This window comes from Amblyomma americanum, chromosome 5 (assembly GCF_052857255.1).
Source record: "Amblyomma americanum isolate KBUSLIRL-KWMA chromosome 5, ASM5285725v1, whole genome shotgun sequence".
In the NCBI taxonomy this organism is placed as follows: domain Eukaryota; kingdom Metazoa; phylum Arthropoda; class Arachnida; order Ixodida; family Ixodidae; genus Amblyomma; species Amblyomma americanum.
In genome coordinates, this window is record NC_135501.1 from 108,982,944 (window position 1) to 109,055,032 (window position 72,089).

The window sequence follows — 72,089 nt, forward strand, 5'->3', positions numbered from 1 at the left end:
TTTGCCACAACTTGGGCTATTTTCATCTTGTTCAATCATGCAAATGTTTTAGAACCTCCTGGTATTTTCTGGCTTTAAAAGCCGTGAATGGTACAGGTAAACATTCTAGGAAATGCTTGTTTTGTTAGAAATTTGCCACAACTTGGGCTATTTTCATCTTGTTCGATCATGCAAATGTTTTAGAAACTTCTGGTATTTTCTGGCTTTTTTTTATATGCCCAAAATTTGGTGCCTACGCACGCACGCAGTTTACTTGCAAAATCATCTGGTGATGACACCTGTAGTTCACCTTTTGGTGTTTTCCGTCTTATTAAAGCTCTGTTTTCGGTGACAGCAGTTCCTTTGACATTAGAATATCATACTCTGTCGAGTAGAAGGTCAACTTTAATTTATCCTCAATGTTCTTTTAAGTTTTGTTTAATTTGTGCCCAGTCATAACTGAAGCTTATATTGTGTGTAGTTATGCAGCATTCATTTGGGGGCTCAAAGTTTTCAGAGAACTTTAAAATACTCTCAAAAGTGCACTTAATCCTTAAATAATTTAGTTAACATGAGGTTCATGATTGCTATGCACTGAGAGAGCAATAAAACCTGCTCATAACTGTATGTTGTACAAAGATTGCTTTTAGATAAAGGGTCTAAAGCTGTGTAAGTGCGGTTGTGTAATGACTAATAATAAGCTGGTCCATCTAAAAACAGATCTTTCATATGCGCAATTTTCTATTTCAGACAGCTGTGGCGCACAAAGTTTCTGAACGCCAAACACTGAAATATACACCTCATTAGTGTTGCAGCCAGCTTCAGTGTATGTTGACACGAGATAGATTGCTCGAAATGTAGGTGCATGAAACTATATCTGAAGGGAATTTAGTGAGGAAATCACTTCCAGTTCTCAACATTTGAAAGGGTCATACACATAGTGTAACGCTGAACAAACTTGCAAAGGCTTAGTCCCGTTTTGAGCTGTGCTATCTTTAATTTCCCTTGCAATTCTACATATATGAAATTATATGCATTTAAAAAAAAGAGGCCAGACATGGTGTCAGTGAGGTCATAAATAGTTTCATTCTTGCTGAGATGGCCGCTTGTGCTGCTAGCAAAGCTTTCTCCAACCGTTACAAATTGCAAACATGCTCACGACAGAAGAAGAAAGTTGGCACATTTTGTAGGTGCCAGTCATAGTTATTTCATACATTGCGGAAGTATTGTACTTTATTACATAGATAAGCTTCATGCAGTTACTATAATTTGAACTGCATGAAAAGGTTGATGTATTGTGAACATGGTTAAACAAGAATAAAGGGAGACCACAGTAAATGTCATACTGTCACTCAATTTCGAAAATGACACCTAATTTTAGTTACATCTTGTCTTCTCTGTAGTGAAGCATAAGATATTAGAATGCATGGATCACCACATGGTATTTAGCTGGGCCTGCTATGTGATTTAAAATTCAATTTATTTTCTCATGCTGTTTCGGTTTAGACAGCCGGACAATGGCTATGACATCAAAGGTCAGTATAGGTCACTGCTTCTTCATTTGTAGTCATTATCACTCTTGAGACAGGCTGGTTTTAGCATTGAAGTTAATGAAAACAAAGAAGGAGCAGTTATATTGCAATTTATTTTATACCGCATGTGGCGTACACCGACCTTTGATATCACAACCATCTCCTAGCTGCTGGAATCAAAACAGCATCAAGAGGAAATGCGATTGTAAATTATTTAGCCACTGATGTGTATGGGGTGATCCATATATACTAATGTCTAACGCATCGTTTCAAACAAAAAAACACGCAAAGATTTGGTGTGGGTATAGTCCTGTAAAAAAAGTGAAAAAGCAAAAAAGGAAGGAAAAGGAATGAGGACTACACACACACACAGAATTTGAAGAGCAATGAAGAGAGGTAGCGAGTGTGTTCCTTGCCTTACCTGCATTATGTTTCTCACGTCAAGAATGCTGCAGGCAGGTAACGAGTAAGCCTATGTTTTTGGTGCCATTTATGCGAGGAGCTTCAAATTTTTGTAGACTTTGGCAATACATTTTGCTGCATGAATGTTCTGTCTTGTCAAGCTTAGAGTGGCGTTCCTATGTCGTTTTAGAGGCATAACTGCTTCATGGTGCTTTTCCGAAAACACATACTGACTATAAATATGAGAAAAATGTGGAGATGGTGCAAAGACAACGGCGACATTCTTGAAAGAACAAATATGAACAAGGATACTGCACCATTTTCACTATCAGCTCAGGCCCACCTATTGATTTGTTGAATTCCAACAGCATTTTGTGAATGAAGATTAATCTAGGGCCACTGTTTATTTCCAGAAATGAGACCACTGCCACTCAGAACAGTGAATTGCAAAAGCTACAAAGGAATAATTTCAAAGCATATTAGGAAAAATAAATCTGTCACAACAAGAAACACACTGATATCAATGGCAAATATGTTGAGAGATGTTTGAATGAATAGACTCTTTTGGTACAACCTTTGTCTTTCGTTCCATCAATTAACGGCCACACATTTTAGACCTCCTCTCGTAAGCTTGCCAAGGTGTACCCAAGGTTGAGCAAAAGATTAAGAGCTGAAAGAGTTAACAAAAAAAGACATAAGCAAACACAATGCGCCTCAAGACCACCAACACGGCCCTTTATTCCAACTTGCGGCTCATTCAAAAACATCCCATTCGGTAATACTCTCTGGGGGCTAAGTTGGTGCATGGTTTTGAAAACAGACTCGCAAAGCAGACAACGCTGGGGTAAGACAGACGAAACAAGTGCAACTGTTTATTGACCTATTGAAGCAAGTGAATATATAGACAAAAAGGCAAGAGCAGAGAGGGACCTACACATGCGCACAAGCAGAAACAATAAGGTCACAAATGGCTATAAAAAAAATGTGTCAGCACATATCTAAAAAGACACTTTCTTTTCTGTCAATTGTAAGCGAGGGTGTGCTTACATAATCTCTTCTGCCTTTGTTGATGTAGAACCCCTCTATAAGATCACAGGCTGTAGTATCTTTGCCCCTGCTTAGGATTTTTGTTTCCTTCAGCTTCGCCTGGCATTTTTTTTCTTTATTCCCTGCAGGCTTTACAGTAATGTGCTAATAAAGAACCCGTGCCGTTCTTTAATGCGTGATTATGGTCAGCAAGACTATCATTAATACATCAGCCCTTTTGGTCAATGTAAGATTTCCCAAACGTTAGTGGGATCTGATAAAACTACCACCACTGCACATTTCACAAGCGGCGTCACATGCTTTTTCTGGCATTCTGCTTTTTTCGGTTTGTTTGAATCCATTTTGCCACACAAGGAGGACAGCTTCTTGGGGGTGGAAAAACTACACGAACTTTAAACTTTGCCTCAACATGTTTCAGATTGTGTGCCATCTTATGAATATAAGGAATTATCACAGGTTTAGTTTTCCGTTTGGCAACACCGTTTTTTGCTCTGTTATTACACTTTTCTTTTTTTAACCTTTTTCAGTAACACTTTGGCAACAGAGCAGAGTAGGATAGCCGGCTTGTTGAAGCCTGGTCTTGCCGTTTTACTGATCTATTCACTCGCATTCCAAGTGAATACACAGTTGCAGAGTTGCAGTCGTTTCGTCTGTCTTTCTCCTGTGTTGTTAGTTTTACGCAGTCTTTTTTCAAAATTCCATTCGGTGACACCTGACTGCCCCAAATAGCGGAAGTAGATGCACATCTGCTTCTGGCATTTTGGCCAGTTAGGTGTCGCTGAAAGGGACGTTTTCAACAGAGACACAAATTGCAATACAGGCCGAGATTCGCCTACCGTGTGAGAGTATGTCCATTTGGCAATGCACTGTAGTAAATGCAAGAAACATATGGCTGCTGCCCTGCCCTTGAAAACACAGTGTTCTTTGCAAAGGCAAAAGGTAAAGCTGAAAGGAAGGTAACTGAGGCTTTCATATCGCTAAGAATGCCGACAAACGTATATGAGCACGCCATCTATCTTCATCATTATCATCATCAGCATGACTGCGCGCACTGCAAGGCAAAGGCCTCTCCCATGTCCCTCCCATTAACAATGTCCTTTGCCAGCTGCAGCCACCGTATCCCCGTAAACTTCCTAATCTCATCCGCCCACTTAACTTTCTGCCGTCCCCTGCTACTGTTGCCTTCTCTTGGAATCCACTCCGTTAGCCCTAAGGACCAATGGTTGTTTTGCCTTCCCATTACATGCCCTGCCCAAGCCCATTCCTTCCTCTTAATTTCGACGAGGATGCCATTAACCCGTGTTTGTTCCCTCACCCACTCTGCCCGCTTCCGGTCTCATAACGTTACACCTAACATTTTTCTTTCCATGGCTCGCTGTGTTGTCCTTAACTTAAACTGAACCCTTTTCGTTAGCCTCTACGTTTCTGCCCCATAGGCGAGTACCGTCAAGATACAGCTGTTTTACACTTTTCTGTTGAGGGATATTGGTAAACTGCTATTCATGATCTGAGAGAACCTGCCATATAGGCTCCACCCTTCTTATCCTTCTAGTTATATCCCTCTCATGATCCGGATCAGGTCTCTGCCTGCTCTAAGTAGACATATTCCTTTACCACTTCCAGCATCTCGCTTCCAATTGTGAACTGCTGTTCCCCTGCTAGGCTATTGAACATTACTTTTGCTTTCTGCATGTTAATATTTAGACCCACCGTTCTGCTCTGCCTGTCTAAATCATTGATCATGCTTTGCAATTCATCTCGTGAGTGACTCAGCAAGACAATGTCGTCAGCAAATCACAGATTATTTAGGTATTCTCTATTAACTCTTATCCCCAGCTGTTCCCAATACAGGCCACATGATGTTATAGCCCTTTTTTGCTGCAGTATGCAGTCTCCCTTCATACTTTGCGCATATACAACGTGTCCAATTTAATTCAATACAAATGGTTTATTAAACATTGCATTTGATGTGCACCACAGCTTTGAAAGTTGAATAATCGGTGAGGCGCTGATGCCTCAGTCAAGTGCAATGTAAATAATAAATGCTTATACAGCTAACACTTTCAGATTGGCTTTTTAAATCCTGCGTTTAGGTCGTATCTATAGGGAATAACATGGCACACACTGTATACCATGAGTATTCCACCCAAACACATTCTTTAAGAATAAATAAAAACACTGAAATGGCTCTGTTGCGCCATCTTCTCACAATATGTCCAATGATAATGGCAATTGCTAGAGTTTAGCAAGGCCGGAAATGAAAGCAGCGTTTTACCGGACGGACCATAACAGGTGCTGCACCACATCTCTGGAACTCCTTTATAAAAATTTACTTCTCGCCAAAAAAATATTTTTCTTGTTTTTTTTAATATGCGAAACTAAATGGGTTGACCATTTGGCAAATTTTTTTGTCTAGCATCGTTGCCCACACAGCATTTTCTGGTCCTCAATGTGGCTGTTTCCGCAGAAATCGATGTACTTTTTTTAAATTACAGAACAACGCAAGGTTCAAGTTTAATTCAAACAGTGCTAGATCAAGGTTTCAGGCAAAACTCCAAAAATGTTTGCTTAAATTTAGACTTCAAGTTTAGTTTAAAAAATGCGGAAATCTTCAAATTTTTCTCCTGTTAAGCACTTCCATTTTAAACCAAAATGGCATCATCCACAGTTTATTTTTTGAGGCATGACGGAGCACCTCGATACATGACTACATGCAGAGATCAACTTTGCTAACAAGGACCGGTTCCTGAACAATAATTCTTGCAAAATGCCCAGATGAAGGTGATGTCTTACACATTGGAGCATGATATATGGAGCAAAAAATTTTTTCTTTGAAAGAAGGTCTCTACACTTCTGTTGGGACTGGTCTTCCATGAATTTTCTCAGCAAAATCTAAAATACCAAGAATTCGGTGCATCTTTTTTCGCGTGAAATGACACTGCTGTCCCCAAATTTAATTCTTTAAATCGACTGGGAAGTACTGCAAAAAAATTGTTTCATGAACCTCGGCGGCTGTGAATAGCGACGAAACATTCAAGAAACGGGCAATTTGCTCGTAAGGTTTTCAGCCTAGATACATGCCTTATGGAGCATACTTGTCCCCAACAGTTTTGTTTTCTGGACCACTTGTTTCGTTGCACTCCTAGGACCGCAGCGCAGGTCTAGAAAACTGTTTTTTTTCAGATTTATGAATCCTAAATTCCTTGTATAAAATTGTCTTCTCACTTTAATATGTCAACGAACACTGAATCTCAAAAATTCAAAACAAAAATTCGATCTTTGCAAAACAAAAAGAATTACAAGAATAACTTCACCCTGCAAGAACAATGAATGTTGAACTAGCCTTCTGCCATATTTTCTTAGCTTTGCAGGTTTCAAGAAAAATATATATCGGAAAATAATGTTCTGCACATAAAACAGTGACATTTGATGAGAGCAGTCATAAAATTATTTTTAAATTGCTCAAAAAATGTCATGTAAATACAGCTAGAAATAAACTAAATTTTGTTGAAAGTTGCGTCCCTTCTGCTATGGAGGTGTGGGACAGACTGCCGGACATATCATGCTGACTTGGAATCCTATTGTTTACATCAAGTGCCGTATTGCTAGCTGCATTGCCTTTCTAACTGGTTCTCGAATTTACTTGTCAAGTGCGAGTGAACTTTGAAAATGGGCAAGGTGAGCGACACAGTGGCACATGGCCAGAAATGTTGTTTGAAGTAATGGCCATTGGCAATCACTAAGTGCCAGCAGAATGGTTGAAAATATGCAGAAATCACTCTTGCTTGACACTTCAGCAGCCGGCCATGATGCAGGAATACTTTACTGTGAGACTGTTTATTGCCATGGGTGCACTCCAGAAACTCCACGTTGTAGCACTCTGTATGTAGCCACTGTCTGCAAGTTACCACATCTGTTCTTCCATGGCCGAGATAAAGGTGACTCCCTGCCATCATTTGTATCCAAAGAGTCTCCCTATGCATCACTCCCACTATAGTGGCAGTGTTTATCATGCTGTTCGTCCTTTGATACAGCCACATTAGAAGATGCATGCAAAGTTAGTGGGCTTCCTCATAACAGGAACATTGAAAGGACTCTCAAAATGAACACTGAAGCTTTTTTGGCTGGCTGCTGTTTACTTCAGAAAGTTTTGCATAATACCTTTTCTGTGTGCTCAACTTACTGCCCTACCATTTCTGTATTTTTTTTGTCATAGCAAGGATGAGGGACGTTCTTTAGGAAGGCCATGCATATCATGCGAAACCAGGTGGTGTTTTTCGAATACTGCATGGTTATAGAGGCATGCCTCGTTAATATGGTACTTTCGTCTCCCGTCAAAACTGTCCATATCAAATTGGGAAGCAAAATAAAAAGAAGACATTTATTCATATATATACACTGGGATTACAGTACGCTTTTCTGCATAACAACAAGCAGTGAATAGCAAATTATAATCTTAGAAACTTGAACATTTTCCCGGTCGCAAAACTTGTACTGCGGTGCGAAGTGCCTCACAGGCCGTGAGAGACATGATGGCAAGATTCGCACTGGGTGTCCGATTCTGTGTTTGCTGTTGTATCCACAGTGGCCCTGTAGATGACTTGCTTGTTCACCAGTTGTTCATCACTTCCTGGTCTACTGCATCAGCTGCAGGCATTCTTGAAGACTCATGAGGAGGATGTCATTGATGCACACATTCATTTGCCTGTGACCTCCCTGTGAGGATTGCGGTTTCTTGGCTGCTCTGTAGCAACGATGGTAAGCCAATGTATATGTGGGCTTTGTTGGCTGTGCAGAATCCTTCCAGGTTTATGTGTGCGTTTGCACCTTTTGTACTGGAGTTATAGGTTCCCTGGTTCACCTATCTGTTTGCATATGTTTCTGTGTTCATGTTAGCACCATTTGCATGTTCCCTAACGAAATTCCAATTCTTGTGCAGGATGTCTGCACAATGGCAGACACGGCACTGCTGAGTTGAGCCGTTCGCGAATCTGGCAGTATCGATGCTAGGGTCTGTGCGTCAAAGCTGAGGTTAAGTGTTGGACCTGTCTAACTTCCAAAGTTTAATTTCGGTTTCATTCCTCACTGGTCGGACTAAATTAAACTGTTCTTGCTGCTTATACTTGTAAATTTAGAGCTTTGAACTGATGTTAAGCTCAGTTTCTCTGCGCTTAACCGCAGTTATATCTCAAGACCAAATACCGCTCAATTTTCACCGCAACTGTTTTAATTGTGTGCTTTTTTTCCCGAGTGGTCATCACAGTGCAAGTGAACAGCTTTGTTTTCATTATTTTTTTAGTGGCTTTGTTCTCTTTGCAGGCGCAGGTTGGCGCAACAAAGGTTGACGAAGCTTCCATTCTTTTCTTTACAATGTTGAAATGCTTATGGAGGTGGTCATTTGAAAGTTTATTTAAATAATTTTCACATCCTGCAGCCTCAGATGAAACTGTGGCGTGAGGAGCGGGAAACATATGTACCCTAGTGTGCCCTTCTGAACACCTGCCCGATTACAGCAGGGTCTAATACACTGAATATTGTGTAGTGGAATTTTTTCCTTACATATTTCTTTGTACACTTTTTTCCCAGAAGTGGTTGCCCTCATCCTACAAAGTAATGCAACAAGTGCTTTGCAGAAAACAAACACTGACTTTAGTTTGCTGCCTGATTTTTAAGCTATGCAACAGCTGAAATGCCCTGGAGACTATACCGTGAAGCCTTCAGCAACACCCGCCGCGGTGGCTTAGTGGTTATGGCGCTCGGCTGCTGGCCTGAAAGGCGCGGGTCCAATCCCGGCCGTGGCGGCTGAATTTCGATGGAGGCGAAATTCTAGAGGCAAGTGTACTGTGTGATGTCAGTGCACGTTAAAGAACCCTAGGTGGTCGAAATTTCCGGAGCCCTTCACTACGGTGTCCCTCATAGCCTGAGTCGCTTTTTGACGTTAAACCCCCATAACCCTTCAGCAACATTTGCCAAAACATAGTTGACATACTGTGCTTCTGCTAAGTGTGCATTCTTTGAGGACCTGATGCCAACATGGTGTGAACATGACATTGAAAAGATGTTTTCACGATAGCTTTCTTGACAAGTTTACGGTGGAATGAATTGTATGGAAGCAGTCCTTTAAAAAAGACACTGTCTCCTCATTGCTCTTCAAAACCAAACTGCCATATATATAGCCAAGAGAAAATTGGACAGCGATTCAATGATTCAATGTCAAAGTGGTTGTTTTTTGTGCCAAACGAGCTGCAATCGTTCTGCCAGATGACTAGGCCAACCATTTCTTGCACGAATAGAATGCGAAAAAAAACATAACATCAGATTTTTTCAGTGCACAGAATTTATTGTACATTGGATCCCGCTGTCTTAGGTACGGTTTCTTTAACAGCAGACTGGGGTACATTTGAATGATTGTTTTCACGAGCATTGCAAAAATGTAAGTCAGAGAATGGTGGTTTCCTCAGCTTTCATTGCAGAGTATGCAGATGCCAACATATCGTTGACATATTGTAACGGGAAGAAGCATATCTGATAACCTGAGAAATTGTCTGAACAGAAATAATTCATAGTCTGATAAGAGATAACTGCACATCTACTCCGGCTGACATTTTACTGCAGAAACCTGCCGTCATGATGGTGATTCTTACTCATTCACAGTGCCAGCACTCTTTACTGCATAAGTCTGTGCAAGAGTGCGAACAGTAAATGGCAAGCAGCAGCAGCAGTGCATCATCCTTTCCCCTGTATTCATTGTCTGTGTACTTAACCGAAAATAAAAATTACGATTACTGACGCTGCAAGACCAGGCACCTTCTCATCAAACAAGCCATTTCCTACAGTGTACTTCGCACCAAGGCACTGCGAGTTTTCTGTTCGAAACATAAGTTAAGGAGCTGCACAACAGAGTCCACACAACTTTCTGCACAGTGCGGATGTCAGACGAGTGATGTATTCCTTCCAGTCCACATAAATTGGCAGTCAAACCACACCTTCGGTCACATGCAGCGTCACACTGATGTGGATATTAGTTTTCTGTACAGTATGGTACACAGTTAAAGGGAACATGCGGTCGCGTGAAGTTGACATTCCGCGAGGCGCTGCTGAGGAAAGCCGGAAAGAATGCCGAGCTGATTATGGTCCGGAGTTTTTTCGGAATTCTGTCCCCAAGCATAGATCTCATTTTTCACACCCGCAACACATCGATTACCTCTTCTTGCTGCTGAATTGGCTTTTTCCATTCTGTGGTTGCGTTTCGTGCGAAATAAGCAACATTTTCTGCGGACTAGATTATCCATGTGTGAGTGACTTGGTTCATATGCCACTTAACGCGTACAGTACACGTTGATAAACAGTAATAAACATGCTGTTCTTATTGACAGATTCATGCACTTACACTGCGCCTTGGTTTAATCGGCACCTACATCGCTGAAACAATAACAAAAAACACCTTTACAGACAGGCTAACTGCTGGAAACGCTACAAAGCATGCGATAAGGATTATCAGTTGATGTCTAAAAAATGGTGTCATTGCATGGCATCAATGTTTTGGGAAGGAAGCATTCAAGTATTTTTTATTTATTTACACATACTGCTGTCTCTTCTGTTAGAGGCATAACAGGGGTGGGCTACACAGCATTTCATTACAACAATGTCAATAACATAGTTAGGCAGTTCTGTTTGAAATTGATTATTTAGCAATGCACGCAGATCACCGTCCAAGTTATTCAGTAATTTAACATTCTGTGGACCTTGATATGCCGGAATGTTGACATTGCAGATCTGCCAGCTTGAGCCATTTTTGCAAGCCACCCAAGACAAACATATTAGGTAAAAATTGTGAAGCGTAGCAGTGATGTGATTGTTAAAGAATGCAGGAAGACGGGACACATGAAAGGAAGACAAGCAACACAACCACTGTAGCAAATGGATCATTACAAACTCGCCCAAACAGAAGCTTTTTTTAGTGGTGATATGTTCACTTTTTCAAGAACTGGTGAGCGGTTTCGGCAGCTTTACATCGTACCAGTCTTTTTAGTTTTCATCTACTCACTGCAGTATGGTTTTTCACATTCACATTGCTCAGATATAATAACTACTAGCCCTTCTGACAAGCATGATCCTGACAAAACTCAACGAAATTTGGGTGCGCAGAAAAACCCATAAACATGCGCCATAACCCATAGCAACATTTCCAAGGCAATCATGAGAGAACATGCACGCTCCATTCACGGGCATAATGCCAGGCAACTGGTGCACAAGGCACCAGCACACCAATGAAGTTTCTCCTACACAGCCACATTCTGCTAACCTTTGAGGCTGACAAAACAGAAGATAGCAGTGCAGCACAAGGTCATGACTATGACTCAAGATTTCTGAAAGATAGGATTTAACAAAAGTGGCCATGGAAAACTGTCAAACATGCACATAGCTAACATACAACAGAAGAGAACCGTACATTGGTGAGTGGTTGGTATACCATGGCAACAGCAGCACCACAAGACAATGACACAGGATCAGCACAGCTCCCTAGTTCTTCTGTCAATATCTTTTGGGGCTTCTTCTACCACAGATTGAATATTTTATATTCAGTACTTCTCATGAAAACTTGGTATCTTGCAAATACTTTAAAAAATCTATATTTTGAATGAACTTAAACACTTCTACCGATTCTTGAATTACTTTTAACATGCTTCAAGTATTTTTTTTCTGGGAAGATGGGGGGAGGCGAGATGCTGGCAGAAAGCTTCAAACTTGTTTGCTATGTCCTTTTGCCTACATTCCTCCCAGATATTTTTGGTGACACTGTGTTATCTGTTCTTATAAGTAAACAGGTTTTTTGTAATGCTCCTTTTAATATTCTCGATTTGCTGTTAACTATTGTTACAACCCTCCTAGGGACACGTTGTTTGACCCCTCGTTGACCTTACGATAAAGAAAAAAGATGTATCGGGGAAACTACCCGTGGAATCTGCACACACGCTCCCCTTGTGTCGGACCGTGAGACGCGACCGACGATGGACAAGATGACGAAAGGAAGCGGGCAGAAGCGCATTCCCGAGGACGAAGTAGCAGCGGACCTCCGTATCCTCCTCGCCCATTCCCATAGGGTTCAGCATGCTATGTGCGGCGACTCTTCCGATCTGTGAATCGTGTGGTGAAAGCGGCGGAGCCTCAGTGTATTTAACGAGTGTCCCGAGTACGAACGATCGCTCTGGGCCCTGACGACAAGGCTCATCCAGTTGTTCGACGCTATGAACTTTTAATTCTTGACTGTTTGCTCTTTCTCTTTCCTTTTAAATTATGTAATCAAGTTTCATGAAAAGTGCCAACAAACCCATTTGTTTTTCGTTTTCCCAAGCTTGAAGTTCCATATTTCTTCAACCCAAAGGCGCGGACACGTTACCTTTACGGAGCCCGGGTTCGAGTGAACCCCTGCGCCACGACACTATGAATGATTTACTTTTCACTGTTCAGACATTTTTTACAGTTGAACATAGTCTCAGCAGATACTTCCTTGTTACACAGTACTCAGTACCATAAGTAACTGTTTTCATGAAGAGTATTTTCAACAAATCTGTTTTGTGCTCATGTGCCCAAACTTTGGCCTACAGGAGACAGATCTGAGAAAAACGAAAGACATAACGGCCACTCAATGTTATTTCACAATATCAGCATACGGTCATGCCAAGTTCAGCAATACATAGTACCACAACTTGTTTGGCAGACTTCGCTACAAATGTATTAGGCCGTCTTGCCATGCTGTTGCCAAATACAAGGCATGTTAATCAGTTGTAGCATTTGTCATTATGAGCAGGCAGTGGTAGTGAAAAACACTTACAGTAAAAAAAAAGAGAGAGAAGAGGCTTTCAAATACAGATGCTTTGATGAAGCATGTTGATGACCTCTGTTACCACTAGTTATGTCAATCTGAACTGGTAGCCACGTTCACACTCATTTGATGTGCTGAATCGAGCTGGACTGGTCAGAAACGTGCTTATGGAGTGTCTTTATACGGTTATGAAGGCATCAACTGTACAGCAATTGTAAACATTGTCACTGTCATTTTGGCTCAGGAGGGCTAATATTTTAGTGTGAACGTACTACTTCACGAGGTCTAACTGGCTCACAGAGTTAGTGTGAAGCTTGACCTTGAGGATGACTTTGGCAAACATAATAAAATAAATATTGCCGCAACTGGGATTCGAACCCGCGGCGGCGCGAGCAGATCAATTTCGCTGGCCTGTGCACGAGAGCACAATGCTGCTGCCGCAGACGACCTCGGCTCGCGTTAAACTGAAACACACGCTCGCGCTGTGCATTGCATGTCGTCGTATTCCATTAACTAAAACTACTCTAGAACTAATCACGTCGCCAGAAGTGCCGACGACCTAGCAAAGCAAAACCATGAGACAACCAGGCTAAACACGTGCTTTCACACATACACTCGGTTTACCTACGTTAAAACCCTACCATTCCCCCCCCCCCCCTTGTGCGGTACCCGTTTTACTATACAGGGTCCCAGTGGCTGAGCTCGCGCACTGCGCTCAGTATTTCTAAGAAAATTAACTGTGTGAACTCGCTTAATTGAACAAGTCAGGCCTGAAGTTATCAATTTCGAAGCACGTCACACGGAGGTACTATCGGCAGGCAACATTTACGAGGTGGGAGTGTACGGGGAAGAAGAAGATTAGTTCTTGGGGAAAAGAAATGGCGCAGTATCTGTCTCGCATCTTGGCGGACAACTGAACCGTGCCGTAACGGAAGAGGTAAAGGAGGGACTGAGAGAAGAAAGAAAGATGTGCCGTAATGTATGGCTCCGGAATAATTTCGACCACCTAGGGATGTATAACGTGCACTCACATCGCACAGCACACGGGCGTCTTTGCGTTTGGCCTCCATCGATAACGCGGCCGCCGCAGTCGGATTCAAACCCGGGACCTCAGGCACAGTAGCCAAGCGCCACCTAAGCCAATCCCCGAGGTGTCTGAACGAGGGGACTTGCATTCGCCATACGCTGGTAGCATTTTTAAAGCACTAGGTCGCGAGGAAGCACCACAATAACTTTTCTTCTCCGAGAACACGCACCCCAATAACTTTTGCTGCTGGTGGTACATACATTTACGCGGTATGAACTCGACTCTGTCCGATAGGATTACGCAGCAGTAAAAGCCTCCGAAAAGAAAAGTGACCATAAGGTACCTCAACTGCTGTTTTCCCAAAAATTAGTACAGTACTAACGAAGGCCGTGTAGGTAGCCGCGCAGCACGGAAAGCTCACCTGAACTGGCTCCAACGTGTCATACTTGATCAGTGCAGCATAACTTTTTTGCTTCCGCTTAAAGATGCACTCAGTGTTACAAAAAACGCAAGAACAGCACCAATCCAGCCACAGATACAAACGTCCCGCGGCACGCAGGATGATGCTGATGTCGATGGGCAGGTCGTCCCAGGCAGATGGCGCTACAACGCTACCTACGAAATGAAATTTTTATGCAACTGATACGAAATGCGCTGGAAACATGGCTCACAATTTTTAAGAAATGACGCCACAATAGCACCACAAAAACAATGAAAGCTTACAGCAAAAATAACAAAAGTACAGATTTTAGACAAAACTGCCAAACGTAAAATCAAAACCGAAACTCTGCAAGGAATGCACTCGGAAGGCAACTTCACCATTTTTTTTGTCATCGAAGCGCGTTGACCTACAGCTGCACCAACTACAGTCTCAATTTTGAAGCGTGAAAATGTTATTCCTAAAACCGGCAGCATTTTTTTTCCTGTCAGAGTCGCGACAGCGCCTGGCTCACGGCAGCGGCAGATCTGCCAGGCATGAGAAGTATTTCAAGCAGAAATTTACAAGCTACATATGTACACCGTAGGTCTAGATACTCTTTCGCGAATCAAATGCTCTCTCGTAACCGAAACAACATTGGTTTCGGTTCAATAGCGTGCACTGCCATCAGACAGTACACGGGCCTCTAGAATTAACGCCTCCATCGAAATGCGACCGCCGCCACGGGATCGAACCCGCGTCTTTCGGGTCAGGAGCCGAGCACAATAACCACAGCAGCGGCTGAACGGAGGTGCTGGCATTCATGGAGGTACATGGAAGATATGGCGAAACTATTATAATTATGCAGTCTCAACCCCTTTTCTCGAGGCGTCATATCTCGTTTCACAATTGAACGGGCAAAGATTGCAGGCTGAGATAAGCCGCCTTTACAAGAATACAGCAGTGCCGCACCCCATATTTCGCGGACGCGACACACCACCTTTCTCATATGTACTATCGGACACAAGAGTTTGCGGGACGAGAGTTCTTGAAAAACGTTTATTGCATCTCCACCTCGCTAGTCAGTCGCAGATAATGTATGAAGAATACTAAAGAGTGCTTGGCTAAGGTGGCCTAGCTTGGCCATTGTCTGGGGCCTTGGCAAGTTTCGACTTAATCATAATGGCCGTCCTTTTGACGTGGTCACCAACCACCGCGCCCTATGCAGGCTTTCTTCGCTAAAAGATCCCTCCGGTCGCCTGCCATGGCTCGATGGACTCTCCATCTACAAGAATATAACATACGTGTCGTATATCGGTCGGGCCGCAAGCACCATGATGCTGATGCTTTGTCCCGCTCGCCGCTACTGGCCGAGCTTGCCAGCCTCTCTGCCCTCGAATCCGCTGCGCCTTTGTTCAACACCTGCGACATGACTTCTGAGCAGCGCAAAGATCACTGGATTGCGTCTCTTCTTGACTTTCTCTCTGCCCCATGTACGGCACCAGCGTACCGCACGTGAAAAATTTGTAAATTATAGGGTTTAACATCCAAAAACAACCAGCCGGCTACAAGGATCGCCTTAGTGGAGGTCTCCGGATTAATTTCAAGCATGAAAAGAAGACTGAAGAGACATAAACTTAATGCAATGTGACCATGCTGCCTCGAGAACGTTTGCATAGGCTGTGAGAAGCAAAAGGCCAAGGGCTATCCCGAACTATTTCCTGCGTAGTGTCTCATGGTGTCAGAAGCTTCAAACCATTTAGGTAAAGAGAGCTAATTGATCAACGGCTCAGAGCGAGACTAACACCGTTCTTGCTTCAGGTTGTTGATCAATTTTACCTCACCATGAATGACTTCTGCTAGGCATCCTGGTTAGCTTAAATGTAGAGTGACTGCCCAGGCAAGCAGTGGTCTCTGGTTTTATCCCCAGACTAAGACGAATTTTCCTTCAGCTGCAAAGCTTCTGAGAAAGCTGTCTAGCTTTGCTCTGCAACCGTATAACTGCGATCAAGTAGAAACGCATGAGTAATTACAGCCTAATTGAAATGCATTTCACCTCTAGTGTTTCTCTTAAACACTTTGGACTACATTCTGAATGTGCATTCCAAGAGCATCTTCCATTCCCCAATATTATCCTTGCCCTAAAACAGTTAGCAATCTGAAACTCAAAACAAAACAAGAGGCTCCATGCTGACACTGTCAACAGGAATTTTCTATTCAGTATTTAAGAATATATGCATCCTATTGTAACGATATTTTTGATACAGCATTGTGTACACATACTTGGGACAAAAATCAATCGCACTCTCACTTTACAGTTCCATTCAGTGCCTCTCACGATGAACCTTCATGTCTACTCTTTGATTATAAGAGGGTTTTTGCTGCAGTGCTGCCTGCATTACCTACCCCTTTCCAATTTCCTATTCTTCTTTTGCCAAGGCTGTGGAGTCTGACTGCACCTGTTTCAGTTAATAGGTATATTTAGCAGGCTAGTAACTGCAGTCCACAGAGTGTTTTATGTTACTTTCCTTCCAATGGAATAAAATGTAGCAGGAAGCATTTAGACAACTAGATTCTTATGCTGCAAACCTGTTGGACCTAACATGTGCTTTGTGGCAATTTCTCAGGGTCATCGTTCTGCATTTTTGGAGTACACTGAAACTTAGGATTAGAGACAATGTCAGATAATGCTTTGTGCGACATGCATGGAAGCCACTTCACATTTTTTTGCCGTGGCTGCAATCCTAGCAGGACGACCTAGATCATGAACTAACACATGCTGACGTTTGAGTTTAGGTTCCCTGTTGGGCTTTCTAGAAACTATATGCTTGCTGCATGAAGTCGAGGGTTGGACGGAAACCTGTCTGGTCGGGGCTGTACGTGGAAAAGGCAGAACACCGAGCAAAATAAAATGAACTCCTAAATGATGTTTCAGCTCCCACACGGGAGCCTTGTTCACAAACAGGTGCAGACGTGTAAGGCTGGCTATTTAAGCTTGAAAATGTGCCCTAGGCAGCGGGCATATGCACTAGGAAGTGCCCCGTCAGTGCGATTAAGAGTGTGTTTGGTTGTCTGAATCATTAAGGATTCTAGATATAGAAAGCTCTGGAGATTTTCTGTTTTCAAAATGCACGCGTTGCTCAATCTATATGATGCTGCTTGCTTTCAGAATTTTCTACGAGTGCATTTGACGAAGCTTTCTTGTTTGCAACATCATACTGGTGTTGTTTCAACCTTTCAACGAAGTTTCCACTTTCACCCACATGCACTTGGTTTTAGTCTCTGCACGGTATACTGTACACTACGCCCGGAAATTTTTTTTTGGTGCGTACAACAGCTCTATACCTGGCTTGAAACGTGATGATATTCTAGAGTTTCGTTTTTATTCATTGTTCTCAGCAATCACTGTCTGCAACTCTCTACTAACAATCATCACATCATCTAGTACAGAAGCATCATTCTATAAAAGGTTGAAAAAGTGTATACTTTTTAATTACCTTCATTTGCCATGCCAATGAACCCTGTATTTATTGTGTATGGCTTTTGATCGCTTGAGTGCTTTTGTATAGTATTGTGTTCTCTTTTTGCCATGTTCCTTAATGAGTTTGTAAAATTGAGCATGCTTAATCTAATTTTTTGTTGTGATTGTTAATTCCTGCTGCACCTGTTTTCCGATATGTAGTTGCTATCTGCCATATGTTTATTATGTGTCATATATACAATTAATAACAGGAGGTCCACCTGACAGTTTCTACTCAGGGCCTCCTCCTCTACTAATTTATTTACCTCATGTCTGCACTAGTTTTTGAATAAACAATAATGTATGTCAAACAAAACCTTGCAGTGGTTATTCGTCATCTGCATGCTGCCTTGCTCACATACTGCTAGATTCACACCGCCTGCTAAGCTAGATCGCATGCTGAAGGTCAGATTTTGAGTTAACGGGATTGGTATATTATTCCAAGATGTTAATTAGGCCAAGGTATTTGGTCCTGATGACATTCTTCCAGTGTAATTCACAAATTCTGTATAATTCAACTACTTTGCTAAAAGCTTTGCAAACTGTTCCCATCACCTTTACAAGAAAGTGTTGTAGCCACTTCGATAAGTACAGAGTTAATCTTATTACTTTAAGAACAAGCAAAAAATTTATGTTTAGGAGTGCTTTTTATCTCAGGCCTTCGGTTAAGCATGTGAATTACATTTGGAACGAGGCAGCCATCACCTCCGGGTTTATTACAGAGGAGATTCGGTTATTTGCAAAGTGATTTCAGAATACAGCTGATAGTCAAGTCTGACCTGTACTTGAGTATGGATGTGTTTGTTGGGACTTGCATACATGGCCATTTATAAGTAAATTGAAAAAAATCACAACAGTGCTGCTTGATTTCCACCGGGAAATTAAAGACAGCAACTCAGAATGACAGAGCAAATGCAAACTGAAATAGAAACAGCAGCACAACGACCACGGGAAAAATCTTTGATTAAAATCTTTCTACCATATTTACTTGCTAAAACTGCTGTAAACTGTGAGAAATATACTCATCCAACAACTTAATTACATATTCAAGAATTTCAAGGTAAAAGAGCTTTCCTTAAAGAGTGATGTTTTCCATTCTTCTGTTTTTTACCTATCCTAGAGTAGAACAGCTTAGTGTCAAGTACTGTTCATATATTATCTAATGGTACTTCCATGATTTCAATGAGTAGACTGTTTTCTTTTTCAACATTTTTAACTCCTTGGATGTTATGGGGTGGTGCAAGTAACTATTAAAAAGATATATTTATGTTCAGAGAAGTAGCCACCTTTTTTTTATTCTGAGGACACTAGATAAGCTCCAAGCCATCAAAGGGGGCTCACTACACAACATCAAAAGATGTTGGTTTTTGAGGAAAGTAAATCGCGCAGTAACCGTCTCACATCATCGTGGGCACACGAACAAGCATACCCTACTTCCTTTCGTCGTTCACGCTCACCTCCGTCTCTTCCCTTATTATTAATATTAAGGCAAGAGAGCAGTGAGTGAAAGATCACAGGAAAAAACAGAGTTTGCAGCGAATGGCTCCGGAGAGAGAGACGGAAATAACTAATTTGCAACCATCAAAAATGACGTGGGGGGAGGGATGGCTATAGCCTAAAGCCTCATTCATTCCCCTAACCGTCGACTCGCCGCGGTGGCTCATTGGTTAGGGCGCTCGGCTACTCATCCGTAATTCCCTGGTTCGACCACAGCGCCTGCGTTTTTATGGAGGTAAGGCGCCCGTATGCTGTGCGATGTCAGTGCACGTTAAAGATCCCCAGGTGGTCGAAATTATTCCGGAGTCCACCACTACGGCACCTCTTTCTTGCTCTCTTCTTTCACTGCCACCTTTAGGTGGTGGTAGTGGCTGTTTATTAAAATAATAGTAAAAAGAAAGGAAAAGATTTTTGCTAGCCCCGGCATCTGCCATCAATACTGAAGCACCTGAGCTGGGGCAGTGGAAATAAAAGATAGCAGGCAGAATGGAAAATTGAAATGAAAGGTGAGGGGACAGGAAGACAGTATAGCGGGAGAAGTAATATGTACAAACTATTTACACAATAAGAAATGTGCCCATGTTGTGCGCGTGTTTAGTTCATTTTAGAGGAATTAAATCAGACGCGCACAGAACTCTGTTGGCTACGACAGGAGTGGGGCGTCCAGGAATTAATCATTCAAGGTAGAACTCGCGCCGCGTTTGGTCGTTGAGTGTAACTACCTGACGGAGAACAGACGGGACGTCAAGGCCGTTTGTTCGAGGAATGCACAGAAGCTCACCAATGTTCGCTCACGAGTGCGCGCACTGCCCTGCGGCCACAATAGCGTCTTGATGGAGTCTGGTAGTATGCCCTGCCCCCTCTAAACCGCGACTATATCGCGACGAGCATCGGCGAGCGCGGCACAGTGAAGGAGCAGGTGTTCTAGTGTTTCCACTGCACCGCATCCATCACACACTTAACCCGTAGCGATTCCGTGGCGCACCCATCGATCCCCGGGCCACACGCAGCCAGTGCACGCACGCAGGATCACTGCACGTTGTGACCGTGTAAGTCCACGACAGCCGCTGATACTGTCGATGCGCTCGCCACCTGCGATGCGTGGGTCGGGGTGCTGCTTTCGGAGATGGTCGTGGATGGCCGCACGCACGTCCTCCAGCGCAAAGGGCAGATCGCTGGGAGGTAATTGGTGTGCACCGGTCGCGAGGTCGTCAGCTTCTTCGTTGCCGGCGATGCCGCAGTGACCGGGCACCCACTGTGCACGCACGGCACATCCTCTGCGCGAGGCGCTCGATACGCGAGCGAATTTCCCGCACTAGTGGAGTACCGCGGCCGTTAGATTCCAGGCGGCTGAGGGTGGCGCTGGAGTCGCACAGCAGAGTACTCCTGGGCGGCGGAGGGCCGAGGGTGAGCAGCAGGTCCAGTCTGAGCCGGATCCCCATCAACTCCGCCTTGGTGGAGGAGCTCAGGAAGGTTGCGTGTTGCTGGCTGTGCAGTCGCAGGGAGGAGATGGTAGCCGGCGCAGCAAGGAAGCTGCTGTCGCGGGCCACTGAGCCGTCGGTATACACGAAGAGATGGTCCTGCAGCTCCTCGTGTATGACGGCTCTGGCCAGCTGCTGCACAGCACAGAGTGGTGTTCTCCGCTTTCCTGCAATGCCGAAGATCTCTCGCTGTACCTCCGATACAGCAGGCCAGGGCGCGCAGGACCTGTATGGGGGTGGGCCTTGTGTCAATTGCTCATACTCGAGCAGCACCGCGCCCATTCGTGAGCGCAGGTGCGAGCGTATACACTGCAGCAGCGAGCCGCCGTCTGGTGCCCGGTGAAGCCGGTCGATGTGATTCAGTTCCCAGTGCGCTGCTTGGAGCTCAAGTGGCCCCTCTCCTGCCTCGGCCAACGTTGCGGCGCACTGCGAGTTTTTGGGCAGGCCTAGGCACACGCGCAGGGACTTGCGGTGCTTGAGCCCGAGTTTCTTCCAACACGGCTTGCGCACCGTGACGAGCGGTAGCGCATAGAGCACCGCCCCCAAAGCTGCGGCATTGTATAGCCGCAGTGCGGCTTGCTGAGAGATGCCCTGGCCTCGAGCGGTGAGCTTGTGCACGGCGACGGTGTTCCTCTTCATCTGCAGAGAGGCCTTGATCGCCGCGGGGCGGAAGGAAAGGCGCCAGTCGATGTCTATACCAAGGTACCGCACCGATTTACGCCAAAGAATCGGAGTCCCGTCTAGTGACAGTGGCGCAAGGTGCGCACGCGAGCGCGAAACCCAGGCCATGGCCACCGATTTGCCCGCGATCAGTGACAGACCAAGGCCGCGCAAACTGGCATCTATTGCGGTCACGGCTCCCAGAAGGCACCCCCCCCCCCAAGCGGAACGTCTCGCCCGGTGGTCCCCGGCACCACAGAGCTATGTCGTCTGTATATATGGACATGTACACATGGTGTCGGCCGCTCGTGGGGAGGAAGGCCGGCACCATCGACATGGCTACATTAAGCAGAAATGGTGATAAGACAGAAAACTGCGCCGCGCCCATGTCCACCGGGCGAGGCTTGGAAAGCTTACCCCCTACTCGTACGCGCAAGGTGCGCCCGCTCAGGAAGACATGAACGTATCGCAAAAGGCGCCCGCTCACACCGGCCCCCTCAAGCACCGCGTGAATTGGTGCGCGGTGAATGTTGTCAAAAGCGCCCGAGACGTCCAGTAGTAGCAGCAGCGCAACCTGGCCTGCCGCCGTGGCATGCTTCAGCGCTGTAACAACGTCCGATATAGAATCAGCCGTGCACCGCGTCCCACGGAAACCCTTCTCCCACTCATCAAACAAATCAGCCTCCGCAACCCGGTTGTTCAGACGCTCCAACGCCAGATGCTCCATGAGCTTACCTCCCGCCGATGTTAATGCCACTGGCCGGTATCCGTCCAGCTCCGTAGGTGGGCGCCCTGCCTTTCGGATGGGACAAACGACCGCGCTTCGCCAATCTTCCGGTAGCTCCCCGCGTTCCCACACAAGTTTGATCTGCTGCAGGAGGATCTGTCGTTGCAGCGCATGCAGGTTTTGCAGCATCTGGTATGTCACCCTGTCGGGTTCGGGCGCCGGGTGGCGGCGGCAGCGCTGCAGCGCATTGTTCAGTTCCGCCGCAGTGAACGGCGCATCACATGGAGCTTCTGAGGCGACGGGGGAGGGACTGGCGTCGCTTCTGGGGCTCTCAAGAGCAGTTATGTTAGCTGCGCTTGCGGGGCTGGGCGGCGCGAATCTATCGGCATACCTCTCTGCCAACTCTCCAAAGCTGAGCCCGCTGGAAATGGCGAGGGTGGCCAGCGGTTGACGGTTTGCCTGCGGTTCGGTGATGCACCGCAGGGTATCAAACAGCCTCCGCGAGCTGACATCTTCCTCCATCCTTTGGCATAGTGAAGGCCACTGCCGGCGGTATAGCTTGTTGGCGTGGAGGAGCGCTGCCGCGTCCAAGCGGTTGTAGACAGTCCAGTCGGCGGCTTTGTCAGTCCGTCGCGCCCGTCGCTCTGCGTGATCTCTCTTCTCGCGCAGATTCAGCAGCTTCATATCAGGTGTGGGCTTCCCTGCCCTTACCTCTGCTGTTTGGGCTGCTTCGAGAGCGCTTCGGACTAGACTTGAAAAGAAATCTGTGCCAGTGGCAGCCGCCTCGTCGACCGCCCGCCTGAACGCACTCCTGTTGGTAATAGAGTAGGCACGTTTGGGGCGTGCCTCCAACGCAGTGGGTTCGATTAGAATGGAGTAATGATCCGAGTCCCGGAGAGATGGTGATCGGCGCCATGTCGCCTCGATGGATGCGAAGGCAACGCCGATGCAGGAGCCATTTGTTCCGCGTCGTCGAAAGGTGGGCTCGCCGGTGTCCAAGGGGGTGAGTCCCAGCGGCGTTGTGCCTAGAAACTACAATGTGCCTACAAACTACGACTACTACTTGAGACCCGCGCGTTTCGGCAAGGCGCCTGGCAGCGCTTCTACGTGGCTTGCCGCTTCGCCCGTCCATTTCACCGTCCGTAGCAGAGCGATTTGTACAACGGGCAAGGCGTCGCGACGAACGGGCAACGGCGTTCCGTGTACTCCCTGACAATGCTGCAATAAGCATTTGCGTTCCACTCCTAAAGCGAACCTTAAGCGTTCTCCAATTTTTTTACGTAAAGTACAAGGCGTCCTTAAAGCCTCACAAGCGGATGCGACCGAAAGGTAAGCGGTAGGTACTGATCCGGAGTACCCGAGACCAAACCCCACCGCGGCGGCCGCGTTTCGATGGACGTGAAACGCGTCCGCCGCGGTCGAGTTCAATCCCGGGTACTCAGGATCGGTAGCCGAACGCGCTAACCACTGAGCCACCGCGGCGGATCTCATAATTTTAAATCGAAAGATTTAATGGGCGCAGCATGAGCAGTTTCGCGTTATTCTTGGACAGCCGTGCTACGCATGCGTGAATAGCAGTGACGACACCCAGCGCATTTCTCTCTCTCGCTCCCTAGTAACATCTGCGCATGCGCAACTAGTACCACCGAGCCCAGGTGTTCCGCCGCTGGGCAGCGCCGCGCCTTTCCTCAAAATTCAACTTCCTTCTTTCTCTCCCTCCTTTATCCCTTCCTTTACGGCGCTGGTCGGATGTCCAACGAGATATGTAAGACACTCTGCTTTGCGCGCTCGCCGCGCCATCTGGCATGACGTCACACTGTGCGGCTCCTCGCCGCCGCGGTTTGGTATGACGTCACACCGCGTTCCTCATCGTTGCGCTCACCTCCGCTCCGTTCGCGAGCTGCGTCGCATGCCAGATAACATGTCGGAGGATTGAAAAGGTGAGCTCTCGTGCGCCGCAACCACACTTCTGTTGTCTTCAATGCGGCAACAATAATAGAGAGTTCTAGTTTCACGTACGTAGAGGGTTCACGTTCGCAAACGTGAGAAGTCTACGTAGCCTGCACGCAGGTCGTTTGAAACCCTTAGAGTTACACGTACGCGACGCACGCCGCGCGTTACGCCTAGCGTCATCTACTAAGAAACACAGACACTGGATGTAGCCTACATCATTCAAGACAAGTCTGTAAGCCAAGCCATTCATAGTGAGACCGTTGCTATGACAACGATCAACGCTACTTCGTCAGGCTTAACAGCTGAAAAATCGTCCTTCTGTCTAAAAAACAAAAGCTATTTGTCGCTTGAAACCTTATGCTAGGGTAAGAATGAGCAAATCGAAGGCGAATACAACAGTTCAGAACACGATATCGCGTCGAGGGATTAGCGACGAAGCTGTTATCGCTGTGAAGCGGCGATGGGAAGGGCTGGGACGAAACTCTCACGCAAGTGCAATGGAGAATCAGCAACACTGAAACCCCCTTACGCAGTGGTGGCCGTGTGGTTGAGCCTCCGCCTCGCATGCGAGAAGTGCTGGGTTCAATCCCCAGTGCACCCAGGGCGCCCACCGGGAACTCACCGGGTACCCACCGGTGATACAATAATTATAAGATTCCCCCTGGTCTGATGCTCGCCTTATGTAAGGGGAAATACTTTGAAAATAGGTCTTTGAACCCACCTTGAGAAGTCGGAAATTCCTTGTGCAATGCCGCTCTTTAGCCATAGGCGTGCTCTCGCCGTAAAAATTCATAATGATCAACACTTTAACCCGAGCTACGAAAGCGACTCCATTCAGTCTGCTTTTCAACTCTCGCCCGCCGAACCAGACGGGGGCACAGTTTACCACGCTAAGGCGCGGGAGCTTGACGCCGGCGTGCTTAAACTAAGTAAAAAAGCCATCGAAAACGTACGCCAGGATCAAGCAAACCAGATCAGAAACTTCATTAGGCGAACAAAACCAGTGCTGAGCTACCAACCAGGCGACATGATGTGGCTCCAGAGGTAGCCAGCTGCTGCAATGAGGTGGTTGTGCAAGATCTGCCAAAAGTACAGAGGTCCATATGTCGTCGCGGAAACGCTTCCCAACGACAGATGCAAAGTCCAATACTTCCTCGAAGTGGAGATTGGGGAAAGTGAGCATGTGCATGAGTACGAGATGGTAGGAGTCCTCCAGTGAAAGCTGCATACGTCGCGGGACGTACAGACGCCGATCTAGAAGGGTCTCTATACTGGTGCAAACATTTGTTGAGAAAGGGTAGTTGGTAGGTTCGGTGTGCACTGCTTGGTATGTATATTTTCGAGCTAGGGCATCGACCCTAGTATTGCCATCGACACCTGCATGTCCTAGCTCCAGGTGATGATGTCCCACGGGAAAGAGTCTTTCATTGGTGAAGATTTTCCACACACAAGAGCTAGCTGCAAAGTGCCACCTTCCACGCAATGTGAGAGAAATTTCTCTCCCTGCTGGTGTGGTTTGTGTGGGAGGAAGGGGTAGAAGGACTTTATTGGAACAGGGGTGGTCTGCCTGGTTGTCGGCCTGGTGGTATGCGTGGGTGTGCCTTGACAGCTCACAACGAGGTTCTTTTGGTATCGCCTTCTCCCAGCTGTTAATAATTACGTATCCTCCAAATTTTGTTCCGCTGCTTTGTTGCCACTTTGCCTTTTATTTTAACTTTCAAGAAACCAGCTGCGTAGGAAAGTTATCACAAGAGGCATGCATCCGTCATTTCGTTCTCCCGTTATTCCTTGCGAAGCTTGCGAGCAACGCGTAACACACGTCTGAGAGATTTCGAGATAGCGGTTTCTCCTTCGTGCCTGCATTGCTTTTCCCCCTATTCGCTCTGAACATTCGCATGATATTGTCAAATGATCACAAACAACTGTCCTGTTGCGCATTGCACGTGGTGCAGCAGTGATTAGCTGAAACGAATATGGAACTTTTCTTAATGAACCACAATATCACATCTTTAAAGAACCGGAGAGAACCACACAGTTTAAAGAATGCATTAGGTTTCAAAAGCAATGCTCTAAAAAATTCACAATTACGCGTTGGTAGGCTGCTGAAATCGCTGGACGGAACGTCATCCCTCTCTTTCTGCGTTGCTTCACTCTTAAGCGACCGAATAAGAGCAAGGAAACTGTACGAGACAAGAACTTAGAGCAAACAACTAACAACAAATTCTCCCAATTTGTTTTGTCTCACGAGGACAGGTGATGACAAAATACTCTTTTAAGATTTGTCTCGTTAACAATAATTTTTCATTATGCAGAACAGAATGCAAACGATTGTAAATATATGAATTTCTGACAATCTAAGAAAATCTTATAGCACACCGAACAGGTACTAGCGCAGACGTATACCAGGTTACCAGATGCCACCTGCGCACGCCACTGGCCCCTATCACTGCTCATGCGCCGCCGCCTTCCGATAAACGGTATTATTCTACGCTAGTGAGTATCCAGTACGCTGAAATCCTTTAATGTCAATGTACCTAACGCATGCTTCTACGTGCTACGTCCAAATGCCTACGCATTCAATGGTTTCGAACATTCAAAATAGAAGCGGAAATTGCATCCATCGGCATCATCAAAGAAATGTCTGGACACCCATTATTTCAGGTCTTCTTTTTTCTTTGTTCTGGTCTGAACATGGATGACTGCCTTCGTGGGTGACTTAAACCACAGCTTTATTAGGCCCTTTCAGTTTAGCGCAATTTTGAGATGAAGCATTGCAGGCACACACTGACTAAAAATATTGGGACAAAAGCTGCAGACGCAATGTACGCAACATATTCTACTATGGAGGAAAGTTTTCTTCTTCTTTCTTGTTTGGCCTCTGGATAGCACTGCCTTTGAACTTCCTCCTCGTTTCTTCGTTTTTATATCTGGTGTCGGCTTCACAGTCAGGAGGTCAGCTTTGCAACAGGAACAAAAGGCTACAGCGATGGCACTCGGAGGCTTCAGAAGAGAGACCGCGCGGGAAGAGAAATGTAAGCTAAGTTTCTGCGCGAGCCAATTCCGGGTACGTTACTCGAGGTGCCTAATGCACATCTAGTGACGTTGCATGTTCTAAGGCTTGTGATTAACCTGCGTGTACCAACATTTAGTGTTTACCAACATCCCACTTGCAACTACAGTTCAAGAAAGAGACAGCCTTGAAACTGCCCCGCATAATCCAGCTGCTTGCATGGTTTATGTATAGCAGACGAGGACCTGGGGGGATAGAGGTACGCATGGGTTCTTCCCCATGTACATGTCACGTCTGCGCTGCGCAGTCATGTTTAAAGTCTAAGTAGTTCTCAAGTTGTTTTATTCCACCTGGAAGCCACTCTTTAGCGCTTTGTCCACAAATGGCAGCAAGGGCAGTCTTCTAGCTGCAGGTCCTCAGAAGCTCTGCTACTATGTCATCCGCGCTGTAACAGTTTCGAAGCTTCGTTTGAGCTGCCAGTGAGAAAGACCCTAAACTTTAAGAAATTGTGCTGTGGTACGTTTTATGTTAACAAGCTGGCCGGAAAGAAGCCATCAGTGGCTCAGTTTGTTTTCATTTGTCTGTCTATTGAAAAGGTGAGGCAAGCGGAGAAACTGGCAGTCTTTTTGCTTCTTACGTTTTCCGCTGAAGACAAAGAAGTAGAATGTTGCCGTTTCTCTACCCTCCTGGACCAATCAGGGGCTGCGCGTTGTGCATCTGACCACCTGTTCGAGGATCTGATCCTGGCTGCTGCGATATTATTTTGGAGGAGCTGAACGTAGAGAGTGAGAAAGAAAAAAATCGTAGTCAGAGATTTACATACACGTTAAACAACTTCAGGTGGTCAAAGTGAACACGAAGCCCCCAACAATAGCATTTTCTTTTGAAGCGAAGGCTTTACTACTGCTTTCCGTAGTTGTTCGGTATATCATCACGTGACCGCCATGAAGTAACTACGCTCCAGTTTCAACGTGTTGCCGCCGTTGCCGCGCTTGTGTTGCAGCACTTGAGTCACAGTCTTGCAATCGCTAAAGACATTGCGGTCAGTACCTCATTAATTAAAGAAAATGAATTATTGCAATTGTGAAGTCGCGTGTAAATTTGCGAAAGGGGTTCAAAAAATTGGAAAAATGGTTTTTGGGGAAAGGAAATGGCGCAATATTTGTCTCGCATCTCGGCTGAGACCTGAGCAGCGTTATAATGGATGGGATAAAGGAGGGAGTGAAATAAGAAAGGAATAAGAGGTGCCGTAGTGGAGGCTCCGGAATAATTTCGACCATCTGGGGATCATTAAATAAACGATGAATTGAAATATTATTTTCCTTTAAAGAAAGAAAATAAATGATAGCAGGCAGAATGAAGAAACCTGTTTCATTTTATTTCTCCACTCTCCCTGCTATCCTTCATTTCCGCTTCCTCAGCTCAGGTGCCTCCGTATGATGGCAGATTCCAGGGCTATTAAAAATATTTTCCTTCATTTTATTGCTATTTTAATAAAAGGCACTTTCTGCTACTACTACAAGTTTAACGTCACTTACATCGCACAGCACAGGGGCGCCTTCTGCGTTTCGCCTCCATCGAAACGCTGCCGCTGCGGCCGGGTTCGAACCTGGGTACTCCGGATAAGTGGCCGCCCGAGTGCTCTAACCACTGAGCCACCGCGGCGGGTCGCCAGGGGTTCGGACCGAAGACATATGCACCTTCAGTCGTATGCTTCAAGCCGTGATTGAGGTGTCCGCCGAGATATCGAGGTCTGAGCTTTTTCTCCCCTCAAAACACGTTTTCGCATTACTTCACGTAAGCAGACATAAGTACCCCAGATTTTTATTCGCCGCTGCAATGCATTGGTGTAATTGGGACTTGTCGCTTTGTCCTTTACTTGTTTTTGGGGTAGAAAGAGTGGAGTGAAAACTGCATGACTTTTATCTCCATCTATAGATACTAACGCGCTTTTTTTAATTTCCAGCGTTCGATGATCTGTAAGTACTTACAACCAGCTTCATTATTAGCGTACACTGTTTCATTGACATCCAGGCAATCTATGCATTTGCAAGCATGGAATGATTTTGTGATAACAGTGCAAGAGCTCTGGTTCTGGAATTTTTGTCGAACATTCTTTTGGATCTAAGCCCCCATGACTCATGCACAAAGTTACATTTATTTTTCGTGGTTTTCACCAGGCATAACTTATTCGGGCTGTGCTGTCTAATTAGATAAAAAATTATCTCCTAAGTAGTCTATGGCGATCTAAAGAAACCTGTTTATCTTGTTGACTATTGGTATTTCACTGTACACATTAATCACCAGACGAATTTTTTTGCAATTCGCCGTCGTGGACGCACGCCTTTCTGCATTGGGAATAAAAAAAGAAGGTAAAGAGCGATAATGTAAACCTACCGCATCTAAACTTTTACCTGCAGCATGCATGACATCGCTGGAAAATTTCCGCGAGCGGTGACTACCTGGCCTTAATAAAAAAAATTAGCCATTCAGAGTAAATAGTGGACCGCAAGAGTTTCCTCAGCTACACGGTATGTCGCAATTTATCCTCAAGAAGGCACCTCAATACAATCTTCACTGCAGAATGCATTATAAGTGGGCGGCAGTCAAACCGGTGACGTTGTAGCTGGTAACGAAATGCGCTATGTGGAGCCATCTTTTAAGCACGAAATCACAAACGCGGACGTTTCATAGCGAACGATGCCTAGGCATCATTCACTGACGCGCGAAGGCTTAAAGTATGCCGCTGTGGATACATAGCACCCAACATCAAATCCACGGCGGAAATCCACTTGCTCTTACGGTGCATCCACATACTCTATCGAATCGCAGCGATTTTGTACTCCTCGTGGCACAGACTCAGTTCGATGTGCAGCGCAGTCTTTCACAGAAACGATTCTCACCACGGCGCAGGCCGATGATATGGGACCGCAAAAGCATTCTCACCACCATCGGCTTCTTCGGCGGTGCCATCTTCGTGGCGCTGGCTGCTTGCATGGTTTTGGACTGGTTTGGTAAGTGCCTGTACTAGCATCCCAACTATCTGTAACTAAATAATGTGGCTATATTTAGGTAGGCTCAGGGTTCTATCCAAGATTTCAGTTGAGTTGTATGCAATGGCTTGGATTACTTTCGGCTGTGTGAGGCCTTTATTTGTGATCACAAGAACCGTTGACATTTTGCCTCCATCGAACGTGAATGCGACCCGTGATCATTCAATTGTAACTTTGGAGCACCCTCCGTGGTGGCTCACCGGACCGTTACTGTCACTCTGACATTGACTCTAAACAGCAGGTAGCTCATCAAGGTACTATCGCAGATGGCCACAAAGGCTACCTTACACTGCAGTAGTAAGCAGTGGCCGTATTTTCAAGTGTTGTGTGTAGTTTGAATTAGGCTGTAGATGAGAGATGAGAACATAAATATCAATAAAGAGGCCAGGGTTCAAAGTCTAGAGGCGGTGGCGGGACTTTCAATAAGTTAATGCTAAACGAAGTTACAAATAAGCAGGTGGCAATGCGGACACGTTATTACGTCAATATGATATAGGTATTAAACATTAAAAACTTTACATACGATCCAAACAAAACAACTTGATGTACTATATGTCGGAAAAGAAAAAAGCCGAACTAAAATAACTATCGTTATACAAGATATTGCACCAAGTACAGAAGAAAAAAAGGTTCAGCACTGTGCATATCATTTAAATATTCTTTACTTAGACGCGCATAGAGAATAAGAGAATTTAAACAAGATTTTTAAGGTTCGGATCGTCAAACGATATATTTACTAACAGAAAGTTTCCTAGAAATTTAATTAAAAGTTAGGAAAAATTTGTTAAGCTTTCTTTTGTTGCAAAAGAACAATTTTCAGAGTTGACTTCAACACAGACAGGGACATGGGTGATTTTAAACTCAGGTATAGATTGTTTCATAATGAAAGGCAGGAGAAATTAAAAGTCCATTTTTGATGTTTAGAGAGAACATAGGGTAGCAAAATATTTATGGACTGCAAACCTAGTGCGGTTACTATGCTCCTAAAAACTGTCGTCGAGAAAATGAAAAGATTTGTTGTCGATTAACCTAAAAAATAAGGTAGCTAAATTGCACGGACAAATGAATAATCTATTATATTATTACGCAGCGAAGCTCTACCATTCGAAATATATCAACCGCTGGAAATTTTGCGTCTAACCTGATTCTGAATGTGTTCCAATGAGCGCAACTGACTGTGGTGTTTCCCTTTGCTACGAAAATAGTTAATATGTGAATAGATGCGACCTAAAATGAAAACCACGGACGAAGAAAAAAGGACGAGCTTTCAACAGTGGAGGGATTTGAATTGCGCTTTTTTAGGTGTTATGATGATGAAATTTCAGGTTGGCATCAAGTTGAATGCCAAGAAAAGTGACGCAGTCACTTGCGTAATTGGAACTATGACCAAGTGAGAGGCAAGCGACTTGTAAGATTATGACTTGATCAAAAATAATTATTTAATAATAATTGGCTTTTTTGGGCAAAGGAAATTGTGCAGCATCTGTCTCATATATCGTTCGACACCTGAACCGCGCCTTAAGGGGAGGAATAATGGAAGGAGTGAAAGAAGAAAAGGAGAAAGAGGTGCCGTAGTGGAGGAGTCCGGAATAGTTTCGACGACCTGGGGATCTTTAACATGCACTGACCTAGGGGTCTGGGCGTCCGCCTCGGCTGCGGGACGTGGTTGGTTCGAAACCCACCGCCGGACACCCACCGGTAAAAATGGGTACAAGCCACCCCCGGCCCGACGCCCGGCTTCTTCAGGGGTCTGTGCTTGGAGGAGGCTCCGCAAACCCCGGTGCGCCCCTTTGGGGGCAAACGCAGGTTCGAGAAACTCAGCCTGCAAAGGTGGTTCGTGTTTCACTCCCCAGTGAAGAGTTCGACTCAAGGCTCGTACGCTCTAACCAGCGTCAGGTTCAAACACTGTGGTCCTTCGTCAGAAGCGATTCAGAGTATCACTACGGTCATGGGCTAGTCCGGCTTTTCGGCTGCTCGACTTTGTGAGAAAAAAACAGAGAGCGAGTGTGCTAGCCGACAGAGACGCCGATACCATCGGTACCGTTGACTCCGCCGCCGCTAGCAGCTCCTCCGCCTTCCTGAGCCCGTTCACACCGAAGACCAGGCCGGAGCTTTGGTTCCGAGGAGGACGCTCCTTGGCGCAGACCGGGACGCCACGGATGATGGCTGTAGCTAGTAGGGCCTGGAGAGCATCGCTGCTCCCCGCGTCCACTGCCACCACATTCCGCCGCATGTTTACCCGGACGGCGAGGACGCCCGGGCGGGATGCGATCTCCTCGGCCAACTCCCAGCCGTGTTCCCTGGTGAAGGCGGTGCCCCGATTCACCGGCCGAAACAGCACCGTCCCCACCAGGCCGGACGCGATCTCCACGGCAGCCGCGGCTCGCTCCAGGGCAGCTCTCCGACGCCGCTGCGCCTTGGTAGTGATGGTGCGCGACGGGACCAGGCTGGTCCCAACATCAGCGTCGCCGCTGTCTGCGGCGCATTGCTTCGGCGTGCCGCGGAGTTGGGTGTGCTCGCTGGCAGCAGACGAAGCCCCAGCCGCAGACTGGCCTCGTGCGGCGGAATTTGGCGAGGTCGCCCCGGTTTTCTTCCGTACGGCGTCGCCCCAGCAGCAACAGCAGCAGCATCAGCAGCAGGCTGGAGGTGGGCTCCATGGGGCTCGTGCTGGGCAGGCCCTGGTCCTTCGAGTGTGGAGGAAGAGGGAACAGTGACGGTGGGGAGGCGTCGAGCTTCCCGCTTGGCCACCGCGATGTCCCTGTTGGTTTCCGCGTCCCTCTCCTCCTGGAACCCCGTTGAGCGTCGCCGTTTCCTGAGAACAGACTCGTCCATCGGAGTGCACATGCTCTCCTCGGCTGCAGGTGTTCGCGGTGAGCCCGCAGCAGCAGCATCAGATGGAGAGGGCATCACAGCCGGTTCCCCAGGAGTAGCAATGGCTGTAGAAAGCACAGGGGTGGCCACAAATGGCGGGAAGAGAGCCGCTATGGAGTCCTGCGTCTGGTGAGCGAGCGCCATGGCGTCCCTCAAGGCTAGAATGCGTGGGTCCGCCGGCGACACGTCCAAGGTCCCGATGACGGACTCGAGGTTCTCCGAGGTGGTGATGAGCGCCGCCGTCAGGCACCTCACAGTGTCGCGCAGATCAGCGATCTCGGCCAGCATTCGCCGAATGGTGCTGGACGACCTTGATCTGGATCGCATTCGTCCCCGTGATCATGAGCGTGAGCGGCCTGCACTGAGTTACTCATTGTCACCGCCGAGCACAGACCGTCGCTCGTTCACGGTGTCTGTGGCCTGCATGGGGAGACCCCGCAGCGCCGCAAAGCCTTAGGCCTAGCGTCGGAAGGAGCGGAAACCTAAAAAACACGTCCGCTAGCTTCGAGCGCCCGTCGATGAGGCCAAGATGATCGCTATGGCGCCACTTACTCGCTTTATTACGTGCTACGTCCATGATCGATTCGCGAACTCGCGCCAGGGAATGGTGGAGCACCGCGAATGGTTTGACGCACCTGGCGAGATTTTTCCGGCACTTGTTACATCTGGCTTAACAAACTGTGTGTTGGCTGTGGCACAAATCACCGAAGCATGGCCCCTGTGACTGGATGCGACGGTGCTAGGGTGCTCAGTGGCGGCATGAAAGCAGACCTGTCATGGTTGTCATTGTTTTATGGCCTTCCCTTTTAGCAAACTATGACTGACCTCATTACCAACAAAGGAAATTACGGCAGAAGACAGTCAACTGCCGTACTTCAAAAGGACCAGATGTCCACGTGAAATAAATGTGTTCTGGACGCAGGTGGTGACAAAGCGACTCTGCTGAACCGCGAGGAAGCAGCCCGCCTAGCGCGAGAGGAGGGCTGCAAGTGCCACCAAGTGCGCCCCTCCACAGTCGCCGGAGCAAAGTATCCCAAGAAAGAGGTCTACGTCTGCAACTGCCCGCCGGCTAGAAGGCAGAAAACGGGGGCGAATCTAAAGAGGCAGTCAAAAGGTGAGCGAATAGTACAGGCTGTTTCAGAGGTACCAAACAGCCAGTACATTCCTTTGTTAATTTAGATAAACGCAAGGAGTGGCAGGTGTCTCGCAGTGGTACAGCTTACTCGTTTTCACAGCTGACAAAAATTACAGTACAACTAACATCCCGTGCATAAGAAAACATATGCAACGTCTCGAAGGTTTAAGACTCAATTGGGGCATTATTTGGATGCGTTGAGAGAAGTCATGACTGCTTACTGCACACGCACCATTGCTGCCGATTCTTCCTGGCTGTCAACGGCAGCGCTTCGCGAAACACGGCGGCGTCGAGATCTCAGTTTCACTATAAGCACCAATCAGCCATTACAATCGATTGTTAATTTCGATTAATGCAAGGAGTGGCAGGTGTCTTGCAGTGGCACAGCTTACTCGTTTTCACAGCTGACAAAAATTACAGAACAACTAACATCCTGTGCATAAGAAAACATATGCAACATCTCGAAGGTTTGAGACTTTATTGGGGCATTATTTGGATGCGTTGAGAGAAGTCATGACTGCTTTCTGCAAAAGCGCCATTGCTGGCGATTCTTCCTGGCTGTAAACGGCAGCGCTTCGCGAAACAAGGCGGCGTCGAGATCTCAGTTTCACTCTGAGCACCAATCAGCCATTACATTGGATTGTAAATTTCGATTAATGCAAGGAGTGGCAGGTGTCTTGAAGTGGCACAGCTTACTCGTTTTCACAGCTGACAAAAATTACAGTACAACTCACATCCTGTGCATAAGAAAACATATGCAACGTCTCGAAGGTTTGAGACTCAATTGGAGCATTATTTGGATGCGTTGAGAGAAGTCATGACTGCTTACTGCACACGCGCCATTGCTGCCGATTCTTCCTGGCTGTCAACGGCAGCGCTTCGCGAAACCCGGCGGCGTCGAGATCTCAGTTTCACTCTAAGCACCAATCAGCCATTACATTCCATTGTTAATTTCGATTAATGCAAGGAGTGGCAGGTGTCTTGCAGTGCCACAGCTTACTCGTTTTCACAGCTGACAAAAATTACACTGCAGCTATCAGAATGCGCACAACAAACATAGCAACGTCTTGAAGGTTTAAGGCACAATAGAGCGTAAACCGTAAAATGTCAATGTCATGCAAGACAAAAAGTAAAAAAAAATACCAATCCATTTTACACAATTAGCATTTCAAACAGTACTGCGTGGTCACATAAGACTAAAACTTCAGCAAAAATGGTGCCGTAAACTTTAAGCAAAACTGCAGATTTCTTCCAATGTATTCACAGTATTAGCTCCGATCGAGTCGATAAGCTGTGCATCCACGTTTTGCCGCTGAACGGGAAATGCAGCCCTTGGTTGGCTCTTGTTTTTAAGTGGGCGTTTCTTTCAGACGTGGTAGTCACGAGTAGGAGAAGTAACTCTCATTATTATTCGGTATGCCTCCTTGTCACAGAAATGATCACACCGCCGTTGCGAATGTAGCCACTGAGCTACCGACGAAATAGAAACACAAGGAAACGAGTTTTAAAATATTATTTTTCTGGGCATAATAAAAGTTGCACACTTCATTTTACAAGAAAACACTACTTTTATGCAAGTGCTCCTAGATTTGTCGCTACCTAGTAAACGAAACTGCATATTTCTTGTATAAATTAAGCCACAAGCAGGCACCCAAAAACTACGCTCTAAAACGGCCACTCAAATGGTGCTGTAAATCAGAGCACCCTAGCCTATATTGTCGTCTCGAATACCCTGGGAGACAACATGGGCGCTGCGCTGCTGGCGGCTCTTCTTAATTAAGGACGGTGCACGTCCAGCAATTTCAGAAAAAAATTTGAGAATTGGAAACTTGTGTGATACTTTAATGGTAATATTGTATGTCTTGGCCCATTGTTCTGGTATATAGAAAAATTTTTCTTTTAAAGTATGTTTATCGGTCGCATGGAACAGTAAATGCCCCGGTATAAAACCAATGAGAACGGTTTTGGCGATAGCAAAAATGTTAATTGAATAAATAATTCAAGACTGTCGACGGGTGATCTCCAGGTAAGTTGACTGTTATAGTAAAATCCTACATCATATGAGAAAATTGCGTAAATAAACGGTTTCCCGTTAAAATATGCTTCTCTCCAGAATTTCTGTATATGAGATCTCTTTCGCATCAGTTACGTAATGCCGAATGAGGATTACGCTTTCAGACTTTGCAAGGTAAATTTTTCATCCAGTGAGCGTGACAATATAGAACAAAACTGGAAGTTTGTGATGACGCCGTGCTAGAGAAACAGATTCATGCTTCTGATTCTGAGGTAAATTTATCAAAGGTCATCTTCATCCAGCACGCTAAATTTGACGCATAGAAAAACCCGCTCCCATGAATCTCCAGCTAGCCCTGCTTAGAACCAGTAGCGGCCATGCCACCTCAGAAAATTCTCCTGAACCCTTACCCTTTCTTATGAAGTGCGTATATATTACCATAGGCCAATTCCAGATTCTTTCTAAACTTCTGTGCCAAGGCAACACTGTCGTACGATGAACATTGTATTAGAGGATGTGGGCCAAGAGTAAACCGAATGGCTTAATTGCAGGTTGAAAGTGCACAGAAATCTCCGCAGGCATATCAATAATTTTTTTTTCGGGGGAAAGGAAATGGCACAGTATCTGTCTCATATATCGGCGGACACCAGAACCGCACCATAAAGGAATGAATAAAGGAGAGAGTGAAAGAAGAAAGGAAGAAAGAGGTGCCGTGGTGGAGGGCTCCGGAATAATTTCAACCACCTGGGGATCTTTATTGTGCACTGACAAAGCACAGCACACGGGCGCCTTAGCGTTTTGCCTCCATAAAAACGCAGCCAGGAGACTTAAATTTCGCCGCTATCGATATCCTGCCCCGACAGTTTGCACAGAGCCCGCGAATTTGTACTCATCAGCCGACATTCACAACCTCGGAGGCGCTGGGAACAATTGGATGAGAAATTATAACAAGTAATAAATAAGTTACGACCATTTGTAAACTATACAGACAATAACGGCTATATTACTGAAGCAGAGCTCAGAACCAGACTGTATAGACTAAAGTTGCCTGTTCTGGCCAACACAGCCCTCGGTTCTTATGCGCTACTAATCCTCAGCTTACTTGACCTAACGTTCTGTTTTCTGCGATATTGTTAAAGGCCTCTTTACTCAGAAAATTCGGCTTTGGCGTTGTCTACGTCATGAGTGAAAACTAGGGTGGTTTAGGGGGTTCCAGGTGGCCACCCGCCGGATAAACAGCCTATGTGGGCCTCGTAGGTCACATGACCTTGTGGCAAAATCACAACCAGCCACCGGATTGTGCGCATACTGAGCTGCGTGACCAGTGACTGTTAAATTAATGGTTCATCGTGAGGGGTCGCTCGGAAAGAGCAACTTGTGTGGCACAAGCCCCACCGGTGGCAGCACCCACCGTCGCAGGGCAGTGGTGCATAGCTTAACCGCTGCACAATTACAGAAGGAATGGTGTGAGGACTCCCAGGAATCTATGGTTGTAAAGTTGAGAATAACCAAATCCACATCTGAGTGCATTGGCTCATTATCGCTATCGTGTCACATCCTTAAGGCAGAGCTTAATTATCCCTTGCATTTGGGATTCCTCATTAATAAGGACCCCGCCGCGGTGGCTCTGTGGTTAGGGCGCTCGACTACTGATCCGGAGTCCCCGGGTTTGAACCCGACCGCGGCGGCTGCGTTTTTATGGAGAAAAAACGCTAAGGCGCCCATGTGCTGTGCGATGTCAGTGCACGTTAAAGATCCCCAGGTGGTCGAAATTATTCCGAAGCCCTCCATTACGGCACCTCTTCTTTATTTCTTCTTTCAATCCCAAATTTATCCCTTCCCTTGCGGCGCGGTTCAGGTGTCCAACGATATATGAGACAGATACTGCGCCATTTCCTTCCCGAAACAAAATATTATTATTATTAATAATAAGGATATAGCTGGCAACGTAGAGGAGTTCTACAGTATTAACGAGAGGTTAGCAGCTATAGTAGTTAGGCTGAATAGGAGGTACAAGCTGAAAGTGGTGCAGGCCTACGCACCCACATCCAGCCATGATGACTAGACCGTTGAAAGTTTCTATGAGGACGTAGATTAGGCAGTGAATAAAGTAAAATCGCAGTAATCTGTACTGATGGGCGACTTCAATGCGAAGGTGGGCAAGAAGCAGGCTGACGACCACGCGGTAGGTGACAATGGGATAGGCTCTAGAAATAGCAGGGGAGACTCATTAGTTGAATTCGCCGATAGAAATAATTTACGGATCATGAATACCTTCTTCCGCAAACGAGAAAACAGGAAGTGGACCTGGAAGAGCCCCAATGGAGAGATTAAAAATGAAATCGACTTCATTCTATGCGCTAAACCTGGCATCATTCAGGATGTGGCCGTCCTCGGAAAGGTGCGTTGTAGCGACCACAGAATGGTAAGGTGTAGAATTAGCTTAGACTTGAAGAGGGACCGGAAGAAGCTAGTGAAGAAGACCATTAACGAGTTAGCCGTAAGAGGGAAAGCACAGGAGTTTAGGATAGCGCTGCAAAACAGATATTCGGCTTTAACTGAGAAAGATGATCTTGATGTTCATTCAACGCACGATAATCTGACATCAAAAATTACGGAGTGCGCAGTAGAAGTAGGCGGTAGAACAGTTAGAAAAGATACCGGGCAGCTTTCTCAGGTGACGAAAGATCTGTTTAAGAAACGTCAAAACATGAGGACATCTAACCCTACCGATAGAATAGAACTAACGGAGCTATCAAATTTAATAAATGAGCGCAAGGTAGCCGACATAAGGAAGTTTAATATGGAGCGAATCGAGCATGCTATAAAGAACGGAGGTAGCCTAAAAACAGTGAAGAGGAAACTAGGCATAGGTAAAAACCAGATGTATGCATTAAGAGACAAGTAGGAAAATGTAATTAGCAATATGGATAAGATAGTTAACGTAGCGCAAGACTTCTAGACAGACCAGTACAGTAGCCAATGTAATCAAAGCATTAATAAGAAAGACAGCAGTGCACAGCAATGCTTTATCCCGCCAGTAACGAAAGATGAAGTAAAAAAGCCTTAGAAGCAATGAAAAGGGTAAAAGCAGCTGGGGAGGATCAGGTAACAGCTGATCTGTTGAAGGATGGAGGCGACATCGTGCTAGAAAAACTAGCCACCCTGTATACGCAATGCCTTATGACCTCGACTGTACCAGAAGCTTGGAAGAATGCAAACATTATCTTAATTCATAAGAAGGGAGACGCCAAGGACTTGAAAAATTACAGGCTGATCAGCTTACTATCCGTTGCCTACGAAGTATTTACTAAGGTAATCGCTAATAGAGTCAGGGCAACGTTAGACTTTAATCAACCAAATGATCAGGCAGGCTTTCGTAAAGGATATTGCACAATAGATCATATTCACACTATCAATCAGGTGATAGAGAAATGCGCAGAATATAACCAACCTCTATATATAGCTTCCATTGATTACGAGAAATCATTCTACTCAGTGGAAACCTCAGCAGTCATACAGGCATTGCGTAATCAGGGGGTAGAAGAGCCTTATGTTAAAATACTGGAAGATATATATAGCAACTGCACAGCTACTATAGTCCTCCATAAAGTCAGCAATAAAATTCCAATAAAGAAGGGCGTCAGGCAAGGAGACACGATCTCGCCAATGCTGTTCACCGGATGTTTACAGGAGGTATTTCGAGGCCTGAATTGGGAACAGTTGGGAATAAGAATAAATGGAGAATACGTAAATAATCTGCGATTTGCTGATGATATTGCCTTGCTGAGTCACTCAGGAGGTGAACTGCAAATCATGATCAAAGAGTTAGACAGGCAGAGCAGATCGATGGGTCTAAAAATTAACATGCAGAAAACCAAGGTAATGTTCAACAGCCTAGCAAGGGAACAACAGTTCACAATTGGCAGCGAGAGCCTAGAAATTGTGACGGAACACGCCTAATTAGGGCAGCTAGTGACAGCTGATCCGGATCATGAGAGGGAGATAACTAGAAGGATAAGAATAGAGTGGAGCGCATATGGCAAATTCTCGCAGATCATGAGTGGCAGTTTACCAATTTCCCTCAGGAGGAAAGTGTACAACAGCATAATCTTACCGGTACTCACCTACAGGGCAGAAACGTGGAGGCTAATGAAAAGAGTTCAGCTTAAGTTAAGGACAACGCAGGGAGCCATGGAAAGAAAAATGATAGGTGTAACTTTAAGGGATCGGAAGCGGGCAGAGTGGGTGAGGGAACAAACACGGGTTAATGACATCCTAGTCGAAATCAAGAGAAAGAAATGGGCTTGGGCAGGGCATGTAATGCGAAGGCAAGATAACCGCTGGTCCTTAAGGGTAACGGAGTGGATTCCAAGAGAAAGTAAGCGTAGCAGGGGGCGGCAGATTAGGTGGGCGGATGATATTAAGAAGTTTGCAGGCAAAGGGTGGATGAAGCTGGCAAAGGATAGGGTTAATTGGAGATACATGGGAGAGGCCTTTGCCCTGCAGTGGGTGTAGTAAGGCTGATGATGATGATGTTGATGATGATGATGATGATTCTTCTTTGTGGTATTCTTACAGCCCCTGAAGAAAAACCTGCTCCAGATGACCACGCGTTGCATCCTGCGTCCGGAGGCGGAAGTTCTGCAATCAAGGAATCCCTTTGAGCACTTTTCTCGGAGACTGACTACATGGAAGTTTTCTTTTTTTATATAATCATCTCGAGCTGAATATACATGTGCGGTTTACTTTTGTGTTATAATTTCTGGAAGACAGCGGTAAGCGTCTATACTCATACCAAAAAAAATATGCGGATGGTGTAGGCACCCGTATGTTTTATCGCCATTTGGACACTTAGGGTGTTGGTGTTTCCAGCTCATTATTTATTTAGCAATTTCCTTAGGAGTCATGGCTTAGGCTCCGCCTAGTGCTCAGTTTTGAATGCTATTGTGTTTTCTTCTTGATATGCTTAGTGATATTCCTTTCCTGCAAAAGACCCCAGTGGACTGACAGTATGTGCAAATAAAATAATTAAAAGTATCGTCCGCATAAAGGAAATATCTACATAATTAGATGTGGAGTGCTTTAGTTCTACACACAAAAGCACTCGCTCAGAATCATAGTGGCTATTTTGAACAAACAGTTGCATCAAAGAACTTTCCAGTATTTTCTTTTTCCTCTCTGGCTTTTTCTCACACCCTTGCAGTTAGACGTCGTTAGCGTGGGCAGCGCGCATAGAGTGATGCAAAGGTGCCTCTAGAGCACAAGCCTGCGCAAAGCGTGGAACTATAGGAACGATGGAAGAATTTCCTGCTAGGCCCAATGCATATTGCGCCCGTTGGCGAGATATGCAGTGTGGCTAATAAGCTGGCCTGCTCACCCGTGTTCGAAGGAATAAGCCTATAGTACGTTGCAGTGACGCCTAAAATGAGCTGTTATAAGTAAGCGTGTACTGAGTCCCGTTTTGTGCATGCATTCGATGTTGGTTCAACGAGTACTGCTCGATCTTACATCTGTACAAAGCAGGAAGAGACATTATTGACGAAATGGTGTATGCCTTTGCATGCCGTTTCAGGGACAGCTGAAACCTTGCTTGGCTTAAACGGCATCGGCGTCGTCTGACATTGTAACCCTTATCTCCTGCATTTATGTTATGTTATGGTATAAGGTTGCCCACATGTCCGAGTCATGGAGGAATGTAGACATAGGAAAGCCCACGCTGTCCAAGGTGTGCTCCAGAAAATAGTAGTACTAAGTGGTTTATTTAACAATAAAAAGAAAAAAATGATTTTTCCTAGCCCCGGAATCTCCGAACGATGCTGAAGCACCTGAGCTGGGACCGCGGAAATAAAGGATAGCACGCAGAATGGGTAAATAAAATGAAAGAGGTAAGGGGAAGGAAGAGAGGGAACCAGAAAGCCTGCCAAAAATCATGTTTTTCACAGGGAGGATAAGCAGGTTCGCGGTGATAAGAAGACCGGAGGTGGCAAACGGCAGGGTTAAATGGAAAGATAAAGCTGAAAATGCTTTTGAGGAAGTAAAATAGCGCAATAACTGGCACGCAACTCTAGGTGGACACCCGAACTGCACTGTAAAGAAAGAAAAAAGGGGGTGCAGGAAGAATGAAGAAATATAGGTAAGGCCTTTGTCTTGCAGTGAACACAGTCCTAGTGATGATGATTATCGCCAAGATAAACACCGAAATATATGAAGGCTATACTCAAGTCTACTACTTTCACTGGGATCTCGTTATGGCCTTACACGTGCAGAATACTTGTTTCACTTTGCGGTGGCATTACGCGCTACTCTTAAGAATATTCTGCAATAATAGTGTTGCTCCTGGCCCATGTATTTGAGCTATAGTATAATCATAGGAACTCGTTGCAAAATGTTAAGCAGAAAATATTTCCCGGTCCTTTATAAATCCGGCGCTTAAGATGTGCTGCATTAGCCACATTTACGAGATCAGAACCGATATCAGCAGCGTAAAAGTTTGGAAGGAGCTAGTGCACATCATTCATTAGCGCAATGATTCGTAGTAGACAAGCGGCAATTATGGCGGTATGCACAAACGTGCTACATATTTACTTAGAAATAAACATCGTGTAGACATCGTGTAGCCATTTCTACACAGAAGTTCGAATTTCGGATGTATTTATCTAATAAAAAAATAAAGAAGCGCATAAAATCTCCCGCTGATTGACAGAGCTGTTAGTCAACGATAGTGGCTGTTTATTACAAGTCCATCGAGAGGATACTTGTTTTCTAGAAGGTAAGTGAGCTCGTCCAAAGGCTCTCGTACAGCACGACACCTCAGGGGCTGCGTAGCTTGTGTGTTTTTGACAATAAAACCGTCGCGGGGCGCAGTATGGTTTCACTGTGTGACGTCATTTTTTGGAATGCTTGCAGCTGCTGCGAAGACACTACGATAGCTTCCTTGTACACAATCCATGTGACGTTCACGCGCCACAGCGGACTCTTCAGAGATCCCTCGTATGTCCAATACGAACTCCTATCAGGAATAAACGAAGTGACGTTCAGATGCAGCTCCACAGCACAATTCTGTTCTTTGTAGATCACATTAGACAAGGAATCGACGATCTTGCCCACTTCTGGTCGAAGGCTGCCCTCTTTCAAAAAGACACCCACCACCTGCAACCCCTCCTCAGCGAAGGTGGCCTCGGCTAAACTTTTATGCCGATCAGCATTGTAGTGAACCAGGTGCAGCTCGCTTGCGTAGTGCTCTCCATCCACAGTGTGTTCACTGCCGTGGGCGATGGAGTTGCTCCAGTGGCCGTGTAACTGTGCCAGCTAATAGTTGTAGGCCAGAGGTCCTCCGCGAAGGTTTGGTCCCGGCGCAGCGACGCTGTTCTCCGTGTTGAGGATATGAATGCACCTGAGACCCGTGTTGGACCATTGCAAGGTCGTCATGTTTAACGATATATCCTCCAGGACGATGGGAGACTGCTTGTCACCAACTGACTTCTCGTACTGCAACCAGCAGCGACACAGCCACGTTGGGCAGAAACATTTAAATAAACACATAAAGCTGTTTTTGCGCAGAAGGTTGGTTCCCGTATCTCGAGTAAGATGCACAGAGATGTCAGCCTTGCTTGCCTGGAGTAGTGGCTGATCTGTTCACGAATAGAAGACACACGTCAGGCGGGGTCTTTGCAGTCTCGTAACCAGCGTAGTGATTTGTCCCCAGATGGTCTGTTCTTCCTCATCTTTCACGTCGGATATCGTCATCCCCACTCCCCGTCCACACCAGGGGAGTGGACCTTTGAGGAGAAAAGAGGTATTAAAAAAGAGATTTTCAAGTGCAGAGTGTGCATACAGAGCGATCATTTTAGTGAGAGAACCGACTAATACATACAACGTCCTATATATGGGCTGGCTTAAAAAACAGGACAAATCGATAGGCGACGAGACGTACACGGGTAAAGGGCAATTCTAATCAGGGAGTAAAATTGCGGCCTGAATGAACCACGTAAAAGGCATGGAGTAATCGTACCCAACCACTCGGGTACGATTTATGAGCGATAATTCTTTTATGAACACAATTTTTTCAAGTATTGCAAGGTTTCACTATAACAATCAATTTATCCCTAGATCACTCGAAGGGGGTCTTGCATTTTTTGTATTTCAATTTTTGCCATATCTATTGCATATATTTTGCTATTCCCGAGAAAAGTTCCCCGTTGGTTTGCTCTGACATTCTTCACTGTTCGATCCGATTGATGGAAGCACTTTAAAAGAAATGATTTTCTACATATCAAAAGAATGAATCATTACCGCCCCTAATTCAACTATAGTATCATACAATTTTCTTATTTTCAAAATATTTGTTCTAGAATCTTGGACATGAAATGAAGGCGTGATAATCTTTCTTTAGGATTTTTCTTTCACTTTTGTTTTACGGGAGCTCAAGTTGCAATCTCCAGAACCTATAGATGTCAACAAAAATCATCTCTAGAAGAGTGACGGGACGAGGGTAATGTAAAAAGCGTGAAAATGATAAATGCACAGCTCTGCGTGAAGCGGTCACTCAAAAAAGAAGCTTCAACTTTTTTCAAACGATGTCTCTTGCCTCAGGCAGAACAGGGTAATTCTAGTTTTTGTTTGCCATACAGACGATTGTGCAAACAATAATCAGTGCCAGCAATGTCCACAAACGACGCAAAAGAAAACGCACAAAATACGGCATGTAAAAAAGTGCATCGCATGGGATGGGCACAGAAGATAGATGCTGTGACCTAATGAGCGGCGCACTGCAACGCATTGCAGCGCCTCTTTTTGAAGCACATGCGGAAATGAAAACTAGCCTAGTCACTCATTTTACCTTTAGTGCTAGGTGAACAATGTTGAATATATTTGATGACATCGATCTTCAAATGCCGCAGGGTCTCCCAAGCAACCCAAAGGACGAACTTCTATGTGTGAAGGACCCAATTAATCAAAGAAGCTTCCCTTTCGTGATCTACTAATGTCGCTCAAACAGGATAACAAAGCATAAGATGTGGACCTTCCCACCAACATCGCTATGATGTCAATAAAGGCAGTCGGAATGCCAAAGCGCTATCAGAGCTTGAAATTGGCATTGGTCATGTTGCGAAACATACACTTATTTACGCGTCGGCATATTGAAGCCATTCACAAGTAAGCGACAACGAAAGTCATAAGTAGGACATAGGATAATGAAGCCGAGCAACTAAAAATGCTCTGTGCGCCTTTGTTTATGAGAAATGACCCTTCAGTTATTTTTTCAATGTAAACAAGTGACCCGCATCGGCGCATCAGCGTCATTGTAGTTATCCTTAATTTTGTTCGATTTTCTAAGCGACTTGTCCCGCAGACCATAAAAATTTCCTTGGCATGACAGGTTTTCGTCGAACATCGAAATTTGAAGTCGCATGTAGCGATATTTCATGCATTTCCTTTCTCAGATACCCATTATCCGACTGTTTTCGGGCATGTCGACATTTTTCAGGCAGGTAAAGACACCTTTGTAGCTTAGAAATTTGAATATAAAATTTCTCTCGCTGCTACATACAGATTCTTCACGTCTACTTAGAAAAGAACTGGCTGCCAATGATTTCTGGTGAATGCTGATAGCCTAGCCCCTAGATTGCACACCCAAATATTGGTGCTGGCGAATGCAGTTTACTTGTCAATGAAGGTTAAACCTGTGTTCCACTTTAAAGCATTATCCTTTCTTAGTTTGATCCTCAGTTACACGTAGTCGGCGTCAAGTGTCGGCATGCACAGCGCACCTGTCTCTTACCATAGAGGAAAAACATAGCGGCGATGAATTAGATTGATCAGGGAAAAAGCGATATCTTAAATTCTTCACTCTCCACTCTATTGAAGATTTGATTCTATTCCAACTCTGAGTTCGTTGCCTTTCTTTCCCCAATCTATTCCATTTCTGATCCTGTACTAGTTCCAACTACGTAATCACGTAAAATTTGTCACGTACATAGATCGTGATGAGTTCTCATACCACAACCAGCGCGATAGAATTTCTTACTTTTCACTAGAAGGAAAGCCGCCGGCCTTTCACTTCATCCACCGTGGACGTCCAAAGCATGCCGGGGAGACAGCACACCGCATTGACATCTACTGGCTGGTTGACTGTGCTATGTATTGAATTTTTTGGTTCATCAATTTCGCTTTCATCATTGCAGTTTTTCTGATGTTTTGTGCGCTTTGAGGTTGTCTAGTGCACGTAAGCACACAGTTCATTTGAGATTTGAAACATCCGGCGGCGCTTGACTCCAAGTGACCATAGCCCAGTGTCTGGTGGCTGCTAGGCCGAACGTCCGTTTGCTCTTTCGGTGGGAGCCATTTACGCAGCAAGCTGGGTTTTGCTCTGCGGCAACCTGTGCTACCTGTTCATTGAAATTTTAAAGAAGGCAACCAGGTTTCTCGTGAACTGAGAACTCGGCAGTCTGCTGCCGTGGCCACACTGCACAATGCTCGTAGGAGTCTCGGAGAAGTTTAATTGTTCAAAGTACTTTGTCAGTCGCAAATTATGTTAACCGTACTCACCGAGGATTGCGTTTGATTCATTTCGAAGACCGTCGGAGCCCGCGCATTGCATGCAGAAACGACTTCGCTTCTCGACTTAATTCATTCAAATAAAAGCATGTTGCGCTTGACAGTATGAACACGGCCCTCACTTCTTTTGGTGGAGAGGTTTGCGCATCTTAATTAATATTTCTCTCGGCCAAATCTGTAAGCGCAGCGCCACGTCGACATGCCGAGAGCCGGTACTTAGTGCGAGCAAACTAGTTTCTCATAGGAAAGCGGAGGCTCGGCCAAGCTTCTCACGGCCCGAACGTAGCCTATGCACAGACTTAGGGCGCGTCCCGCAATAGCAGACTACACCAACATTGGACCACGCCAATGAAACGTTTCTTTTTCACAATCCACAAACAGAAGCTCCTAAAGCGTAGTATTTTATGCGCTAACAATTTTTTGAAAGAATATTCGCTCTGAAAACTTTGTCTGCTAAATGAAAAAAGTTATTTTCCACGGTTAGCTGTATTAGGTGGCATGAACAGAAAGCCCTCTCTTGCCATGAGCAAATTCGGTGAACATTAACGCCAATTTTCTTTTCTGCCCATTTATTGAAAATGTACAGTAAATATATTTTATTAGAGCACATATTCATTGCAAAACCACGCTTCCTTAATTGAAACATATAATTTGCGCAAATTTGTATATCTGAAGTCGTAGTTATGTTTTATATTCAAGCCAAGTACGCTATATTGTCTTCCCAACATTCGCTCGGTGGATGACGTGCTCTTTAAGAAACCCGCATAACCAGTGGCGCCAGCTTTCCCTCTAAGTAATATTTACAAAACTCTATGACCGGCGCAGTCGAGCAGCCGTTAAGCTACGCACCACTGCAGTGGCAGGTGGCTGCTAGAAACACAGCCACCGATGGGGCTTGTGAGACCCAGGTTGCCCTTCCAGAGCAATACAAGCAAGAACTTTTTTAATTCGCGCAGCTCCGGAAAGCCTCATTTTTCCACAGATTGCTCCTTGGAAGGCTGTATTTTGCACGTGGGCTGGCTTTTGTATGAGTCATCTCTTGTTTAGCCATTTTCATGTTTACCGCGTCATTATTAGTCCGGTGTATCCCTCCTCTCGCCTGCGAGTAGGAAGGAGGACGGTTAACTGAAACTGACGGGGGAGGGCGCCGACACCGACGCCGTCGGACAGTTTTCGCCTGCATAACCCTCCTAATTCTGCGGCATTACAAAAGCAGTAAAGATCGTTACGTGACATTTTTGAAGCCCACTCTTCAAAAATATTTTGGCAAGCATAATGGAAAAGAGGCCCTCTCGAAAGGAGGCAGCGGTAGCTCCTAGCCAGCTTTCGGTTCCGCTCGCTGGATGGATGGACGGATGAAAAAATAACATTATTTGTGCCAAATTTAAAGTGCTCTTGGCCCTTAGGGGTAACTGGGCGCCGTGGTCGATCCTTGATCCAGGATGCCGCACTTGACATCTGCCATCGGGGCTCGGCGTACGAGAAATCGTTGCGCTTCCTCGTCCTGGCTGGCCAGCAAGTGCTCCCACTGCGTCACACTCGGCTGATCTATTCTAGGCTCTATTCTGCCTTAGGGCAGGTCCATATGACATGCTCGAGCGTAGGTCTACCCTGGCACTATGGACATTCGTCTGCATATTGCGTAAGGAAAATCTCGTCTAGTTTGTGCAGGAGCTGGTAGGTACCGGTTTGTAGCCTGCGCCAGTCTACTACCTCCTCTTTTGTTAGATTTATGTGTGGGACTGGGTAGTGTTCCCCCTGACCCCTGTATTAATCGAGTATGCCCGAGTACGTGGGGGCAGCAGGGTCAAAGTGTTGCAAAGTGTTTAGCTGCTTGGTTGGCGTACCCTGGAGCTAACTTGTCTGCTGCCACGTTGCCCCTCATCCCATCATGTCCCGGAACACATACTACACTACGTTTAGTGTTTATATATGTTCTCGTCGTGTGTATGATATGCTTGGCAATGCTGTCAATCCTGCCTCTTGTGTACTGTCTGCATGCTTGTTTGGAGTCCGTCACTAAAGTGAAGTTTTGTCCTGTTGCGTTGCCGTGCGATATTGCCAGAGCAACGGCGGCCTCTTCAGCTGCCTCTAAGCTTGGGTTGTTTACCGTTGCGCTGGTTATTTGTTTCCCTCCTTCCTCTGTTACACCGGCGATCGTTTTGCGTTGGTATCCGTACTTTGCTCCAGCCATGTAGACTACGCTGGGATTGTCGCTGAAGTCCCTGCTGAGTGCTCGGACTCTGGCGCGCCGTCTTTCACGGTGTATATTGGACTCCATGTGTCTGTGCATGGGTCGTAGCCGGATTTTGTTCCTGTCTTCATCATTAATCTGTTCCTTGTCTTTTTGTGTGCCCACGGGTAGCCCTAATTTCACCATCAGGTGTCTTTCCATTCTGGTTTGAGCGAATATTTCTAATTGCGCACTATGTGGCGTCCCTCGTAGTTCGCCGAAGCTGTTCGATACTCTCAGTGCCATTAGCTTTTCTTTTGTGTTGACATTGGAAGTTTGAGCGCCGTTTTGTGCGCTTTGCGTAGTATATTGTCGATTTGTAGAGTCCCTTGCTTGATTAGTTCGTGGTAGGGGAGACTGTATGTTACCCTGTTCGTTGCAAGGCTGTCTATGATTATTAGGGTGTCGTGTTCTCTCATCCCCTTCTTTTTACTGGTGACTCTTTGCACGATTCTGGCGGATTGCTCTGTTGCATTCTTACGAGCAGCGATGGTTTGCTACATCGCTTTGTGTTTTGCAGCCACATTACAAGCACTCTGCCTTCCGTTTTCTCAGCTTTTGTCTCGTTTCCAAGATTCAGGGTGATTTCGAAGTCGTATTTTCGTATTTTTACGTATTCTAATTTTTCTGCTGAGAACGATAGTTCTCTGGCCCTGGCGTATTGTTCAATATGATTTATCGCTTCTTGTAGCCGCTCTTCTTTTGCAGCTAGAAAGCTCGTGATTGTTCATATTGTTATGTCATCTGCATACATGGCGTTGCTGATGTTTTCTATTTCGTAGAGTGCTTTGGTGTGTCCTATCCTCGCTACGTTGAATAGTAGCGGTGATATTACTGAGCCTTGCGGGGTGCCCTTCCTTGGCACGGTGAAGCTCTCATATCTTATGTTTCCAATGCCTATCGTAGCCATTCGTTCAGTCAAGACGGCTGTGACATATCGGAAGGCCCTGTTTTCCCAGTTAATGTTATCGAGACCTTCCATGATGGCTGCCTGTCCCACTTTATCGAAGGCTCCCTTTATGTCGAGCGCTAGTACTATGTGTTCTCCACTTGGTATTTCAGTAAGGACTTTCTCTTTTAATTTTAGGAGTACGTATTCCGTGAAAAATCCCTTCTGAAGCGAAACATAGCATCAGGGTAATATCCCTTGTCATCCATGTAGTTGGTGATCTTTTCATTGACCATCTCTCGTATATATTCCCTGCGCGATTGGCCTGAGCTTTTTGATTTGAAGTCATTTGCCCGGATTGGGCATCATACTTACCTCTGCATGCTTCCATTACGCCGGCACGATTCCTTTTTCCTAGATTTCGTTTAGGTACTTGGCAAGTTTGGCGATGGCCGTGTCTCTAATGTCTCTAATGTTGGCAGCGCTATTTATTCTGTCCTTTCCCCAAGCAGCACAGGTAATCGGCCCAATATTGCAACAGGATGGTTCTATCCTCGTCCTTTTTAGGGCCGGCCGTGGCCACTACGGTTCCAATATTGGGCCATTTGCCTGTGCTGCTTGGGTCCGGCTGCGGTATTCTTTTTGTCTTCCCCTGTGGCTGCCCTAACTTCATGCTCAGTTATTGGCCTATCTATCTCGGGGTTGTCTTCTTCTGTGTACTGTTGATCTTGCTTTGGGTTTGTGGTTGTGCCATAGCATTTCTCCCTCAATGCCTGTGTTAGTTGGTCTCCCGTTCCGGCGACGGTTGGAATAGTCGTTTCATGAACTTGCCGCATTTTGTTTTGGTTTTCGTTAGGTCTATCAAGGCTGTTAGTATATTCCAACTTGAAGCCATACCTAGCGTTCCTCTATGTGTTTCCGTGAACTGATGTCAGTTTTGCGTGGCGATGTAGTATGCGCGCTCTGATGCCTTCTTGGTTAGTTCGGCGATCTTCAGCTTCAGTTTACTGTTGTGTGTTTGCTGTATCCATCTCCTTATAAGGGTTCTTCGTGCTTCCATAGGTGAAGAAAGTGTCTGTTTACGTCTGGTTTTGTTCCGTGCGAGCAATTATCTTCGTGTATTTTTGTGTGGCATTCGTAAGCTACGTGCATCACTCTTCTAATTTGGTGTTCGGTTTTGTTGTTTCGTGTAGTGGTTTCTGAAGGCTTCCCAGTCTGATTTTGGCAGTCCCTAGACATCTCTTTATTTATGGTGCGGCTATTTCTAAGCTAATGATGAAGTGGTCAATCCCTAAGGTTTCCACTATATTTTCCTATTGGATATTCTCGTTGTGTTTTGAGAAGGCTAGGGCTGGCGTGGTGTCTTTCCAGATGCTGCTGCCTATCCTCGTCATTGTTATGGGGTAGTTAGCTACATGCCGTATTTTTCTGCGCTTTCTGCTACGATTTTTTCTTTGGCATCAAGTTTTGGTACCCCCAAGAAGGTATTGCCGCATAAAAGTCTCCTAGGATGAACAGTGGGTTCTGCCCTGCCATGTCGCTGGCTTTTTTGAACAGCTCATTTATTCTGGGGTTCTTTTGTTTTGGGGTCTGTACACTTTCATGGTGAAAGCGTTGTCATCCGCTGGTTTTTCGGGTACAATTTCTAGTACCATGTCGGTTACGTCCGTATCCGTTATATTGATTTGCAGATTGTCGAAATTGACTTATGTACTAAGGTGACGGCCTTGCCGGTACCGCCTCTGTCATATATCTCGTATCCTGTTGGGTTTGTTCTAGCCCTGGCGCCATATTCTTGGATAGCAATGATGTCCAGCGGTTTTCCATGGTTCTTTATGAGCTGTATTAAGTGAGTTTGTTTTCCATTTATTATTCTACAGCTCCATTGTAATATTTTCAAGCTTACTTTCTTGTTTAGCATTGTGTGTTTGTCATCAGACATTTTGTGTTCTTGCTTCCTGTTCTTCGCAATGGACAAGCCTATTGCTCATGTGCTCTATCATGCGTTTGCTGTGTGCTTCCTTCGTTGTAGTCGCAACTTACCCTTTGATGTAGTTGTATTTTCCGTCCATTTTCTCGAGGTCTTAATTGACTTTTACATGGTGTTCCATTATTGCGATTACAGTTGCTCTCCCCATCTCCTGATCTAGTTCTTTGATTTCTTGTAATTTTTTGTGCCGCTCTTATGGCGGCCACTTCTGCGGATTTTGTCCTAAGTTGGTATGTTTCGACTTATTCGCCCTCCGTGACGGACATTGGTTTCCTGGCGTGTTCGAGTTTTTTTAGTGCGTGAATGCATTGCGCTTTTCGTCTTTCGATTTCTGCTTTAAGATTCGTATTTTGTTCCTCTAGCCACTTGACTCTTCGATCGAGTTCAAGTCTCTATTCTAGTTTTACTATTCTGTCCTCAAGTTGCATTGCCTTAAAGTGTGACACAGTGGTTGCGCAGTTATGTCCAATTGGCCAGTTCAACTTCTTCACCAATCTCTGCTGTGGCTGGTTGAGATCTTGCTTCTTGTTTTAGCTCGCCAAACTTGGGAAGTGCCCTCTGCGTTCCTGGAACCCGTTGTTTTCTGCCCAAGTTCTCGACGTAGATCTCGATGGCATCGCTGATCTTGATCTCGATCTCGTGCGCTTGTCGACGTTCCTGTAGTGTGTTGCGTTATTGTCAGAGATGAGCTGTTGCCTTGTTGTGTCAGCCCATTGTTTTTCTCTGGATCTGCATCTGTCGGTTGTTTCCAGGAAAAAAGAAAAGGAAAGTGCACAGGCCTGCCCACTGGCTCAAGCCGAGCCACAATCGCTACTATGAGCAGATAGTAGGACAGTGGAAAGATGGGATAGAAGAAAGGACAGGACAGTAAAGACGCGCGGTGTAAAGACCAAGGCTGATACTGGAGGCAGTGCAATACAGGCCCAACCGGTGGCGGAAGTGAAACAACCTTCAAACTCTCCGCCACATTTCCAACAATAAGTCCAACTGGGACCCGTCTGCCCCTTGTTTTTCTCTGGACCTGCTCGTGTGTTTTGTAGCCTCCCCGTTGCCTTGCATTTGTTGTCCTGGTGGGGTATTGCCTTTCGGTTGCGACGTTTGGTACTTGGCTTTTTCCACCGCATCTCGCAGGCCTCGTCTCCAGTAGTTTGGTCATCATCGTAGAGCGCAGATTTTCTTTCCTCCCACTGATGGTCTTCCTGGGGGTCTCGGCTTCCACATGAGTTGCATGCCTTCGCCTAGGGGGGGGGGGGGGGGGGGTGACACTCCTTTTCTGTGTCCAGGCTACATGCATGTGTGGCACCCCTGCCATCGGACTCGGTACAGGTAGCAGTGGTCCTCTGCCCCTGCAAAAATTACTTGCTTGGGAAGGAATTTGCCCTCGAAGAGGACAACTGCTGAGGGAGGATTTACCCTGCATTCTCGCCGCTACGATTTCGACTCCATGTTCCGCGTGTAGTTCTTTGGTCTTGAGGCCCGGCTCGATTCCGTGGATGACTCCCGGGATCACATCATCTGGCGCCGCATTGTACTTGTTCACCTCCCAGTTAACTCTCCTGATACCGAGTTGTCTTTTTTCCTTTATTTGTCTTGCCGTCTTGTCGGATGGCGTGATCGTGATGATTATGTTGGATCCAGGTTGAATTCTGATGATGAAGTTCTCTCCTCTGCACGCCGGGTGGTCACCGGTCGCCGCCTGGATCGCTTAAGAGATGAGAAACTGTGGAAACTGTTTCAGTTGCGTCAACTGCATAGCTCTAGGGATGACGTTCTTGTCGGTCTTGGGTAGCGGTGGCTTTCTCCGCGATGGCGCCTTGCCGCTTGTCTTCTCCCAATTGGTCGCTGCGTCCCGTCCGGCTAGCATCTGTAGCTTCCTGGCTTCGGCTTTAGCTTTCTTGTCTTCTTATGCTCTGTCGAGCTTTTGTTCTCGTCGCGCCTTGGCCCGCACATTATTATTATTAGCCTATCAATAGATGGCACATACCCACATTGGGGGATAGGCCAAGAATCGGTTGGCTATTCACGTGAACGCAGTTAATAAAAGGGAAAAGCACGTGGGAGCGCAACACCGGTGAATTCTTCCTCATGAACAGAAAAAGGATGAGAGTTTTGATTTCAAAATTATAAGAATAATAATAAAGAGAGGGATTAAATAATGTTGATTAAGTCAAAAGGTAATATTTGACCCGCATAACTGGCTTCCAGTTATCCTTCTTCTTCTTCACCTCCAGTTGTCCGCGCCATCGTTGTCGTTTTCCTCCGCATCTGGGTTGGCGTCGCCCTTGCGTTCCCGGTACGTTTCGGTAGAACTTTCGTCCTCATGATGTTCGCCTTCCATGTACGTATCCTCGCTGGGCAAATCCTCGCTTTGAGAGCCACTGGGAACGTTTTCGCTCCAGCTGGGGCTAGCGAGCATACCTCCGTCGGCTTCTGTCTCAGCGCAACCGCCGAGGTCTAACGTGGTCTTGCGTCTCGATAGGCTTTGCTGCGGCGTTGTCACTGGCGAACTTTACAACTCGAAAAATGTCGCAAAATTGTCCTACTGGTTCGGAGTTTCTATCCAAATTAATCGTATATCTTGCTTTCCTCGCACACCGAGAATGGTTGGGTCACGTCCACTTTAAGCCGGTAAAATTAGCCCACAATGCGGGAGCCGGTACGTCATGTGTCGGCTTTCCCACTGTTCCCGATGGATCAACCAACGCGAACGCATGCAGCCTACCTCGCTTGCTGCGCTGACTGGCCTGCTGCACGCCTGGGCTCGGAATGAAAATTGGTATTTCAGGAAAGGAAATGGCGCAGTAACTGTCACATATCTCGTTAGACTCCCGAACGGCGCCATAAGGGATGGGTTAAGGATGGAGTGAAAGAAGAAAGGTAGAAAGCGGTGCTCTAGGATAGGGCTCCGGAATAATTTCGACCACCTGGGGATCTCTAACGTGTATTGACATCGCACAGCAAACGGGCGCTTTTGAGCTTCGCCTCCATCGTAAGCAGGCGCAAAGTAGGATATATGATTAAATATCAGAAACGAGTCCCATTTTGACCCAAGATCTTAAACTTATCTTTGGAAATATGGCGGAGTTCTTGAAGCTTGCTTCACATCCGCCACAGGTTGGCCCTGTTATTGCACTGCCTCCGGGATCGGCCTGGGAGATTATAGGGCGCGTCTTTTCTATTTTATCTATCAACTATACTACATTCACCACATGGTAGCGATTGTGGCTCAGCATGAGCCAGTGGGCAGGCCTGTGCACTTTCGTCTTCATTCTCTCTAACAGCAACATCAGCAGCAGCAGCGGCCGCCACGGTCGGGTTCAAACCCGGGTACTATACTAATAAACCACTGCGGCGGGCAGGCTCAAACCTATGACGCGAAATTGACATCTACTCGCCGTGCTGCTAGTGCGCCTTTTTTTTCGCGAAGTGTGCCTCGGTGGACTGAATGTGCCATAAAATTCTGCGCAAGAAAAATAGTGCGTGTAGCCATTCAAGATGGCGTACCCAAGTTCAAACGCGGCCGAGGCGTCCGCGTTCCGATGGACGCCGAAAAAGGTGGCCGTGTGCTGTGCGGTGTCAGTGGACATTAGTGATTTCAGGTGGTCGAAATTATTTTGGAGACCTCCACAGCGGCTTATCTTTCTTCCTTTCTTCCTTCATTCCCTCCTTTATTCCTTCTTTTACGGCGCACTTCAGGTGTCGGCCGATATGTGAGACAGGTACTCTGCAACTTCCCTTCTCCAAAGACCAATTTTCCTGTCTTTTTATAAATAATGTTATTATTATTATTAATATTATTTATTTTTTCTTTCATATATTGCGGTGGACACCCGAACTGCGCCGTAAGGAGAGGTATAAAGGCGGGAGGGAGAGAACAAGGAAAATGGAAAATGAGAATGATAATAATAATAATAATAATTGGTTTTTTAGGAAAGGAAATGGCGCAGTATCTGTCTCATATATCGTTGGACACCTGAACCGCGCCGTAAGGGAAGGGATAAAGGAGAGAGTGAAAGAGGAAAGGAAGAAGAGGTGCCGTAGTGGAGGGCTCCGGAATAATTTCGACCACCTGGGGATCTTTAACGTGCACTGACATCGCACAGCACACGGGCGCCTTAGCGTTTTTCCTCCATAAAAACGCAGCCGCCGCGGTCGGGTTCGAACCCAGGAACTCCGGATCAGTAGTCGAGCGCAAAATGAGAATGACAATTGGTTTTTGGCGAGAGGAAATGGCACAGTATCTGTCTCACATATGGGCGGACATTTTGACCGCGCCGTAAGTGAAGGCATAAAGGAGGGACTAAGAGAAGAAAGGAACAAAGAGGCGCTGTAGTGGAGGTATCCGAAATAATTTCGACCACCGGCTGTCAACTTTTGAGTGCGCTCCCAGACACCCGTAGAGCATGTGGGGGTAGAGGTCGCGGTCATAAATGGGAGATGCCCTCGACTCAGCGTGGCAAGCTCAGCCGGAGGCCAGCTCTCAAGTAACAAGAGGGTTGGTCGTTTGGTGCCCAGCTTTCGCCAGTCGCAAGCCAGAGGTTCACAAAACAAAACAAAGTTTATATAGCAAAGAGATGATACAGAAGATGTCACAGTCACTCGTACCAGCACAAACACAGTGATTTACAAATACAAAGCAACTCGTGCAAATTTGCAATAAAGTGAAAACAATTCAACAAAATCCCTGCACCAAAAGTGCACTAGCACAAAGTGAGACAAACCAAACACAATTTGTTCACCGGGCACTGCGACATTCCGACAACTTGAGCAGCACGACGGGGCCGATCCGCAGACTGGCACGCGCTGCCTCGCTGGTCCGCAGCTGGGCGGTGGTGTTCTGCCGGTAGTCGAGTGGCCGCGCTTCTCAGAAGCCTAAACGGTGGGTCAGGCTGATAGACAGCGGTTCAAGCCACCTTTTATAGGCGCAGTTCGCGTCTGTTTTTCGCGCCAAGGCAGACGCGCACATACACAGCCGCGGTGGCTCATTGATAAGGGCGCTCAAGTATTGATCCGGAGTTCCCGGGTTCGAGCCCGACCGCGGCGACTATGTTTTTATGGAGGAGAAACAGTAAGGCACCCGTGTGCTGTGCGATGTCAGTGCACGGTAAAGATCCCCACGTGGTCGAAATAATTCAGGAGCCCTCCACTACGACACCTCTCTCTTCTTTTCTTCTTTCACTCCCTCCTTTATCCCTTTCCTTATGGCGCGGTTTAGGCATCTAACGATATATGAGACAGATACTGCGCTATTTCGTTTCCCCCAAAAAACCAGTTAGAAACCAACCAATGCACGCAGTATACACTGCACATACTCCTCCTCCTTCTCGCGCCGGGCGCGCGATTCCATTGGTTGAGCACAGAAACCGCCTTCCAGAAGATTCTGTTTCCTTCTCGCGATGGGCGCGACTGCTTACGCGCAGAAGCTCTTTTTTCGAAAATGCGCCGAATTTTTTCACACCTGCGGATCCTTAACGTGCACTGAATATCGCACAGCACACGCACGCCTTTGCATTTCGCCTCCATTGAAATGCAGCCGCCGCGGTCGGGTTCGAACCCGTGAACTGCGGATCAGTAGCCGAGCGTCCCAATCACAGCGCCACTGCGGCTGGTGAAAAAAGAAATTCAAAACTGAAAATTGGAGTCTGAAGATACGCGCGGCGCAGCGGCGGTGCACCTGTCTGTCAGTGCAACTAGTGGCGCATGCCCAGTGTGACTAGCGACGCTTACCCAAAGTACACAGCTGAATAGCCTAGTGTAGCTTTCGCTATAAAAGGAAACATTTGTAATAGAAGGAACTTTGGTGTTACGAAAAGGCGCGAAACGCACACCATCCGGTCCGCAACGTTAGCAGAGGCAGGTGCGTGGCCACTTGAGCTCCAAGTAGCGTGCAGGGCCCTGAATCACAAAGAACGGCTTCACCGCGCACAGGATGGCGGCTCGCTGCTGCAGCGCATGCGCACGCGCCTGCGCTCACGAATAGGCGCGGTGCTGTTCGAGCATCAGCAATTGACTCAAGGTGCACCCCACTACGGCTCCAGCGCGCCCTGGCCTGCTGTCTCGAAGGTACAACGAGAGATCGTCGGCATCTCGGGAAAGCGGAGCACACTCCTCTTTGCTGTGTAGCAGCTGGCCAGAGCCGTCATACAGGAGGAGCTCCAGGACCATCTCCTCTTGTACACCGACTGCTCAGTAGCCCGCGACAGCTGCTCCCGTGACGCTGCGGCTACAATCCCCGCCCTGCGACTGCACAGCCAGCAAGACGCGACATTCCTGGGCTCCTCCAACACGGCGGAGTTGATGAGCATCCGGCTCGGGCTGGACCTGCTGCTCACCCTCTGCCCACCGCCGGCCAGGAGTGCTCTACTGTGCGACTGCCGCGCCGCCCTCAGCCGCCTGGAATCCAACGGCCGCGGTAACCCACTAGTGCGGGACATTCGCTCACGCATCGAGCGCCTCGCGCAGAGAGGATGCGCCGTGCGTGCGAAGTGGGTGCCCGGTCACTGCGGCATCGCCGGCAACGAAGCTGACGACCTCGCGACCGCCGCACATCAACTACGTCCCAGCGATTTGTCCCTTGCCTTGGAGGACGTGCGTGCGCTCATTAAGGACCATATCCGAAAGCAGCATCCTGGCCCACGCATCGCATGAGGTGAGCGCATCGAAAGCATCACTGGCTGTCGCCCACTTTGACAGTCGCAACGAGTAGTGATCCTCCGCGCCCTCATTGGCTGCGTGTGGCCAGGGGAAAGAGGGGAGCGTCACAGAATCGTGACGAGTAATGTGTATGACGGATGCGGTGCTGTGGAAACCTGCTCCTTCAATGTGCCGCTTACGCCGACGTTCGTCGCGATATGCTTGCGGCCTATAGGGCGCTGGCCATACTACCGGACTCTTTCAAGACGCTATTGTGGCCGCAGAGCAGTGCGCGCACTCGTGAGCGAACCTTGGCGAGCCTCTGTGCGTTCCTCGAACAGAGGGCTTTGACGTCACACCTGTTCTCTCCCAGGTAGTAACACGCTGTGACCGAAAACTCCGCGAGTTCTACCTTGGACGATTAACAACTGGACGCCCCTATTCCAGCTGTAGCCAACGTAGTGCTGTGCGCATGCATTTTTATTGCTCCATCATAACTAATCACGCGCACAACCTGGACACATTTCTTATTGTGTAAATAATTTGTGTATATTACCTCTCCCCCTATCCTCTCTTCCTGTCCCCTCACTCTTTCATTTCATTTCTTCAATCTGCCTGCTATCCCCAGCTCAGGTGCTTCAGTATTGATGGCAGATGCCGGGGCTATCAAAAATGTTTCCGTCCTTTTTATTATTATTTTAATTAAAACCACTTACTACCAGAGCAGGGACGTCCGAAACAAAAGGTAAATGTACCGTGCTTCGTTGCAGTGTGATGCTACGGAAAGCCGAATTCCGAAGAATCACTCCGCAAAAAGGATAGCCTGCGGAGACTGATCCTGTAACGTCACGCGCTCTCTCCTAGTTTTCCCGCGACATCGTTAAGACTCCAGCTCCGGAGAAAATATGGCACCGTCAGAGTCGGCGACGTTGACAGCGAAAAATCACATGGTCCAGCTGGCACCTGTGTTGATTGATTGAAACAACTTTCAATATCCATCAGAAAAAAGGCGCCTGCCTCCCCACTCCCGGCACGCAGGCCTCGGAAAACGGGCAGTCTTTCGTCCGCGGCTCAGAGGCTGGCAAGCAGCCCTTGGCTTGTTGCGGCCTCTTCCGCCAGATGGATGATGCATCGCTGGATGGTAGGGTCCGCGCTTCGCAGCATGGTCTCCCATGCTTCTCTAGTTACAAGCACTTGAGGGAGAGGGACCCTCGACCACATAATTTGGGCCTGCCACAATCCCTAGGGGTGGGACAAAATATAGTAGCTCGAGATGCCACCTGGACCGTCAATTTGTGGTGTCATGAAATCCTGGCCACCGTTCCATGTGGGAGGTAAATTAATGATTGCTCGAATGAGGTTTCTCGGGAAGAGCAAACTGGTGTCATAAGCCTCATTGGTGGCTACTTCAATTCAATTCAATTTATTCAACATCTTGAGGATGTTGTGTACGTCGACAAAAAGCCAGAGAAAACGCTTGACAGGGGTCGACGCACCCTGCAATGACTTGACACCAGCTTCAGGATGGTATACAGAGTGTCATATACGTTAATAACAGGATCATTACATGAATGTGAAAATGAAATAAAACGGCAAGTAAGCATACAGGAAAAAAATACAAATAATAAGTACAACTCTTTGTTGGTAATAAGTACAACTCTCACGGTACCTAAGTGCACATAAATTTAGATGCCTTATTTAATGAGGCCGGAAGAGTGTGTGAAAGCATTTGGAGACTATAATTCGTACGAGTTTTCGGCACAAACCATGTGAAACCAGTACGGGTGGTATACAACAGTTCTTTACAGTTTAGGTTCGAGAGGTGCACCATAAATAGATTATTTTTTCTAATACTTGTTTTATACCGCCTCAGTAGTATAGATTCAAAGACTTGGGGAAGGGGGGTGATGCGAAGCGATGCAAAGATCGGTTCCGTATGTTCAAAACGTGAAGCGTTAACAATATTTCGGACAATTTTCTTTTCAAGTAAATGCAACCGTTTGTTATTCATAAATGATGTTGTTTCCCAGACCAAAATACAATAGTTAGCAACAGAGGAAAACAGTGCGTTGTACATCATCAGCTTAATATGCTTTGGAAAGAGGTATCGCAGGCGGGACACCATACCAGCAGCCTTGGACAACTTATCCCGGACTTTTTCAACGTGTTCATCCCATGATAAATTTTTATTAAAAAGCACTCCTAGGCTTTTGACTGTAGGAACTGTTTGAATGACTGAGGAACCCATTTTTAGATGAACTTGTGAGACAGCAGGATCCTTATTGCGAGGTCTATAAATTACAGCTTTGCTTTTTCCAGTGTTTATGATCAGTGAATTGGACTCAGACCATTCGTGAAGTTTCTGTAAACAATCTCTAGCTTGCTGTTCAAGAGTGGTGTCATCTGCATATATGACAAATGTTGGAAGTTTACTTATACAGACTATGTCGTTTACATAAAGAAGTAAAAGCAGCGGTCCCAATATACTGCCTTGCGACACACCAGAAGACAGATGTATAAGATTTGATGACTCGTTGTCTACTGTTACTTGTTGGACACGGCAAGTAAGGTATGAGGTAATTATTTGATGAAATTGTCCGCGAAAACCCTAATGTTCGAGTTTCGCCAACAATATGTTGTGATTGATGCGATCGAACACTTTTGAAAAATCAATAATAATGTCGAGAGTAAAAAGTTTTTGTTCAAAGGGCTCTAGAATAATTTCTTTTTGAGTTAGAAGCGCAGTTTCTCTGGAAGAGTTTGTCCTGAAGCCATGCTGGCTAGGCGTTAATATGTTACATTTCTCGCAGAAACTGGACATTCGCTTGTATATTTTTCCAAAACCCTTCGAGAAAATGGGGAGGATAGAAATTGGCCGATAATTGGACAGGTCATTTTTGTCTCCACCCGTATGAACAACGGTTACTTTGGCAATCTGTAATCGTCGGGGAAACACCGCATGTTCGAGGCAGCAATTAAAGATGTGCTCTAAAACTGGGCTAATTACATCGGCTACATATTTTATTGGTTGGAGTTTAAGATCGTCTGTCTCGTGACCTGCTGTTACGGAGAGTGAGTAGGCAAGTTTTGATTTCATTGGCGTTCGTTGACATCAAAAATGCAGTGGAAGAAACCCTCGATTCGAGGCATTTCATATCCTGGGGTCCGTGATTGCCATCTACCAGTGACGCGAAGAAATCGTTAAATTTTTCTGCCAAAAGTTTCCCACTGACTGGTGTGTTATCAACCAAGACCTCAAGCATTCTGTTTGCATGTCCACCTTGGTTTAAAACTTGATTTATTGTTTTCCATACAAGATCACTCCTTTATTTTACGTCTGGATTAAATAGTTTTTTCATATACTCTTGCTTTGTTTGGCGTAGAAAAGAAGTGACTTGGTTTCGATACGCCTTAAAACGTGCTAGGTCATCGAGGGATCGGCTTTTAATAAAGCAGTGGTAAAGATTCATTTTTTGTTTTACCATTTCAAGGCATTCTTTTGTTATCCGGGGCTTGCGGGCCTTGCGGGGTTTTTTATAAGTCACAAGTGGAACATTTTGGTCATACACAGACCTAAATGTAGTAATGAAGGCACCATATGCGTCCTCTGGATCATTATTGCTCAGCACGAGATGCCAGGCCACGCCCGCAAGTGCTGCGCGAAAGGAATTTAATGTGGCCTGGTTTATACGCCGATATTCTACCGCGGGAACCTTACGTTGTTTCGGGGTTGTAAAAGAGTCTACAAACATGAATATGGGTAGGTGGTCACTTATCCGGGCATTAATGACTCCTGAAGGAAGACAGTCAACTGGATAGTTACTAATGAAGACCTCAGTTGCCGTCACTGCCTGCGGCCGTGTGGGGTGAATTATGACATTAGTAAATTCGTTGATGTGCAATACGCAGTAGACCTCACGTTTACTTGTAGATTGAGATAGAAAGTCTATGTTAATATCACCGCATAGAACTAGATTAAGGTTGTTTGCGGTGATCCATTGCAGATATTCATCAAGAAAGCCGATGAAATTAGAAATGCTGCCTTTAGGAGGCCGGCATATAACGGAGAAGACACTACTACCGCTTTGCAACGACAGTGTTTGGTAGTCCTCGTGGGTTATAGTATAGTCGGTAAGAATGGCGCATTTGAATGTTGTTTCTGTTGCTATCAGGACACCACCGCCTGGTTTACCAGTACGGTTTTGCACATGCGTGTTGTAGCCGGGCAGGTGCAAAGCTTCGTTACTACTTTCATACCAAGTTTCTGTAATCATTATTGAATTGAAACGGGAGCTCAGTGTGCAGAAAATGCTTCCAATTCATCGCCCTTGTATCGCAAAGATTGCGCATTCAGATGAAAGAAGGACACAGCATTCTTTTTCTGTGCAAATATAGCATAAAGGTTAGAAGGCAGAACGAATGTGTACATCTTCGGGGTCGTTGTACTGTTAGGTATCAAAAAAAGCGTGGCTTCTATGCTATCTTATCCAGGACTCGCTCACGGGCGATACGCACAATTGTCGACGACTGTTTTTCTAGCAAGAATGTGGCCGTTCTGTGTCCAAACAAATTTCCACTTCTGCTCCTTCCGCGCTACTGCAATACCCAGCAATTTCTTGAGCAGGGGACACAAGTGCTCATTAACATACAAAGTATCCGAACCATTGTAACTGAGGTCTTCAGCTACGAGCTTTGTCTTTTTAGCTTTTGCCAGCACACTGTCGCGCTTTCCTCGCGTATTGAACTTGACAACCACATTCGAGCTAGCCTTATTCTTTGTTTGAACATGGTGGCAAATATCAACATCACTCTCCAGTATTGGCTCTCCAATCATTTCGCCAATATTTTTGGAACATGTCTGGTAGGCTTTCATTTTCTTGTGCTGGAAGTCCCTTTATCTCAAGGTTTTTATTGCGGGAATACTGTTCCAGACCAATGAGTCGTTGCTCTAGGTCAGAAGATCGCCTCTTCAGTTCCTCACATTCAGCTGACATTGCAGCATTTTCAGATTTCAATGTCTTATTTTCCTCTTCCTATTATGAAACGCTAGCGAACATATCATCAAACCCTTTGCTGCAGTGTTCAACACTTTTAGTTAATTCTCTTGAGTCGTACCGCAAGTCGCGTTCTAGCGAATTCCGTATAGCTGTCACATCTTTCCTAAATTCTTTCCTCAACTCGTCTCGAAGTTTTTCAATTTCAGTAGGCATGGCAAAAAAAGACACTAGGTAACTGGCACGAGTAGTGAAACACATTGCGGCGTCAAAGTGGCAGCAGTTAAAGTGGCAGCAGTGACGGCAAAAAACAAAACAAGAATGCGTAACAAGAATGCGACAAAACTAACCTGCAAGTAGACAGGGTGCGACGTAAGCAAGGGTGCGATGCGTTCACAGTGCCGTCACTGCTGCCAAGGAGAGGGGCCGAGAGGGGAGGGTCTTTTTTTACAGCCAAGAAGCCGGTAGAGGCGCTGGTGAAGGAGACCACGGCGCAGGCGCAGGTTGGGGGCTTAGTCGGTATCTGGTGCAGTCTGCATTGTCAGCTCTAGGCAAATAGGCTTCGAGGCAGCTGCACGGGCGTCGGTAGAGGTGGTAGGCAAGGATACAGATCTGCTTCAAGTAGACATGGTGCGACGTAAGCAAGGGTGCGATGCGTTCACAGTGTCGTCACTGCTGCCAAACCAGTGACGGCAAGTCAAACAGCCACTTGCCCGGTCCGTGCCATATCGCTTAACCACTGTCCCAGGAATAATATGAGGACTCTCAGGCGTCTGTGAATGTAAAACAGAGACTGACCAATTTCGCATATAGGGGCATTAACCCATTAGGGCTATCGCGTTATACCATTAGGAGGAACTATAGTGTCCCTTCCTGATTTTTTCCCGACATGCCTCGGTTCGCAGGAGGTAAACATTTAATAGAGAAGACGTAGAGGAAAGTACGAGAAAAGTAGGGTGGGAGGCGACACCTTCCCAGAAGGGCACCGCAGACGCCAGAGTCGAGGGGTAGAAAGAGGGGAGAGGGAGTACGTCGTGTTATACTGTGACTGATGGATGAAGAGGTGGTGCGGGGGCTCCATCTCTTCACTGCTTCTCGCCAGGCGTTAATATATGTTCCAGCGGTTGCATTATGGAAAGGCACCTCGGAAATCTTCAATTCTTTGATCATATGAAAGGGCGACTGAAACGAGAATTTCAACTTCATAGAAAGACCACATTCCAGTAGTACGACAAGAGGGACTACTAAAACAAATGATCAGGTCCGCATTTGAAGAGAGCAGGGCATAAGCGGGGTTGGTTTTAATAATTGGTTTTTGGTGGAAAGGAAATGGCGCAGTATCTGTCTCATATATCGTTGGACACCTGAACCGCGCCGTAAGAGAAGGGATAAAGGAGCGAGTGAAAGAAGAGAGGAACAAATAGGTCCGTATTGGAGGGCTCCGGAATATTTTCGACCACCTGGGGATCTTTAACGTGCACTGACATCGCACAGCACACGGGCGCCTTAGCGTTTTTCCTCCATAAAAACGCAGCCGCCGCGGTTGGGTTCGAACCCGGGAACTCCGGATCAGTAGTCGAGCGCCCTAACCACTGAGCCACCGCGGCGGGGATAAACGGGGTTCCAAATTCGACATTTTCGAAACCGAAACCGACCAAAGGGAAGCAATTATTGGTAGCTGGAAGTGGCGCCGAAAGGCGCAAACTTCACTGACCCATGTACGCTACCCATTCATTCTCTTCCAGGCCGCTGCAGTGGCGGTCAAGAAATCGCCGCTTGCTACATCTTCGAGGTGGTGTGTATGCCGTTTTTTGTGCTGCTGAAAATCGAAAATGCTTCGGGAGTGTTGTTTCAAGTGTGCGACGTTAGCGACACGTTCGTGGATCACGTGTGAAATCGCACGACGAGAAGCGAATAGACGGAGCGCGTCGAGCGGGTCTTCCCTTCTGAAGAATTTGCATAATCATCCATATGAACTGGAGGAGGAGGAGGAAAACATTTACTGAGAGCGCAATACAGGGTGGGTTCAGTAGAAGAACCCACTGATCGCCATCGTAATCCCGCCCCTCTCAATCAAAGATTTGTGGTCGAGGGGACTGCGGCTATGATGGGTTGCCTCCCAGTGCCCATATGTTGGATCGGGATTGCTGCCCAAGTCTGGATTTTCTTGACTCCCGAACTGTATGAAAGAGTGTGCCAACTGCTCCACAGAAGAAGCAGGACGAATTGTAGGTGTCTGAATACCATTTACTCATCGAGTAGGGATTGAGCAGAGTATTTGTTTGTAGTCGCCTGATTATGCGCTCTTTAAATTTCCTAAGGTTTTTGTGAGGAAGAGGATATTTTCTTCTTGTGATCTTATAGTAGTCCGTTATTTCTGCGTAGCTTAATAAGAGTGAGGGGTTGTAAACAGTATCATAGAGAGGCTGCATGCCAGATGCTCGGAGAATGAGAGCTCGAGCAGCAGTGTTGGCCGCCTCATTGCCCGTCGTTGAGGTGTGCCCTGGCGTCGAGAAGATCTTGACGTTGGAAGGATTACACGTTTCCAAAATTTCCCAACATGGAGCTCAACGCGACCTCTGAAGTAATTTAGTACCCCTGCTTGTGAAGATTGCTGTGTTTTTTTGAGCAAATTACTGAAAACTAGATCTGCATCACCGATATGGGTAGGTCTTCGTTAGGTACACCGTACAAGGAAACGTGAATTTCATAGCAAAGGTGTGTATCATAATGTTGTCGGCGTTGCTATACATGTCATGCTATTACATTTTTGCAAGCGTTCGTAGAGAGAAGCGACGTTTAGTACCAGTTATACTTTGGTGGATGGTAGCTATAAAAAAGGCGACGAATATCACTACTAGCATGCGTGAGGAGACCGGCAAAAAGTAGCGTTTCGTAAGATCAGTTGATACGTTCGGCATATTGAGACTTCCGTTTCCAGGGCCAACAACAGGCAGCCAGAGGAAACGTGTGAAAAGTGGAGTTAGCGGGCGGCTTAAACTGCCCTACTCTTTCATCTCCACCTGTGGGGGTGTCACTCTGACCCCCTCCTCTTCCCCAATTCCATCTCATCATCTCAATGCTCCTGATAAGAGCGGCCGCCGCAACCGGCATGCTATCGGCCTGATCACGCGTTTCATCGTAGCGCTTACATTATCCTTTTATAACAGATAAGTGCGAGGCTTCTGCTGCGGTATTTGCGGTGAAAACAAATACAGACAGAATCATGGTTTCGATTTCCAGCACGCAGTATATAGTAATTTTTTCGTTGACTCACGTAATTATCAATATTTATACTTCTATATGCGACTCCTAATTTGCACGGCACGTACCGCATGCTGTTCGAGCCTAAATTATCACGTCAGTGTCCTCCTCAAACAGCATACTCAAGTTCAAAAGTTAATTCTTCATGTACATATATGGCTCACCGAGAAGTTCCAGGCACCTCAACGTATGATGTATCTGAATAGTAAAGACCGCCTTGTGCGGGCTCTTGCTCGTCCGCACTGCCACTGCTGCTCTCGACCGCCAAGCATGAATCGGTTTGAGCACCTGCTGCCAAAACTTCTTTGACGAAATAAGAATAGTAGCAGAGTGCCTTAAATGATATTTCTCATGCACCGTGGAAAATAATGCGTCTCAGTTCAGTCTGCATGCTCAACTGTAACCGCCTGTGTTTATCGAAAGCTGCTCGCGGTTTGCCCCCCTTCTTGCGATGAGTGAAGACGGACCTGCAAAAATCTCTTGAACGGCGCACACGGCAGACTTTCGGCAATGTTAGAGTCGTGCACAAAGTCCTCGCTTCTGAAGTGAGCCGAAGAAAGCGTGCCATAATTTGACGGCTTCGATTTGTCTCGTTTCATTGCCAGTATCCACTGCTTTTGTAGCTAGCTGCACTTCGGAAAATAATGCAAGCTTACTCCAGGTACGGCGCGCGTGTTGGTGCACCCGACGGCTGCACAGCGATTCAGCATGGTGCTCGCACGTCTAATGCTGAATATCTGTGCCAACAGACTAATCCCGAGCACTGGCAAGTCCAAAAGAACTCTTTTAGTTACTGAGAACACGTTCTAATCGACTGCATACGAGAAAGTCTCTGCCATCAGACCGTCGTGTGCTGTTAGCTCACTGGGTCCATTTCTACGTCATATCCCGTAAGTCCTCCAACCGCGCGACCCGCCGCCAGGCGCATACGTCGTCTGCTACAGAGCTTTTGAAACTAACTCCTGTATCGTCATTACAACTTTTGAAGCGAAAAGCTTCACTTCGCTTGTCAACATCGCGCTCCGCGCGAGCCGGCGTATGTCGGAGCACGAGTGACGTCACGCACGGCGCAGGTGGCCGTCGCCGACTCCGTCGCCATTTCTCTCTCGCTCGCTCCCTAGTCACACCGAGCCACAGGTGATCCGCCACTGCGCAGCACCGCGCCTTTCCTCGAAATGCAATTTTCAGTTTTCAGTTTCGTCTTCATTCTTTCCCTCCCTCCTTTATCCCTTCCTTTACGGCATTGTTCGGATGTCCACCGATATATGTCAGACGGTTACTATTACATTTCCTTTCCTCAAAAACCAAACAAAACAAGTGTGCCGACGGCGTTCATAGAATTCATTTGCGTTGACAACTTCGGATTTTGTAGCACCCGTCGCGGTGGCTCAGTGGTTAGGGCGCTCGACTACTGATCCGGAGTTCCCGGGTTCGAACCCGACCGCGGCGGCTGCATTTCAATGGAGGCAAAATGCAAAGGCGTGAGTGTGCTGTGCGATGTCATTGCACGATAAAGATCCCCAGGTGGTCGAAATTATACCAGAGCCCTCCACTACGGCACCTATTCCTTTCTTCTTTCACTCCCTCATTTATTTCTTCTCTTACGGCGCGGTTCAGGTGTCCAACGATATACGAGACAGATACAACGCCATTTCCTTTCCCCAAAAAAACAATTATTATTATTACTTACAACTTCGCAGAGGCTCTTCATTTTCACGAAAGGAAAGGCGCGCAACCGGCTCTGTGGGTCAGTGGAGACCTCAATCTCTCGCTTTCACGTGCATGGTGTTGCTGTCAAAAGCCTGCTCTGATAGCGTTCCACACGCTGGATCGGCAGCGCGCCCAACCTGCCACCTAGGGAGGTCGCATGCAGTTAATAGTTGATCGCGGCGAGAGATCGATCACCAAATGAACGCTGCGGCCTAGGTATCGTTGCAGTGCCGCATGTCAGCCACAACGCTGTCAGCGCTAATTCAGTCACTCTACATCTCTCTCACCACGAAAAAAAGCACGAATGAGTTGTCCACATATCCAGGAAGCCAGTAATGTGCCCTTCCTTTGCTCAATGCCATCGCCGTCTAGAACACTGTCAACGCCAATGCCAATGAACACAGTGAACGCCGATATTTTTAGTTTTGTATATCCTGGATTAGCTAAGCTAATCCACATTATTTTTTAAAATAATCTTACAACTTCGTCACGATAAATATTATGACGCGTTCAAGAGATTTACAGCCATTGTGTATAACGTAAAATTTGTTTCAGTTGGCCTTTAATCTGGTAAGTCCGTCACGGCATGGAGGCAGTTGCACTGCATTACTGATGGCGTGAACGCTCAAGGCAAGAGGTAGATATAGAAATTAAAATGAAAAGAAAAACTTGTTGATTAGTATACAAAATCAACAACTGCTCTAAATATGCGATGAGGTGCAGGCCTACATATGTGAAAGCAGATATTCGCTGTATGTAGTGGGCGCATGTACGCAACACGGCAATGAAATCGCCAAGAGAATATAATAACTGTTTGTCGGCCGAGGCGAAATGCTGAAACATTTTAGGCAAAATGTGCTCAAGCGGTGTAGAAGTTTTGAGAAAAGTAATTATATTTACTCAAATTGCCGGTGCACCATCGAGCGCTTTATGCAATGGGGTGATCGAGCGGTCGCCAGGGGCTGGTGGCTCTATTAGCTGTTAAAAATGGTCAGCAGTGTAAGCTGTTTTCACCACGCTCTATCTTTTCACATGAAAAACACTCATGAAACTGACCGGGATCAGCCATCGCACTCCCCCATAAGTTCTTAAATGTGAATTGAGCCCAAACGTAAAGATCTATTCAAAAACTGAAGTGGACACTAAGGCTTCGCCTTCAGGCCATGACGCGATAGCGTCGTTGATTATAGGCATACATTCTGAACAGGTAACGCCTTTAAACGTATTTTACATTTTTAATTCATTCAATTAATTGATGAATTACGCACTCTAATTTTTTTAATTAGCATCAAGAACCGGCTTCTCATTCTGAGCATTGCGACACCTTTGAACCCCCTTTTACATTTTTTCATTTTACATTTCTTTATCTATTCAACTTATTAAAAGACTTTCATTAACTCGTCACCACCTATCACGCACCAACCAATTTTTAGAGCCACAAACGACCATGACATGATTTTTTACGCTGCCCCCCATTATAGGTGGCCGCTTCGAATCCCTGCCGCGAGCTAGACTTTAACTTAACTACTCAGTTTATGCTCCACGAAACGTTGAATCGTGTGAAAGAACTCGAAACATTTTCCATCAAATGGTTGGCACGATAGAAATTTTTGGGCAGTGCCCGTTTATTTCCGACATGCTGTGCCGACTACGCCGACAGCTTTGCAATCGGCCGAACTATATACGCGAAAGCTTGAAAGGGAAGGACAGACAGACAGAAAAATTCTATTTGGCAAGTGAGTTTTGGACCCTGCTGGGTCCCTGGTCCACTGCGCGCACCTGCACTGCATCAAGTAGGTCATGTCGGGGCATGACGTTGGCAGCCCGAGTCATCGCAGCAAGCAGCGATGTCGGGTCTGCAGACGTGAGCAGGAGGACCTCCCGGTCCTCCCAGCTCGAGATGGCGTGCTCTCCCTGCGGAGGAGGGTCAGCAGGGCAGCCGAAAAAAACGTGGGAGAGTGTAGTATGAGGGTCACTGCATAGGGAGCATGCAGGGGATGTGCAACAATAGTGGGATAACAGCTGAGGGGATGACCGAGAGCGGGTCTGGGGGCGTCTGAAGAGGTCCGTTGGGAGTGCGTAAGAGAGAGTTGGGGAGGGGGAAAATTCCGACCGTCCTAACGTCGTATTTGCGCGAGCTCCGCAAAGGTGTGCGCCCGCTCGCTCGATAATCCTGGATCGAGACTGTCCTCAGCGCTGCAAATCAAACCTCGGGCCAATTTATCGTCAGCCTCGAATCCAGGGTACCCAGAGGGAGCCGGCACGCACTGGAGCTCTACCCTGCGCGGTAAATTTTGGGTAGGGGTGTTCAGCAATTACCAGACAGCGATGTGAGTCCTGCCCCTGGCAAAGTTGGACACACCCGTTTTGGAGTCACTGAAGATGTATTGGGCGTCCGAACGTGCAAGGGCTAGGGCGATGGCGGTCTCCACTGCCTCCTCGGGCGTAGAGCCCGAGGGAAGACGGTGAGTTAGGGGATGGGGTTGGGTTTGATTGTAGGCAACTGCTACCGCTTCATGGGCTGTACATGAGGCGTCTACCCAAACGGCATCGCGGGTGTGCCCATCATACTTATGGAGGGCAATAGCGCGAGCTACGCGGCGACTGATATAATATTGGGGATGGACGTTTCGAGGAAGGGGTTTCACAACGAGAAGTGTATGGATGTGTCGAAGGATGGCTATAAGGGTTCACTGGTTAGCCGGTGTATTGATGCGAAGGGAGGAGAGTATATGGCGGCCAGAGGCGCTCGTGGCCAGTCTAAGGTACTCTGTCTGAAGGTACGCGTCAATTAAATGGTGTTATGCATGCCTAGTGCGAGGAGTTTGGCTGTGCTAGTTCTACGAGGTAGGTTTAGGGACGCCTTAGTCGCAAGGCGGATCATGGCGTTCACGCGTTCGATTTCCGCGCGGTTCAATTTGAGATATGGGGTTGAGCATAGAATGCAGCGAAGCGTAAATGCATGCACTACTTTCGTGTTGTCCGCTGCGTCTTAACCCTTGTTAAGGGGGATACTCGGCGTATAAGGTGCAAAACGGATTGCGTGGAAGCCTTGAGTCTTTTAAGAGTATGTTCATTTCGTCCAGAATCCTGCAAGTGGAGGCCAAAGATGCGTAGGGCGGGTGTGCTGGGGACAGAGGATCCATTTAAAGCGATTTGGATGGGCGAGTTAGCGCCAGATTTTGGCCAAATTAGGAAGAGTGCGGACTTGAAGGGGGAACATTCGAACCCGATATATGACGCGTGAGAGGACATTGTGTCTGCTGCTAACTGAAGAGTTTCCTGAATTTCCCATGTGGTAATATCATCAGCGTACAGGGTATGTTTTAGGTGTGGGATTAGAGCGACTTTGCGAGCTAGGGGGCTGAAATCAACGTTAAAGGTAAGGGGGAAAGGACCGCCCCTTGAGGGGTTTTGAGCTCTCCGAGTGTTTAAGGGGGTGTGTTAATCTGATCTATGCGTAGGGAAGCAGTGCGGCCCGAGAGAAAGGCGCGAACACAGTTGTAGGTTTTAGGGCCTACCTGTAGAGCCTGCAGTTCCCGTTAGATGGCACCGTGTCGAAATCTATCAAATGCCTTGGTGAGGTCAACTGCCAGGATAGATTTAGTGGGGTGGGGGATGGCATCATCAAGCACGTCATGCGTAATTTGAAGTAGGGCGTCCT

General features: G+C 46.5%; 1 protein-coding gene and 2 pseudogenes across 1 annotated transcript; 2 read left to right on the forward strand and 1 right to left on the reverse strand.

Annotated features, from left to right (window-relative positions):
- The first annotated feature begins 29,996 nt into the window (after positions 1-29,996).
- LOC144134095 (uncharacterized) lies at positions 29,997-40,843 on the forward strand. The gene is made up of 3 exons (XM_077667080.1): positions 29,997-30,093; positions 33,926-34,117; positions 40,734-40,843. The coding sequence occupies exons 1-3, from the start codon at positions 29,997-29,999 to the stop codon at positions 40,817-40,819; spliced, it is 375 nt and encodes a 124-aa protein (XP_077523206.1). The 3' UTR covers positions 40,820-40,843.
- A 2,122-nt stretch (positions 40,844-42,965) lies between these two features.
- LOC144134096 (carbonic anhydrase 1 pseudogene) lies at positions 42,966-43,583 on the reverse strand (annotated as a pseudogene).
- An 11,293-nt stretch (positions 43,584-54,876) lies between these two features.
- Positions 54,877-54,975, forward strand: LOC144135570 (U2 spliceosomal RNA; annotated as a pseudogene).
- The last annotated feature ends 17,114 nt before the right edge of the window (positions 54,976-72,089 follow it).

Coding starts and splice junctions, on each gene's coding strand:
- LOC144134095 (XM_077667080.1), top strand. CDS start 29,997: ATGATATGGGACCGCAAAAGCATTCTCACCACCATCGGCTTCTTCGGC. Junction 30,094..33,925: donor CATGGTTTTGGACTGGTTTG/GTAAGTGCCTGT, acceptor TTCTGGACGCAG/GTGGTGACAAAGCGACTCTG. Junction 34,118..40,733: donor TCTAAAGAGGCAGTCAAAAG/GTGAGCGAATAG, acceptor GTATTCTTACAG/CCCCTGAAGAAAAACCTGCT.